Source organism: Anomaloglossus baeobatrachus, chromosome 6, assembly GCF_048569485.1.
Source record: "Anomaloglossus baeobatrachus isolate aAnoBae1 chromosome 6, aAnoBae1.hap1, whole genome shotgun sequence".
Classification (NCBI taxonomy): Eukaryota; Metazoa; Chordata; class Amphibia; order Anura; family Aromobatidae; genus Anomaloglossus; species Anomaloglossus baeobatrachus.
In genome coordinates this window covers 79,235,446-79,307,534 of record NC_134358.1, presented here as the reverse complement: position 1 = coordinate 79,307,534, position 72,089 = coordinate 79,235,446, and positions in this window count along the sequence as shown.

The following is a 72,089-nucleotide window of genomic DNA, read 5'->3' as shown; positions in this document are numbered from 1 at the left end:
CCGCTATGTGAGGACTGGGCTAGTGACTCAGCCCCCCATGTTGCACCACCAGGAGTTTACGGGGTGCGACCCGCAGTTATGACGACTTCTGCTCATCGAGGTAAGCACTTGCAGGAGGTTGTGCTGGATGGACAGAGACTTGTTGGATTTTGTGACTCGGGTGCTTTCCTCACACTGGCTGATCCCCGAGTGGTTCGGCCTGAGGCAATCCATAGTGGACCTGGGATTGTCATTGAACTGGCTGGTGGACAATGGAGGACTATTCCCACAGCCACTGTGGATCTGAACTTTGGTTTTGGGGTCAGGCGATGTGTGGTTGGGGTGATGGGTGGTCTGCCTGCAGCTGTTCTCCTGGGCAATGATGTGGGAGAGCTACGATGCCAATTCGTGGCTGCATGAAGCCACATGTAAGTAACGCTCTGCCTGTGTGTACTTAACCAGTGACCTGTAGAGGTCCCTAGTACATACACAAGTTGGGAGGGGGAGGGATTGTGAAGATGTAATTTACCCTCTCACTGTATATGCTGTACAGATTCCTATTTCAAGCTGGGTTCATTGTCTTATTTGAACTACTTCTGTGTACATTTCTATTGTTGTAGGTAATCACCCCCTAAAATGCAAGGTTATATCCTCTTGAGGCACTTCCATCCCTGGGAGTAGGGGGAGGTGGGCCTAGAGTCCAACTAGTGTAAACTCTGCTTACCTGGGAGATTCAGTCAGAGTGAGCTGAAACTTGAAGAGAGCAGGAGCCCCAGCCTGGGTGGCTGTGGACACGGACGGAGCTAGGCCGGTGTGGCGGCCCGTGGGATTGTGTGGAACTCTTTGGACTACTGTAAGGACGATTGCTTTGTAATCCAGTCCGAGGATTGTCGGGAAGGGCCCCCGAATCTGTTTTACGTGGACTTATCGTGTGCTGTTCCAGTGTTCTTGTGAATAAACCTGTTGGATCGTCCCTCGGCCTCGTCCATCCTTTGCTCTGTTGTACACTCCCGTCACACTAGTCTCCCATGCGGTTGTAACACTACTCCCGGGGCAGCTCATTATCCTTCATACAGTACATATGCACTGCTTCTCCCGCCCAGAGGCGTCTGTGATTGGTTGCAGTCAGACAGCACCCTGCAATTTGTGACAGCATGTCTGACTGCTTTCAATCATAGATGCTGTGTGCGTACCTATAGTGTAAAAATAAATAAATAAATTGGCATAGGGTCTTCCCATATTATGTTACCCAGCACAGATAAAGCATTTGACTACAGGCTGCAACCCCGAGCAGTGTGCTTATCTTGGCTGTGAATCAAAATAAGAGGGACCGCATGCAGATTATTTAAAAAAAAAAAAAAGATTTAAATAACTAATTTAAAAAAATGGCGTGTGGTCCCCCACCCCAATTTTGATACCCAGTCATTATAAAGGCAACAGCTGGGGGCTGGTATTCTCAGGCTTGGCAGGACTCATGGTCCTTCTGCCCTCCAGCCTATCAGCCTTGTGCCACCCAGGATTGTCGCATTCATTAAATGCAACAATCCCAGAACTTTACGTGGCTCATCCCGATTGCCCTCGTGCAGTGGCAATTGGGGTAATAAGGTGTTAATGACAGCTCACAGATGCCACTAAGCCCTAGATTAGTAATGGGAGGCATCTATAAGACCACCCATTACTAACCTGTAAGTGAAAAGAAATAAAACAGAAAATGCTGAAAAAAATCCTTTTTTGTAATAAAATACAAAAAAACCACCCTCTTTCTTCCCATTATTAACCCCCAAAACATCCAGTTCCTAAGTATTCCATATGAGATCCCACAATGATTCCAGCTTTCCTACATACATACAGTCGGCACAGCGCATGGTGCACCGAACATGACCGCATGCTGTGGGCTTCAGGCAGATAATGACTGAGCTGCAGCGATGAGCGATGACGTCACTCAGTTTTATAATAATAATAATAATTAATGATAATTAAAGCTAAGCAGAGTGGGATCCTCTCTATTTTTGATAACCAACCAAAGTAAAGCTGACAGCTAAGGGTAGCAGCCTAAAGGCTGCTTTACACCTTACGATATCACATACGATATCGTATGCGATCATACCCGCCTCCATCGTATGTGCGGCACGTTCAATTTGTTGACCGTGTCGCACAAACGATTAACCCCCGTCACACGTACTTACCCTTCCATACGACCTTGATGTGGGCGGCGAACATCCACTTCCTGGAGTGGGAGGGACGTTTGGCGTCACAGTGACGTCACACGGCAGCCAGCCAATAGAAGCGGAGGGGCGGAGATGAGCGGGACGTAAACATCCCTCCCACCTCCTTCCTTCCGCATTGCCGGCGAGAGCCGCGGGACGCAGGTAAGATATGTTCCTTGTTCCCAGGGTGTCACACACTGCGATGTGTGGTACCTCGGGAACATTGAACAACCCAACATGCAATTTTAAGAAAATGAACGACGTGTATGCGATGAACGGTTTTACGTTCAATCGCAATCGCACATAACTGTCACACGTTACAACAACACTAACAATGCCGGATGTGCGTCACTTACGACGTAACCTTGCCGACACATCGTTAGATTTGTTGTAGCGTGTACAGCCCGCTTAAAGCTGCTGCTTTACCTGTGCTGATTACACTGGTCAACACAAAAAAATCATCAGCAAAGGCAATATGCCTGTTTTACGGAATTGATGTGCTGATTGCAAAAATATGCTTAGTTTTGCTATATCACATAAAGTTTCTGAGGTAGAAGTATTTTTGTTATTTCATTATTTCTGCATTTTCAATGCATGCTGGGCCCCTCATGTGATATGCTCAAGATGTTCAAATGGTCTTTGTGACTGGTTGAATATGAGGAAAGTAGCTATGCCATTTGATGTTCCCATGATTTGGTGAGAACCCAAAAATCATAGTGATGACTGCTACTTTGTTTGTTAAACTGAAGGGCTTTTCTACAAAGTACAAACATAAGATTAATTACCCTGAACTTAAATCTGCGATTAGGCCAGTTCCACATGATGGTACCTTGCCAGTTCCTGAACCACTGTTGTCTGGATTGGATGAAATTGAAGTACTATATGAAGACTATGGAGCTGAAGCTACTGGCAAAGACATGGAGACCTCAAGTCAAGATGAGTATGTACCTGATGGAGCAGCCGAGGAGCCAGAACAATTTACTCAACACAAATTAAATAATCACATCAGAGACCTTTCATCGTCAAAAGATAAAGCTGAAATTCTTGCATCTAGGTAGAATCTTCTTCATGTTGATGTCAAAGTGTTTAATTACCGAAACAGAAGAAACACTTTAACACAATTTTTCCATAGTTGATGGCCCAAAGGTGTACTGTAACAATGTGAATGGCCTCTGAAGAACTGAATCAAAAGTATTTTGCTGCAAATTGGCAATTTTTTTATTGACTCAACCCAGAGAAGTTTGAAAGCAGTGTTGTTTCACAATGGAAATATGAAACCATCAATCCCTGTTGCTCACTCATGTCATCTAAAGAAAAGTTATGAAATCATCAATGGAATATCTGTGGAGATTTTAAAGTGATTAGTCTGCTAATGGGAATGCAAGGAGGTTTCACAAAATATTGTTGCTTCTTGTATTTATGGGGCAGTAGAAATACAGTAGAGTAGTATGTTCGTCGTTATTGGGGACAGAGAAACATCTATGATCCGGGTAGAGACAATATTCAGCATAATCTTTTAGATGCTCCAACAAAAATCTTTCTTCCTCCACTACATATAAAAGTTGGGATTGATTAAAAACTTTGTGAAAGCCAAAGACAAATTCACAAGGGTTCCAGTACATTTCACAGAAATTCTCCAGTATTTCACAAGCAGAACTGAAGGAAGGGTTATTTGTTGATCCTCAGATCAGGGAGCTTATGAGAGATGATATGTTTGAAGGAATTCTAAATGATAAGGAATTGAGATTTGCAATAAGCTTCAAGTGGATCTGTGAAAACTTCTTAGGAAAAAAAAAAATCTCCAGAATATGTTGAAGGTGTTGAGGAACTGCTAAATGCACACCAGTGTCTTGGATGTCGCATGTCTCTGAAAATGCACTTTTTGCATTCACATTTAGATTTCTTCCCTCAAATTCTTTGGCATGTAAGCGATGAACAAGATGAGAGGTTTCACCAGGACATTAAAGTAATGGAAGATCAAAAAAATTGGTCTGCACTCTGACAAGTGGGTGGTGGTGTAAGTGAAAAATGGGTCCAATCCAAGATAATAAATAAATTCACTGCACTCATAGATTGTGATGCAAAAAGTTTTCCAAATTTATTGAGGCGACTATGAAGTCATTCCGACGTTTCGACCCCGCCTGGGTCTTAGTCAAGAGTCGCTTCAAGATGGGTGCCTGGGATATGGAAATTTGAGTGGGTTAATAGCGTTTGGTAGAGAATACCTTGAGGATAAAGGTCCTGGCTTTAGCCAGCGCAGCAGCGCTGTGGCTGGTGATATGGTGTATCACCAGCCATATCACCAGCCACAGCGCTGCTGCGCTGGCTAAACCCAGGACCTTTATCCTCAAGGTATTCTCTACCAAATGCTATTAACCCACTCAAATTTCCATATCCCAGGCACCCATCTTGAAGCGACTCTTGACTAAGACCCAGGCGGGGTCAAAACGTCGGAATGACTTCACAGTCGCCTCAATAAATTTGGAAACTTTTTGCATCACAATCATTAAAGTAATGGAACACCGCTACCAGGGTTTTTGGAATGACTCAGTGATGGCAGATTACTGTTGGATGTTATATAGGGCCAACCCTGAAGAATCGGAGGAACGACAGTCTGTCAAGCACTTTCAATTTCTGCTCATATTTTGGTTTCTATTTTCCATGTGAAATTATTTTGGTTCAATAAAAACTGTTTTGTAAGGTAGAGCATTTTTTCTGATATGTAGATTACGGTTTTCTTAATGTCGCCAGTATATTTTCTATACCTTATAATAACGATGCTGCTCCATGGAAACTATACGTGCTACAGAAAAACTACATACATTTTTGAAATCAGGACAAAAAGATGATTCAGAAAGTACAACGTCACCTGCGATGATTGCAATTACAAAAAATATTTTTTTGTAGATCTAGGTTTTCGATAATAGGAGGGACCATATATTGTTTTATTTAATCCCTATTTGCATTGTTTGCAGTGCTATTGCCCTCGTTTCCTTTTGCAGCCCCCGAGACCTTACTACAACTATTTTACAACCATTTTACAACACACAAGGTCTTGTATTCATTGACTAAATGTGGTTCGGCTTCTGGGGTGAAGGTCAGGTCAAGTCCGGGTTCCATAATCAAACTTTTAGTTAAAGTCGAACTCAGCGAACCTGAATTTCCAAAGGGTCCCCTCATCTCTATTAATAGACCCACAAACTGTATCACTATAGAGATGAGCAGATCATTTCAAAGAGGATCGAGTTTTCTATATTTTGAAATTCAATTTGTGGTTCACAAAAAAAAATAATTTAATTCTTTCCCGTCACCATTTGCCACGCTGCTGAAGCATCAGGGAGCCGGCTAACGTAATTTTGCATTGCCGCACGGGCTTGCCTGCAGTCATCTCATTTTACAGATTATCATAGTGTAACGGGGTGCCAGGGGCGCCTCGGGGGTTGTAGTCATGGCCCCTTTTTCTCTCAGGCTTACCCCTGGCTCCGCCGTCACTATCGGGACAGGAGATGACTTGGTGGGGCAGAGTGTGGTGGTGCAGATGTCATCCGACGTACAAACACTTTCCAGGCATGATTCGGTGCAATCAAAAGGCATTCTTTATTACACAGTTCTTCACACAACCGGCAGTTACAGATGACGTCACACTTCCTTTAGCTGGGGGAAAACCTGTGCTGACGTCTCCTCCAGTGGAGATGTGCCCGGCTAATCCGCTTCACCTGGCTCCCACTACGGCTACCCACAGACCGGACCCACACCGGTACTGCTTCGCACTTGAGGTTCCGCCTCCTCCTCTTCTCTCCGGCTTTCTTATACACCCAGCTCCCACACTCTGCCCCTTCTCTGCTTCTTCTCTCCCGTCCCGGACACCACTGCCTCTGATTCTAACTTTTTTTCCTAACAACTCTCCTTCTCCCTCCCCTTTCGGCTGCCGGCTCCTCCTTTCCTCTGCCCTGTTTCTGTGGTGACAGCCGTCCCACCCGGCCACTAGGGGGTCCCCTAAAACAGTAAAAGCATTCAACAATAAGACATTTTTATTAAATCGCATTAACATTCCGGGGAAACTGTACCTCCTTGTAAGGGGTCTGCCCACCCCTTACATACCTCCCCTCTTTAAGCCTAAGCCTCCCGGCAAGGCATAAACCTAAAAACACATTTATATGAAAAAGTCATTGCAATAAAACTATGAACATGTTCACCTTAGGGCACACGCAAAGGGCGCACCAGTCCGGCGCCCGGAGTCCCTCCTGAGAGCTCCCGGTCTTAGAAGAAAGCGTGCCCGGAGGCCTTCAGTAAGCACTCCCGGTCTTTGAAGATCTTCTGCCCGGAGGCTTTTGCAGCACTCCCGGTCTTAGATGGCAGGAACACAAAACAACACGTTCTTCCTCAATAACGCGGAGGGAGCCCCTAGCTCAGTCCAGCATCAGGCTCCTTCCGGGCTTAGTAGCTTGAACCGATTGCAAACAACGGAACTTCTCCGGCTCTGAACAATGCCGGTCTTTAACATAAACAGGTCTACTTCTTCCAATCTGGACAGTTCACTCTTGGTGATAGGCACGTTGCCATTCGGCCCATTGAGCCTTCACGTAGTCCGACAAAGACAGTCCAGGCAACCGGCGCAGCCTCCGGAAGGTCTCATAATTAACGGTCGGCTCCGGTGTCTCAGTCTCCGGTCTTGTCTCCTCAACTCCCGACGGGGGTGACGGGGTCGCTGCATGGGTCGGCTGGGGGCTGCCCATGACGATTACCGGGTGAGTCACCAGGCTCTGTTGTATTGCCAGCACCGCCGGGGTCCCCTTCTCCGGGTCAACGCTCGGTCCGGTCATGATCTCAGGTGCCACCGCCAGTGTGCTTTTCGGGTGGGAGTTCTCAGCTAGTACCGGTCTTTGCTGGCCACGTTGCCGGTATTGGCATTCCTCCCACTCGATTTCTTGCTGCCATTGGGCAGCCTCTTGGATAGTGGGCATCCGGGTCACTCCGACCGCAAAGAGGCCCCGACATCCCACCTCTCTCATGAACCACACCTTCTCCCCCGGGTATAAAGTGTGGAGGCGCTGTGGTAGGCCCTCGGTGTTAAGGTTCACCTGGTTATAAAAGTAGTGATCGCCGGTCTCTTCATCCTCGATGAAACCGTAGCCTTCTTTCTGGTTAAACTTCACCACCGTCCCGATGGTACACTGGCGTTCAAATTCCTCACTCCGGGGACCGGCCATCATTTCACGGGCTACGGTCTCGGCCAGTAGTCTCTCCTGTACCGGGTCGGGTTCTGGTGACGGAGACTTCCGCTGAGTCTGGGATGACGGCTGCACTGGATCCCAGAAGAAACCCCAGTTGTCCTTTTCCAGCTCCCGGGCGTGTGGTTCTTCCGGGGCCGGGACGGTTACGTGGGTTGAAGATCCCACCGCGACTGGTGGGGGTATCTCCGGGCACGGGTATGGGGTTCCCAGAAGCCTGTTTCCCGACGGCAGCTGTGCAGTGTAAGTCGCTCGGACCTCGGTCGTGGTCTCTCCGGTCGCGGCGTCCCAGGTCGTAACCCAGGTGACTTTCGTGGGCCGCTCCGGTCCTCCGGGTACAACCGGTAGGTTGAGAGGAAGTCCTTCCGCAGCTGCAGCCGCAGTCTGCTTAGGGCGTCCTCTGCCCAGGTTAGTTGCTGCTAGCGCGGACACCACATCTTGCTGCTTTCCTGCGGTCTCCATCTTGCTTGTAGTCAGCGTCTCTGGTAATGGCGGCGGGGTCAGTGGAGATGCTGGAGGAAGTGGAGGCGGGCCTACTTTTCCCGCTCTTGGGTATACTCCACCCCCAGTCTCCCACATCAGATCGACCCCTCCGCGGCGGTTCTTCTTTTTTTCTGGAACACCGCCCACTTCACAAGTTTTCCTCAGCATCCTGGGGCCAGCACCTCCCCTCTTTGGGCGGAGTACTCCGTACTTCTTTTTCTTCACCGGCCAGCCCCAGGCTCTTCTTTTGGCGCCAATTTTTCTCGCGCCCACTGTGTCCGTGAAGACGACGGCCATCTTGCCGCCGTCTTGTGCCCGGTCCAACGCCTCAGGCACTACTTCTTCTTCCCACCAAGGGATCGGGACTCTTCTCCAATAATCCGGATCCTGTGCCCTAGGCACCACTTGGTCTCCGTCTTCTTGGGTCGGGACCCCTTGCATACAATCCGGATCCTGCCGACTACGCCACATGTAACGGGGTGCTAGGAGCGCCTCGGGGGTTGTAGTCATGGCCCCTTTTTCTCTCAGGCTTACCCCTGGCTCCGCCGTCACTATCGGGACAGGAGATGACTTGGTGGGGCAGAGTGTGGTGGTGCAGATGTCGTCCGACGTACAAACACTTTCCAGGCATGATTCGGTGCAATCAAAAGGCATTCTTTATTACACAGTTCTTCACACAACCGGCAGTTACAGATGACGTCACACTTCCTTTAGCTGGGGGAAAACCTGTCCTGACGTCTCCTCCAGTGGGGATGTGCCCGGCTAATCCGCTTCACCTGGCTCCCACTACGGCTACCCACAGACCGGACCCACACCGGTACTGCTTCGCACTTGAGGTTCCGCCTCCTCCTCTTCTCTCCGGCTTTCTTATACACCCAGCTCCCACACTCTGCCCCTTCTCTGTTTCTTCTCTCCCGTCCCGGACACCACTGCCTCTGATTCTAACTTTTTTTCCCTAACAACTCTCCTTCTCCCTCCCCTTTCGGCTGCCGGCTCCTCCTTTCCTCTGCCCTGTTTCTGTGGTGACAGCCGTCCCACCCGGCCACTAGGGGGTCCCCTAAAACAGTAAAAGCATTCAACAATAAGACATTTTTATTAAATCGCATTAACATTCCGGGGAAACTGTACCTCCTTGTAAGGGGTCTGCCCACCCCTTACAATAGATTGTACAGTGGCGGTCAGTATCTCGGCCATCACAGATCAGTGTTTCCCAGTGGAGCACAGTTTAGTACGGCAGAGGGTTTTTTTTCCATCTACAGTGTCACTGGGTAAGTCTCTATCTCTTCTGTAGAGTGTAAGCTCTTATGGTTAGCTGGGTCCTCTCACTCACTCTTCTCGTCTTTTATTATTATTATTTATTATTATTGCGCCATCAATTCCATGGCACTTTACATGTGAAAGGGGTATACATAATAGGGACAAGTACAATAATCATAAACAATACAAGACACAGACTGGTACAGGAGGACGGAGGTCCCTGCCCGTAAAAGGCTCACAGTCTACAAGGGATAGGTGAGGATACAGTAGGTTAGGGTAGAGCTGGTTGTGCGGTGCTATATCAGATTCAGGGTTGCGGCAGGTTGTAGGCTTGTCAGAAAAGGTGGGTCTTCAGGTTCCTTTTGAAGCTAGGTCAAGGTCTTCAAGTATATTTTCCAAACAATTAATATAACTAGTAGTGAGATTGTCATAAATTTATTCGACGCCAGTCAAATATTAAAAGAAAGTTCAGAGAATCTAGTAAATTTGAATCTCACAAAATGAAAACCCACAAATCTTCAAAAAGTGAATGTTGAAATTCCTTAAAATGAAAAAGAGCAAATGAGCAGGTGCCAAAGCCAACGGGTGACCGTAACATCATTGTTTTTTTAGTAGAGTTGAGTCAAAAGATTGTGATTCTGGTCTGACAGCCACATCTATGGCCTCTGAACTAGAAACCTCTTCTCATCAGTGGGCCCTGTGCGATGCCATGCATATTTTACGAGACAACGTAATGATATCATAGAATCTACTATTCAGAAGAAGCATTGTGGATGCCGCCAATTAAGCGCTCCAGACGCTGTGACCTTCTATGGCCAAAAACCACATGACTGTCACACGTGACACATCTGTGACACCAGCCAATGAACACACAGCCAATCACTAGGCTCAGCAATCTCGTTACACCAACCTTCACATCACTGCTGAGCCCAGTGATTGACTGCACCGATCACGTGTGTCAATTTTTGGTAAAACCATTTGATGGGTTTTTTGAATCCTTAGTAAATAGCCTGTACTGAATACAAGGGATATATTCATGTCTCAGTCTACATCTCAAACGCAAGTGTAAACGCAGCCATAGTTTAGCAGACAACTTTTTTTTACTTATTTTGATGCACAGAAGCTTCAACCTCGTAAATCATCTCCACATAATGTCCTTGATCCTCCTGTTGTCCTAAATTTTAGGTTTTTATTCTTTTGCATCTTGTTTAACGAGAATAGTCTCCAACATGAGATCATGGATAAGTAATAGTTTCCAGACTGTTTAGAAAATCCCTTGATTCATGCAGCATTTGTACAGAAGATAACTAGGTTATGTTATCTCCAAGGAATTTATACCGTCATTTGTAAACATGATGAAGCGCTTACTTAGGAAACTTATCTGAACTTCTCAGCAAGTCGAACAAAATGATCCCTTGTGATAATCAAGGGCTGCAGAGTACAATCACCGAGAATCAGGGTCAACATATATACCCATAGCAGGTTGTGTGTGGTGAAAACCTGCACAGTGATGGGTTTTCAACAGGTGCTGAAAAGTTAGCAAAAAAGAAGTAGAAATGTACAAATCATAAAAATGGAATGGGAGGTTGGGTGTTGGAATGAAAGCATCATGTAGCCCCTGAAAAGGGCCTATTTTTAATTTTTGCTATAGAGACACTAACTTTTACCACATGGAAGCTTAGACTATAGAGAGAAAAAGGCCATAGACGTATGTGACCTGTGCGGTCAACTAATGCACATCAACCATATAACCTATAAAAAAAAAACCAGCAGAATACAATTGCCATCTTACTTAGCATTCAAATTTTATCAATGTAAAAAATTACAAAGATTTATTTTAATTTACAGTTCTTGCGAGAAAGAGATGGGTGAATTTGATTTCCCACCACTTCAATAAAAATCATAGAAAGCATAGCTCCCTAATAAGGCTCGTCATCCACCCAGATTGATTCAGGCACCACTGATGACCTATTACCTCTAATATTGATATTAAATAGTAATCTGTCTATTTTTTTTCTAGCCCCTTTGTAATCATTATTGTGTACACATTGCATGTGAAGGAAGGTGCGGACTTGGGGCCGTGAGGGCTCTGCAATTCTTCGTCAGAGAGGGCCAGTGCTTGTAACTGCTTTGGGCGGAGTGTACAACACTTACTGTACTCTTCAGGTCAGCGTCTACCACCCCATAGATGGTCGCCATCGTAGATGTAGTAGATAGAGACCAGACACTGGAGAACTCTGGGCAAAATAACTGTAAAAGGTTTGTTACTTCTTCCACCTTCACGACAGACATGGCCAATGACATCCGTATCTAATGCCACTGTTTCTCGGGTACTTCATTTGGCCTAACCCGTTGCCTTGCAACAAGTCTTCCAGCTGCCGGACCTAAGCCTAAGCTTTCCCCCTGTTCATCTGTCCACAACTACCCATGTCCACTCTCTGCTCGGATGGCTTCCAGGCCCTTGACTTCACTAGACCCATCCCTAGGAACTATCTCCCAGGCATGTCCGGCTAGTCCCTGGACTCTTCTAAGCCCATCCTGAGTTAAGCTAAAGGCTCCAGACACTTGAAGGATACCTCTGGATTCCCTGATGGACCCAAGTTAAAAGCACCAGCAACCCTACTGCAGAACTCACCTTGCTCTCGACTAACTCTAGAGCCAACCCCCCGGCCCTCTGCCACTCCTCCCACCTTTTCTCTAAGTTTTCCTAGTACCCAGTGTTACATCACCACCGGAGTGTGCTCCAGCGACTTCTGCTCCGATCGCCAGGCGACACCGTGTTCCTGCCGTGGATGGTGCTGGTGATGGGAGAGAAGTCGATAACAGCGGCACCAATGGGCGCAGGCTCCGATCATCCACTGGGCTGGGTTAGCTTGGGATCTGCAGTACCGCTGGCTGACTGTGGGTGGCATTTGTCTTCGAGCTGAAGTTGCCAGCGTTCAGCTACAGCCAATGGGAAGACACCACACCCTTCTTATTTCCCCTTCTGTCACATGGTTACTGCCAGATATAATTCTGATTTTCCTGGCTCCTGTTACGTCCTATTTTGTTGGTGATTCCTGTGTTGACTTCTGCGTGTTTTTGACTACCCTTCTGCCTACTGTTTTTGTACCTTGCTGCCCGACCCGGATCTGACCTCTGCTACGTTTGCTGACTACGTCACTGCCTTCCGATTCTGTCCCTGTTCTGCAATTCCTGGTTTGACCCTGCCTGACTACTACTCTAATCGGACTGCAGCCTTCCACAGGTAGTGATCTCCAGGGTCCTGTGTAATTCCAAATCCCTGTATAGGGGTTAAAGGGTTTCAGGGTTCTGGGGGTCCTACTTGGTGAGTGGCTTCCCTCTAGCCTCCCCTTTACAGCCCATCTGAGTCTGTGGATCCAGGCAGGCGTTACACCCAGGGAACATTGAACACTACTATACTTAGTTACTATACATTGTCCAATACAATTCCTACAAAATACATGTGGCTCCCTGGACTAGCCAGGTCGTCACAGGTAACACACAAACACCCCCACCCCCACCAGACAGTAACATTAGCCAAACACAAAACCCTTGTTGCCTCCCTCCAGGGCCTGATGTCCACACCAGGTGGGGCGGAGCCAAGTGGTTGGCCCCACCCACCGAGGAGTTCACAGGCCTGGAGGCGGGAAAAGTGACAGAACAGTTCAGGAGTTCAGTGGAGGAGGTTGAAGTGAAGAGTGTCTGGGTTTGGGGCCCAGGCACTAACAACAAGGTTGGCAGACAGTGGTGGCCGTCTGCAGGAGTGGTGAATCAACGCGGAACCGTAGGACTGGAGTTGGGCGTTGGCCAGCCGGTACCGACCGGGGAGCGAAGTGAAGCCAGCAAACACAGGCAGGGCCATCGGACCCCGACTAGGCTTGGAGTCGCCGTCAACAGTCAAATCCGAGTGTGACAGGAACCCCAGGGGTTTCCTAACAGCCAAAGACCCGATAGAAGGCAACTGCCCACACCGTGAGGGTATACAGCTACCGCCTAAGGCTAGAAACCCAAGGGCCAGCGCCTGCGGGCAAACGGGCTCCTCCGGCATCCATACACTGGGGAGCGGACTACGGTTGGGGATCCACCGTAGTCAAACAAGTACACAAAGGTGCAGGGAAAGACAGCCGTCATCACCTGTCCGGGGAGAGACACTGCAGCCAGCTGCGGGACCCGTCCATCCAGCCGTTTGGTTTACCGAGGACTTTGTGCATCTCTTACTGAGTGAGTACACCCGTGCCATCCGGCAGGAGTGGGGGTAATGTGATCACCTCCTACACAAGTATTCGTATATTTGCCGATAGCCACCTTCTCCTGGTCTCATTTCTGTTCCGGTTTTCTTCTGCATAACATGATCGCCAATGTGACCAGCCGGATCACAGGAAGCTTTTTCTGTGGACTGGAAGTCATTTTCTAGAATCTGTAAGAGATGAGACTTACATAGAGGCTCTAATAGCAAAGAAAGTAACTTCTGTGCCATTTGGAAGACATTGTGTGATCTAGAAGTAGAAAAAATAGAATCTTTTATGCATAGAATTTTATCAATATTGTTCAAGCGCATTTTATTAAATTTCATACATATATAAAACAAAACATATCAAATTCAGTGTATGGTTCACAAACCAAGAAAGAAGTGAATCAAATTCCCAGAGAAGCACAATAGATAGTCAATTCCAACATTACCACCGCTCATCAGAAGTGGATCAATGCAGTTCATTATACAGCTACATATTGTGTCATGGGTAAATTGACACAATTGTCATTTAGTACTTTGCAATAGAAATGCATGTAGCCGTATCTTTAGTGACCCCATATAATACATTTGCACTTGTAGCTTTACTGATAGTAATTGCGTCTCAGTCCACTAGTCTATGTGGACGCATACAGCTGACAAGCAGCATACACACAGCACCTTACATTTTTCTATCTTGTACAAATGTTATCTGTAATCTGCTAAACAGCTTTAATCTAAGTTGACATCATATACAATGTATTGTACACTTCCCATAAGAGATAGTCATAGTAAATTAGAAAAAGTTACCTATATTGCAATACTCTGATGAGACCAAAGTAGAACATTTTGAGCTAAATGCAAAATACTATGTGTGGTAGAAAACTAACACTGCACATAACCTGGATAACACCATCCCCACCGTCAAACATGGTGGTGGCAGCATCATGATGTGGGGAGGCTTTTCTTCAGCAGGGGCAGGAAAGCTGGTCAGAGTTGATTGGAAGCTGGATGAAGCTAAATACAGGACAATCCTGGAGGAAAATGTGTTAGAAGCTGCAAAAGACTTGAGACTGGGGTGTAGGTTCACCTTCCGGCAAGACAATGACACTAAACATACTGCCAAAGCTATAATTGAATGGGTTAATTCAAAGCATATTCATGTGTGTGCATGGCCCAGTGTCACGCCTCCACCAGGGCCTGCTCAGGTGACGTCTGCCCCGGTCACCAGGCGCTGCTCTGCTCACACTGCAGGCAGTGCTGGTGATAGGGGAGAAGACAGTATCAGTGGCTCTGGTGGGCGGAGTGTCACGTTTCTTCCAGGGCCTGCTCTGGTGACATCTGCCCCAGTCACCAGGCGCTGCTCTGCTCACACTGCAGGCATTGCTGGTGATAGGGGAGAAGTCAGCTCCAGTGGCTCTGGTGGGCGGAGTCACCGCACATTCATCAGGCTTGGTCGGGCTGGAACTTGCAGTACTGCTGGCTGACTGTAGGTGTGTGCCTTCCAGCTAGTATCAGCTCCTACTCCAGCCTATGGGAAGGCACCCCACCCTTTTTATATCCTTCAGTGTTCTTGAATCTTTGCCAGATCTAGTCTTCTGTTGCTCTGAGCCACATACTTCCTGGTACTGTGCACCTTCCTTTATATCTCGTATGAACTCGGCTTTGTTTATGAACGTCCCTCCTGCCTGCTGTTTTGTACCTCGCCTGACATCCTGGTTTTGACCTCGGCCTGTTTTCCGGACTTTCCTCCTGTCTGCTCTTTTGTACCTCGCCTGCCATCTCGGTATGACCTCGGCCTGTTTTTCTGGACATTCCCCCTGCCTTACAATTTTGTACCTTGCTGACATTCTGGTTTTGACCCTGTCTGGTGACTATCCCCGTCTCTAGACTACAGCCTACCTTAGGCAGTAGACCCCTGGACCCTGCAGTTATTCCAGATCCCTGTATAGGGCTTAAAGGGTTTCGGGGTACCTCGGGGTCCTGCTTAGTTGGTGGCTTGCTGTTACACCTAGTCACAGTCCAGACCTTAATCCTATTGAGAATCAGTGGCAAATAACTGCTGTTCACAGACGACTCAATCCTTTCTCACTGAGCTAGAATGGGTTTATAAATTTCAACCTCTAGATGTACGAAACTGGATGACACATACCAGAAAGACTTGCAGCAGTAATTGCAGCAAAAGGTGATCCTACAAAATAATGACACAGTGGGGCTGAATACAAATGCACGTCACACTTTTCAGATTTATATTTTTTTAAATGTTTAGAAAACCATGTCATTTCCTTTACACTTCACAAATACTTGCTACTTAGTGTATCACATATAATCCTAATAAAGTACATTTAAGTTTGTAGGTGTAACGTGTAAAAATGTGGGTATGAATACTTTTTCAAGACACGGTATGTGGTATTGCCACGTCTATAAACATCTGATCTATTGAACTAAAAAATTAATTACTCCAATCAGTAAAAAAACATAAAAGACAAAAAATTAGAAACAAATAGAAACCGCCCTAACAGCAAACATGTCAAAACTTATTTCGTCTGCAACAAATGTGGCAAAAATATCAAGAAAATGCCACAAAATGAATGCACAAATTAAACTGTTGTGTGCGTAAATGCATCTTCGTGAAATAAAAAGTCCTAAATCTGAAAACAACAACATATTGCGGTATATTCTGTATAACCTGGGCGACAGCCCTCGAAGGAAGTAAAGAAAATCTGTTTAGGAATCATTTATCAGGTCTAGATCCTGTGTCCTCTCAGGCAGATTGTGTGAAGTAAGAAGATTTACAAGTAGGCGGATGATTTACCACTTGTTAAATAAACTACATAAGGAAAGGAAATGGCCTGGAGGGAAAAGGACGGGTGCAGGCAGGTGCTTCAGCGCTGCTCTTATGGGCAGTTAGTACAGCTCTTTATAAGTAGAATATTACATGCTTTCCTATGCACAAAGGGGATAAAATCTTATTGATCACTTTTCAGAATAAGCTGTTATGTGTGTACATGAGTAATAACACTACTTCTGCTCATTATATGGATTCTATTCTGCATTTTCACCCGTTTTCTCCTCTGCTGGCTCCATTTCTAGTTTTCAGTTGTCTCTAAGCTGGTGGGTGGAGAATAGCTGATCTTATGTCTCCCACTGCACACACTGAAAATAGGAGATCTGGCTCTCCAGTTGCTCAAAATGTTAGTAGCATAGAGGACATTACACAGCTGTACTGAGGAGTAAAGCTGTGACTGTGATGAAGGGGACTTAAAGGGGTTTTCTCACGAACAACAAAGTTAATTTTAAAATTGATTTTAATCAATAGATCTTGGAATAATGATAGTTTATACAATTGGATGTGTTTATATAAAATGTTCCTGTGCTGAGATAATCTTATATATGTGTCCCTGCTATGTGCTGTGTAATGACCGTGTCTGACCGTACAGGCACATTGTCTGATCATATCACATCTGCTGGGCAGAGGAAGAAGCAAATGACAGTATACAGATAGCACAGCATGGGATCATGTCTGATTCTTTTTTGAGGTAAAACATTTCCCTGCCTGTTTTTTAAAAAATATGTAACCTTATAAGATAGAATAATTTGTGATCCCAAGCTGTAATGTCTGTATACTTTTTTTTACTTCCTCCTCGGCCTAGAAAATGTGATATTGTGAGAATACAAAATATTTTTCTATATGCTTTTCTACTGTGAGAGTTCAATATATATATTTTTCTATATGCTTTTCTATAACCAAGCTTTCTTTTTTATATGAGGACCAAGATGGAGCCTAGAAGCCTGCAGCTGATGTCTGATATAAGGAAACACAATGAAGAGATTGATAATAATGATGACTGACTGCATCTATGCAAGCTCTGATTCATCTGCTCAGCTGCGTGATATGGACTCTATGTTGTGGAGAGCAGAAGAGGAAATTCCCACATATGGACATAAACTTCATATGCTTTTGCATGTGCTTCTAATTTTTCCAATGGCATACGGCTGGGAGTTTTTTTTCTAAGAGATCAACCCACCATTGATATATACAGAGGCTTGAGTAATAAAAAAATAAAGCACTTGGGTGTGCACCTCCTCATATTACTGAACGAGGAGCTTATACCAACTACATGGTGGTCTAAATTCCTCCTTGCAAGCATTCAGTAACGCGTGATTTGAGATTTCAGCAGACATTCGCTGTTAAGATTTCGAAAACAATGGAATTATTTCTTGAAAGTATGATCAGACAATGTCCCTGTACAGTCAGACACAGTCATTACACAGTACACAGCATGTCATGGATTAGTGAATTCCTAAATGTTAAGAATATTCTCTATTGTAAATACAGTGGATCTGATAACATGTATGTATTTGAAAATGACTTTCTATGTAATTCCCCAACGCTTACCTTTGCTGAATTTATTAAGGGCAACCTGTCAGCAGGTTTTTGCTATGTAATAGGGGTGGATGGGCAGGTGAATGGCGCCTTTCATCAGGTCATCCTTGCTCTATCAGTACTATTCCATATAGTTTCCTGTCTGCAGTCCACCTAAAGAAGGTCTTCTTGACCGAAACGTTACGTATTTGTGTTTCTGGATAGCAATTTCCATCAATCACGGGATGCACATAAGACGGCATGGATGCTCATTATTCTTAAATGCTTTTTGCTCCAGATCAATTATAATTAATTGTGTCTCTGATCTGACCCAAAATTTCCTCCTGATATGCTGACATGTTCTCCATGACCTCCTACATTTTTTGGGCGTCATTGCTTATATTTCCACTGAAATTTGGATTGTTGTGTTTATATAGCAAACATGTCCATGAGGTTATGTACAAACTATTCTAATGTTGCAACTTGGCTTTGGCCTTCAGACAGGTTGTGTATCTGCTTATTTTACGTCTGCATTGTGTAAGCTATGTGTATACTCATGAAAGGCAAATACACGTTATCTCAGACTGATGTTGAAAAGATGCAGTTGTACGCCCTGGTTAGCGATAACAATCAGATCTTCATTAAATCATTATTTATCAGCCTTTCCTTGGGGAATGTGCACAAATTCGAATCATTATACACAGCAAGAAGTCTGTAAGGGAAATGCGATTGATTGACAGTGAGACCTGAGAGATGGTGGAAGAACAACACGCAAGTGACCAAGTAACAGAAGAATGATCCCGATGTAAGCTAATATGGCAGACAGCTACATCAGAAAGTTGGCATTAAAGAGAGCTTCTGAGTTGGTACAATAGCATGTACCTAAAAATAATGAAAGATCATATAGTCACAATTTTAATCCTCAACATTTCGGCTTGATATCCCATTCTAGACGTGTGTTCATAGCACGTACCTACCACAGTCATTGGTGATGCTCAGTCCATACCATGCTAAATAAATTAAGCTCTTGGGTCACAATACTTGTGTCTTCTCCCATTTTGGGCCTTTTGGACACATACAGCACCAGGACCTTTGACTTGTAATTGGAGGCACATATTCACACATTCACACTCACACATTCATCTCATCATGCCCACTGGCCAGTTAACCTAAAGGACAGATTCCCAGTGGGCCACTGTACCTTAACAAATAATGGGCTACAGTGTCTCCTGTTTTTTTCTGTATTAGGCTGCTTTCACACATCCGGTTTTTGCTGTGCGGCACAATCTGGCTCTTTGCAGAAAAAACACAACCGTTTTTTTTGCCGCCAGTTGCGTTTTTTCCGCATAGACTTTCATTAGTGCCGGATTGTGCCGCATGGCCTTGCATTCGGTGCGGTTTTTGCCGGATGCGGCATATTTAGCCCATGCGGCGGCTGGATGGTACGTTGCCTGGCACGTTTTTTTGTCCGGCAAAAAAAAACGCATCGTGCCGCATCCGGCTGATGTGGCGCTTTTTCCAATGCATGCCTATGGACGCCGGATGTGGCGCGATGCGGAATAAACCGCATCCGGCCGCCGCATGCATTTTTTGCACTGCGCATGCTCAGTAGCATGCCGCAAGCGGCAAAAACCGGATGGGCTGCATGTAAAAACTTATGCAAAGGATGCGTTTTTTTCGCCGCATCCGTTTCATAGGTTTTAGAGCCGGATTTAGCCGCACTGCTAAAACCGGATGTGTGAAAGCAGCCTTAGGCTGTTCAATCAGGCACACATGTCCAACATTAGGAAGCAGTGTTCAGCAATTGCAGGAAACATACAATCATGCACCTGATACTACCTAGAATGCTATTGCCACGCTAGGTACGGGGAAGCTCTAAGCGAGTGGCGAAGGGAAAGGGAAAGGACACCCTGTGTCTAGGGAAGGGGAAGATGGTGACCCCTGAACAAACCTACTGCTGGTCCCTGGGTACCTCAACACCCTAGATAGGTTCCACACCCATGCACCAAGCCATATACCTGACCCTAAGTATCCCCAGTGCTGGGCCCTAAAGAGGGAATGGATGAGATGAGCTCTTTGTCAATCCCAGTAAACGCTACAGGAAAACACAAGGAGGACACAAAGGGGGAAAATGCATGAGCAACGATACCACAGAGGAGTACAAGCCACCTGCTTGCACTCTGGGCTGCAATGAACTGAAGATTATCCCTAGCACCAGTCCAAGGAAAGAAGGGGTATTTAAACCCCAAGAGAATACTGATGATCAGCAGCTGGGTGGAAGGTGAGCTCCTGCTGTGTCGAAAAGGGAAGAGATGAATCAAGCAAGAAAGCTACCTATACCAATGAAAACTGACAGCAGGATCAATGGAAAGTCAGAGAGCATTTTGCACAGCCAAATGCTGTGACCTTCTATGGCCAGAAACCACATGACTGTCAGTTACCCGTGACACCCCCTAATACGAGTGGTCTCAGAACCAGGAATATCCGGATTGGCAGCATAAGATGAATGAACCAATCTTGTGGCATTCACATCCGATGCTAGGACCCACATGCTCTTCTTCAGTTGTTAAGCCCTCCAGTGCACCAAGTATTGAAGGGAATTATGTAGTAAACAAGAATCAAAAATCTAAGGTATTTGAAACTCCAAATTACCATCAACCATGATAGGGGCCTGAGACAAGGGGGATTGCTCCAAAGGTGCCACATACTTTCTGAGCAGTGCCCTGTGGAACACATCGTGGATCCTGAGAGCCTGAGGTAACTCCAGACAAAATGCTACTGGGTTAATTACAGCTTTTATTTTATAGGAACAAATAAACCCAGTTCCAAGCTTTCAGGAAGGAATCTTCAACTTTATGATCCTAGTAGACAACCACACAGTCATTCACACTTAGGTCCAGAACTGGCAAGTGTTTTTTGTCAGCCATACATTTGTATGTGTCCCATCAGCTTCAAATTACTCTGAACCCCTTGCCATATAGAAGTGAGCAATGAGGCAAAATGCTCCTCCTCAGGAACTTCCCGAGCACCCCTACCACTAAAGGTAGGACTGTATGCACCAAAGAACGGTGACTTGCCAGTAGACTCCTGATGATGATTATTTAAAGCAAATTTGGCCAATGAAAAATAATATGCCCAATCCTCCTAGTTATCGGAGACAAAGCTCCTAAGGTAAGTTTCCAAATTTTGATTTATGCGCTCGGTCTGCCCATTCAACTGAGGATTGAAGGCAGAAGAGAAAGACAACTGCACCCCCAGTTGAGCACAAAATGCTTTCCAAAATTTGAGACCACATCAGATGGAACGCCATGAAGATTCAGGATCTCATTGATGAACACCTGAGACCTAGTCTTGGCATTTGGATGTGTCGTCAACACGATGAAAAGCATCATCTTACTGAACCTATCCACAATCACCAAAGCCACAGTCTTTCCCAAAGACAAAGGTTGTTCAGTAATGAAATCCATGGTTAAATACATCCATGGTCTATTTCGGATAGCCATTGGCTGGAGAGATCTCAATGGATTAATATGCGTTACCTTGGAAAGCGCGCAAATACTGAAAGCAGACACATAGTTAACCATATCCTGATGCTACCTCAGCCACCAGAAACAATGAGAAAGGAGGTCTGAGGGTTCTTTACTCCCTGGATGACTCACAAGTACAGAATTATGATATTCCCCAATTATTTATGGCGCAAATTGGGCGGCACGAACAACCTCCTTGAAGGGCAAGAGGCCAGGGCATCCTCCTGAGCATCCAATACCACCTCAGGTCTGGGTACAAGGTCGAGACGACCACCCCCTTCTGTAAAATGGGTTCTGAGTTCACATGATCACTACCACCAGGGAAGCTCTGGGATAATGCATCTGTTTTGATGTTTTTAATCCCTGTATGGTAAATGACAGTAAAATTAAACCTAGTAAAAAACAAAGACCATCTAGCCTGCCTGGGATTGAGATGTTTGGCAGACTTGAGATATGACAGGTTTTTAGGGTTTGTGATTAAGTTAATGGGATGAACTGCCCCCTCCAGCCAATGGCGCCAATCCTCAAAAGCCAACTTAATTGACAAGAGCTATCAATTGCCAATATCATTGTTTCTCTCAGCCAAGGACAATTTAACTTACCTGGAGACGGACCTTGTGACAATACAGCCCCAACGCCCATCTCAGATGCATCGACCTCCAAGATAAAAGGCTGCGAAACATCAGGATGACTTAGTATAGGTTCAGCAGAAAAACATCTTTTTAAAGAGGAAAAAGTCTGCTGGGTGGACTCCGAACATTTAAAGAAATTTTACCCTTTCTTTGTCATATCAGTGAGAGACTTTACAATTACCGAATAGTTCTGAATAAATTTGTGGTACAAAACTGATAAACCCAAGAAAGCACTGTAACGCTTTCAGCTTTTCTGGATGATCCCAGTCATGTACCACATGGACCTTCTCTAGAAGGAAGGAGGTGGGCGGGATGTTTGTCCCGCTCATCTCCGCCCTCCCGCTTCTATTGGGTGGCCGCTTAGTGACGTCGCTATGACGCCGAACGAACCGCTCCCATAGAAAGGAGGCGGTTCGCCGGTCACCGCGACGTCGCTAAGCAGGTAAGTAGTGATACTGTTCCTATCGATGTTGTGCGCCATGGGCAGTGATGTGCCCGTGACGCACAACCGACGTGGACATGTACGCTTGCTAGCGATCTCGCTAGCGAGATCGCAGCGTGTAAAATACCCTTTAGTTTTATATCATGCACCATCTGTTTCCATCCTTGAGCAAGTGGTGCTGAGTCAATGGCATAGATGGAGATGGGTTTAGCTTTGTGGATAATATCTTTTTTACACTTGGATGCTGGCCTTGTTAGGTCAGAAGCTATACATAGGATATGACAGAGTTAAAATCATCACTAACCTGCCCTATCGCCATCAGCGGAAGCCTTGCGGTGAAATTGGTCTCAACTGCTGAATGGGTGAGATCAGTCCATTTGTATTATATATTATTTGTTTATATATGACATTTATTTGTGGTTTTTGATTTGCACTTTATGGTGTATTTAGGTGTATGCTTCTGCATATTTTAAATAATTGAATTAAAAAGTATATTTTACTTCTTCCTGCAAAATATTTCTACTTACCCTGAGAAGGAGTATTTTTTCCACCTTTTTACTTTGGTTGGTTTGGCTGCTATAACGGTATCATTACATCCCACACATTGAGAAGCTTGCTCTGAGCCAGGGGTATAACGATCGCGATCACAGAGGGTCCTCCATGCTGGAGGTGGACCCACTGACCCCAGTGCCTTATTCAGCTGGATGTGTGTCTGAGGACACATATTAAGATGAAACATATCTTGACACAGAGACCTGTTGGCATTGGCTGTGCATGGCAGTGATATCATACGTCACCATAGAGAAAAAAATGAATTAAAAAATTGTAGGGCATCATCAATTCAATACGAACCAACACCTTGCATACAGAAATGCTTTGTAATTCACTTTTTTTTTCTCTATCTCGTTCCGTTTTCGAGATAAAAATGCTAACTCCGCTGTTTTCCACCAGGTGGCGCTATAGGTGGTTTCATTGCGTAGCGCATGGCTACTTTACTATACCTAGACACCACTTCTATGCCCATAGCTGCCGCCGTTCTCAAGTTAATGGCGGTAGACAGGATATGGGTGGACACTGTATACACTGAAGGAGCCCAAGATGGGGCACATATATAACAGGAAGAGACCCAAAATGGGGGATATATGTACACGAAGATTTGGGACATATATATCAAAAAGGAGCCAAGGATGGAGGACACATATATCAGAATGGGATACATACTATCTGAAAGGGCCCAGGATGGGGTTTATATATACTAGGTAGCAGTACATATACCTGGAAGGGCCCAGGATGGAGGACATACCGTGAAAAGCAAAAGTGTAACAATGTTTTGAGCTTTTGACTTTCCGGCTCCATTTCTCTCCATCTACTACATGTTTCAGTATGAGATGACCTTCATTTTAGGCCTCCGCCACACATCCGTGAAAACCACGTCCGTGTAAAACGGGCCGTTTTTCGGGTCCGTTTTCCGTTTTTTAGGTCCGTTTTTATGGTATGTGTGGCCTGCGTGTGTATCCCGTATGCTAGCCGTATGTGCGTGTGGAATGTCCGTGTGTGCGTGAGTGAAATAACTGACATGTGTGTGTGTTGTCCGTGTGAAATGTACGTGTGTGATGCAAAATGTCGTTACTACATGTCGGAAGACAGAGTAGCGGGATGAGAATGAACTCTGGTGAACTTCACCCGACTTCATTCTCATGCCGCGGCTCTGTCTTTGTGCTGTGTACTGATTAGCGGTCGCCTGTGAAGGATTCACCGGTGACCGCTAATCCCCCGAGTGACTGAAGTGTCCCCCCCTCTCTCATACTCACCGTTCCCCGATCACCGGCGCTGCACGGCGTTCACACTGTTCCGGCGGCTTTTTCTAATTTGAAAAAGCCGGCCGCTCATTAAACAATCTCGTATTCCCTGCTTTCCCCGCCCACCGGCGCCTGTGATTGGTTGCAGTCACACACGCCCACCACGCTGAGTGACAGCTGTCTCACTGCACCCAATCACAGCAGCCGGTGGGCGTGTCTATACTGTGCAGTGAAATAAATAAATAAATAAATAATTAAAAAAACCGGCATGCGGTCCCCCCCATTTTAATACCAGCCAGATAAAGCCATACGGCTGAAGGCTGGTATTCTCAGGATGGGGAGCTCCACGTTATGGGGAGCCCCCCACCCTAACAATATCAGTCAGCAGCCGCCCAGAATTGCCGCATACATTATATGCGACAGTTCTGGGGCTGTACCCGGCTCTTCCCGATTTACCCTGGTGCGTTGGCAAATCGGGGTAATAAGGAGTTATTGGCAGCCCATAGCTGCCAATAAGTCCTAGATTAATCAAGTCAGGCGTCTCCCCGAGATTCCTTCCATGATTAATCTGTAAGTGACAGTAAAAAAACACACACACCAGAAAAATCCTTTATTAGAAATAAAAAACACAAACAAATTCCCTCATTACCAATTTATTAACCCCGACAAACCCTCCATGTCCGGCGTAATCCACGGACCTCCAGCGTCGCTTCCAGCTCTGCTGCATGGAGGTGACAGGAGCAGCAGAATACACCGCCGCTCCGGGCACCTCCACACAGCTAATGAGATGAGTAGCGCGATCAGCTGCTGTCAGTCAGGTAACTCGCGGCCACCGCTGGATCCAGCGGTGGCCGAGGGTAACCTCAGTGACAGCTCAGCTGATCGCGCTACTCATCTCATTAACTGCGTGGAGGTGACCGGAGCGGCGGTGTATTCTGCTGCTCCTGTCACCTCCATGCAGCAGAGCTGGAAGCGACGCTGGAGGTCCGTGGATTACGCCGGACATGGAGGGTTTGTCAGGGTTAATAAATTGGTAATGAGGGAATTTGTTTGTGTTTTTTATTTCTAATAAAGGATTTTTCTGGTGTGTGTGTTTTTTTTACTGTCACTTACAGATTAATCATGGAAGGAATCTCGGGGAGACGCCTGACATGATTAATCTAGGACTTATTGGCAGCTATGGGCTGCCAATAACTCCTTATTACCCCGATTTGCCAACGCACCAGGGTAAATCGGGAAGAGCCGGGTACAGCCCCAGAACTGTCGCATATAATGTATGCGGCAATTCTGGGCGGCTGCTGACTGATATTGTTAGGGTGGGGGGCTCCCCATAACGTGGAGCTCCCCATCCTGAGAATACCAGCCTTCAGCCGTATGGCTTTATCTGGCTGGTATTAAAATGGGGGGGACCGCACGCCGTTTTTTTTAATTATTTATTTATTTATTTCACTGCACAGTATAGACACGCCCACCGGCTGCTGTGATTGGGTGCAGTGAGACAGCTGTCACTCAGCGTGGTGGGCGTGTGTGACTGCAACCAATCACAGGCGCCGGTGGGCGGGGAAAGCAGGGAATACGAGATTGATTAATGGGTGGCCGGCTTTTTCAAAATAGTAAAAGCCGCCGGAGTTATTATAACAGCCGTGCAGCGCCGCGCCGGAGATCGGGGAACGGTAAGTATGAGAGAGGGGGGGGAACTGACCGACAGACAGCTAGAGGGACAGATAAGACAGAGAGACCGACCGACAGACATAGAGACCGAGAGGGAGAGACCGACCGACAGACATAGAGACCGACCGACGGGCTGAGGGAGAGAACGAAACAGAAAAAGAAAAAAGACCGACATCACATGAAAAAAGCACAAAACGTACAGGGAGCAAACAGAGATGCGTCCGTGTCACTCGGACGTGCGCACAGACCCATTGACTTTCATTGGGTCCGTGCTGCGTGTTGCGTGCAGAAAACGGACATGCTGGCGTGAGACACGGACCAAAAAACGCATCACGGAGACGGACTCAGGGACATAACCAAAAACGCAATTGTAACCGCTGAGATATAGTAACATTGGTGCACGTTTGGCCGTGTCTCCAGTATACACGGAAACGGACCAAACACGCACGTGTTTCACGGATGTGTGTTTCAGGCCTTATAGATAATCATCTTGGCTATCTTATACATATATTTGACTTGCAACTATTTAGCACATGATTAGTTATGCAGAGTATTTGTCACAATGACTGGGATAGCGGGGAATCGGGCGCCCCTAAGATGTCCCTCAAGACAGTAGCCTATGCTATTGCTATTCTCAGGGATACCCCTAATGGCAAGGATGCCTGAGTCTCCTTCCTGGCCCTGCTTTTGACCAGTCCTGATCTGTTTCCCCCTCCTCCAGTTTTTTCCCCTCCCCAAGTTTCCCCTCCCCCTCCTGCAGTTTTGCAGCAGTGGAGTCCTGGGTTCAAATCTCACCAAGAATAACATCTGTAAGGAGTTTGTATGTTCTCCTTATGTTTGTGTGGGTTTCCTCCGAGTTTTCCGGTTTCGTCGCACACTCCAAAGACATATTGAAATGGGAATTAGATTTTGAATCCCAATGGGGACAGTGATCATCACATCTGTAAAGCGCTGTGGAATGAATAGTGCTATATAAGTGATAAAATAAATAAATAATTATGAGAAAGAGTTGAGCAAAATGTGGGCTGCTGAGGTTTGTGTGCCAGGGATAATTTTTAGACCTTGACTAGCCCAGGATCTCATCCTTTTGCATAGCCAGTGAGCTCAGTAGTGAGTATATATTTTGATATTGTTATGAAGTTTATACATTTGTAAAACCCACTTTAACAACTCACTAGTGATCCTCCTACACAATAACCCATTGTTAACCTCACCCTGGATAACCCAGCATTCATCCATGAGTTGATATTGTAAATTCTGTTTTATTACTAAATCAAGTCCGCATAGAAGCCAACATGTGGGCTTCAAAACAAGCTTGCTACACACACACATACAGTACAGACCAAAAGTTTGGGCACACCTTCTCATCTCTAGAACAACTGTTAAGAGGAGACTTTGTGCAGCAGGCCTTCATGGTAAAATAGCTGCTAGGAAACCACTGCTAAGGACAGGCAGCAAGCAGAAGAGACCTGTTTGGGCTAAAGAACACAAGGAATGGACATTTAACCTGTGGAAATCTGTGCTTTGGTCTGATGAGTCCAAATTTGAGATGTTTGGATCCAACCACCGTGTCTTTGTAGAAAAGGTGAACGGATGGACTCTACATGGCTGGTTCCCACCGTGAAGCATGGAGGAGGAGGTGTGATGGTGTGGGGGTGCGTTGCTGGTGACACTGTTGGGGATTTATTCAAAATTGAAGGCATACAGAACCAGCATGGCTACCACAGCATCTTGCAGCGGCGTGCTATTCCATCCGGTTTGCGTTTAGTTGGACCATTATTTATTTTTCAACAGGATAATGACCCCAAACACACCTCCAGGCTGTGTAAGGGCTATTTGACTAAGAAGGAGAGTGATGGGGTGCTACACCAGATGACCTGGTCTCCACAGTCTCCAGACCTGAACCCAATCGAAATTGTTTCAGGTGAACTGGACCGCAGAGTGAAGGCAAAAGGGCCAACAAGTGCTAAGCATCTCTAGGAACTCCTTCAAGACTATTGGAAAACCATTTCCGGTGACTAACTCTTGAAGCTCCTCAAGAGAATGCCAAGAGTGTGCAAAGTAGTAATGAAAGAAAAAGAAGAACCTAGAATATAAGACATATTTTCAGTTGTTTCACACTTTTTTAAGTATGTCATTCCACATTTATTAATTCATAGTTTTGATGCCTTCAATGTGAATCTACAATTTTCAGAGTCCTGAAAATAAAGAAAACTCTTTGAATGAGAAAGTGTGTCCAAACTTTTGGTTCTGTACTGTATATATATTATAATAAAAATAGTAATGCCTGTACACAAAATCAGCATGACATCCATTCATGGGAAGCATTAATGTATATAATTATGTTCTGTTTTTTAAGGACACCAGCAATGTACCTAAAATGTAATGCACCGCAGGAACCATCAATCTTCCCACAACGCTTTAAATATATATGTAGCTTACAAAGTATTTTGTATCATAAATATGAAAAATCCAATTTAGCATTATAAATGGTTACAAAGCATAATATTACCAGAGCACAGGAACTCACAAATTATATACTTTCCATTCCCTGTTGCTTTCTGAATTATATTTTGCCACATTTGTCTCTTTTTTACTTCTCTAATAATGTTGCTAATAACAGGATTTTATGTATCCATTATTTCATTATTCAGGCTGCTTAAACAGTTTTCCTTGTCAAATCTAATGGAATCAGAAACCAGAAAATGAATGTACAATATAGGTTTTGTAAATAATCTACTTTTTAAAGGATTGTCCATCTCCTTTTTTAACAGGCACAGCATGGTCTACAAAAATATGTAATAGTTACCGATCCATCATCCTTCTTCATAGCAATGTCTATGTTCTGCCTGTCATCTGACAGCCAATCTGTGATTTTTATTTCTTTTTTTATTTTTTTCTTGTGGTGGGGTCAGTGTTTGTGTTTTTAGACTGTGATGAGATCTCACACTGCTCAGTACAAGCTGCAGCTATCAGTCAGGTTAGTGGTAGAGGACTACATACACCTGGACTCATGAGCTCATTGGACTCAACATTCTTATTTTATCATCAGGGGAATCCAGTCATTCTGACATGGAATTTTAAAGTATATATGTAGCGCCCCACGGGGCAGGCGGTTAAACCTACTTGTCGCCGGGCCGTTTAGGGTCGGGTCAGGCGTTGTCCCGGGGTGGCCTTGCCTGGTTCCGTTGCCCCGAGCCGTACAGTTAAATGGTGGGGTGGAAGCGGAGTATTTGGAAAAGAGTTTGTTGTGACGTCACCTGTGGTATACGGCCAGGGAATAGCCGCCACTGCCGGGTTCCTCTCCAGGGCAGGTGTTAAGGCAGCCAGGATGGTATCGCTCCCCACAGGCAGAGCGGGCCCCGGGTGGATGATGAGGGTAGTAATGGCCGTTGGCGCCGAGGTGCTGGACAGCTGCGCCGGTAAGGACGAGCCAACACAGTCTCTGTAGTTTACTCACAACTTCAGCTGCCAGCCCGGTCACACTGGTTACTGCCGTAATAGGCTCCGGTCAATCCCAGATCCGGTAAGGGGTCACCACCAGTGTTTTGAGAGAGAAAGAGTGAGAGTCCTATTTCTAGGGTGTCTCCCTCTGCAGTTAGGTACCCCGGCTGAGCTCCCATTCCAAGCTCCTGGGCCCTGTGAAGTCCAAGTTCTCCAGAGATGTATCGCCAAAACTGTGTTCCTGACGGGTCTGACTGGCCATGATGTGTGTGTGTGTAGTGCCTATTTATGCTCCAAGTGGAACCCGCCCCCCAGGTGGCTTGCTTCAGTGACCAGGAAGTCCATATTCATATTGTCACCCCCTGCCTACCCTGAGCCAACCCACTCTGTGTGAAGGTTCCTAAGCTGTGTGTAGTGGGTGAATGTAAAACACTCATGCTTAACCCCCTCCTTACCTGAGATAGATACCACACCCTAATTGGGGTGCAGTACCCTGTGGTGACCAGAGCCTCAGGGGTGCCACATACACCAGCCTCATCACGTTTACATATCATTTATTTTATATTTTATTTAGTTATTTAATAATTAAACTGTAATGGGAAAATAAGAAACGTTGTAATATATTGTATTTGAAAAGAAATTCATCAGGTTTAAATATCTTATTTTTTATTTGATTTATTTAATAAATAAATAGTAAAGTGAAGATAAGAATCTTTGATCTATAGCTTATTTGAGAAATATGTCATGTTATGTTTTCCATAATTATCAATACATTTTTACCTCCTGCAGTGACTATTTTCAGAAACTGCTCAAATCTGTCTACGAATTTGTCTACATTTTGGAATCAAATTACACCTGTTCTTATAAAACTCTATAAAGAGGAGGGGGTGATGAGCCATACAGCAAGAAAAGTAAAAAATCATCTGAGGTGTCTAGGGTGGAGGAGAGATCTGCTAAAAAATGCAAGATGCCATATATATTTATCAGCCCGAAATAATGAAGTAGTGTTGTTCCACATGTTGACACCATGACAGCTTATTCTGAAAAGTCACCTGAAAATGCAGAAACTGAAGTTATATTTTAATAATATACTGTATATGGTTTACATTCTAGAATCTGCTGCTAAATTTTGTTTAACAATCCAAGTACAACAGTCAGGGCTAGCTCCAGGTTTTTGTGGGCCCTGGGCGAAAAAGTCTCAGTGGACCCCATCCACACGCAGACACGCACGTACAGATACATACACATACAATCATATGTACATATACATATTTAAAGAGAAATTCAGAAAAACACATATAAACAGACATAAATCTATAAACAGTCATATACACTGACACACATAGACACACATCATACATACAGACACATTAGAGATATTAATATGGGGAAGCCAGCAGTTGCTTCACTCCCCTACCCGCTTGTCTCCCGCTGTGTCTTTGCTGCACCAATTGGTGGCCATCACTAACAGACATGGCCACACACAGACACTGCTGTATATACATCACAGGAGAGGCTGGGGACATACACATTACTGGGGGGCATACACATTACTAAGGAGGGAGGCATACAGCAATGGGGAGGCATATAGCTCCGGGGGGGGGGGGATACAGCTCTAAGGGGTATACAGCATTGGGGTGGAGAGGATCATAAAGCTCTGGGGGTATACAGCACTGGGGTGGAAGGCACATAGAGCTCTGGGGGGTACACAGCACTGGGGTGGAAGGGACATAAACCTCTGGAGGGTATACAGCACTGGGGTGGAGGGGACATACAGCTCTGGGGGGTATAGAAGTATGCAAAACCCACATTCTTCCATATAACATAATGCATCCATATTGCTCCACATACTTTAATGCAGCCTCATATTACTCCATATAATGGACCTGCATATTCCTTCATATAGTGTTATGCAGCCCCCATAGTCCTCCATATAGAATAATGCACCAAATATTTATCCATATAGAATAATGCACCAAATATTCATCCATATAATATAATGCACCAAATAGTCATCCATCTATATATATAATTGCCCTATTCTGTCTCTGTCTGTCCAAGAAATGACGTCATACGCTGAAACCGTCTAAACCACGGCCGAACACCCCCCCCACACACACCGACCCCTCACTCCACCTCACCCAATCAGCAGCGGCCCTGCATCACATCCCCCACACACCCACACCTTACTCTACCCACACCCAATCAGCAGCGACGACCGCTCAATTAGGACACGCCCACTCGCCGAAACACTGACAACGCCATGACGCAGTCGGCAGACAGGTACAAGGGATACCACCATGGAAGCTCCCTACACCCGACGCGATGGAGCACAGTAAGCCCCGACCCATAGGAGGCCCCAAAGCGCAGGTCAGTGACTCAACTACACCACAGAGACACAGAGGGACGGGGACCGGAGGAGACACAGCTGCGGCATCGCAGGGCTTCCCTGCAACACAGAGACCCACAGAGTGACAAGGAACAGAGGAGACACAGCTGCGGCATCGCAGGGCTTCCCCATGCCACAGAGACACATAGAGGGACGGGGACAGGAGGAGATGCAGTTGCGGCGCACTAGGAACCCAGCACTCCGGGACACAGCTCTCCCACTAACCAATGATAAATGCAGGGGAAGCACATGGCTACTTAAATATTAACACTGCTGTGAATGTTAACGAGCTGCTCATTACTATTCATGAGCCGCTCATTACTATTCATGAGCGGCTACTTAACATTCACTGCAGTGTTAATATTTAAGTAGCCATGTGCTTCCCCTTCATTCATTGGTGGTTAGTGGGAGAGCTGCATCCCGGAGTGCTCATGAGCCAATCATTACTATTCATGGTCAGCGGGAAATTAAGCCACACACACACACACACACACACACCACATCTCCCACACAGCCCAACACAAACACACACACCGGCACACACAAACCACCACGCACACACACTGCCGCGCACACACACACACACACACACACAACCCTGCTCATATCAAATGCACCCCCCCACACACACACAACCACCCACACACGGACGCTTACACACAGCTGTACACAAACACCCCTGCACACACACATCGCCCCACAATCACACGCCCCCCACACACACACACCGGCACACAGACAAATACACACACACACCGCACAAAACACCCCCCCACAACACACACACATAGCCCCACATATGCACCGCAACATGTCGCAGGCGGAGGAGGGGACGCTGCGCTCACCCACTGCTCGGGTCCGGCTGCTGCTGCTGCTCGGTGGTGGCTCGAGCGGTGGGCCGGATCCCGGGGACTCGAGCGGCGTTCCTCGCCCGTGAGTGAAAGGGGGTGGTTTGGTGTGTGGTTTAGGGATATTGTCCGTGACGCCACCCACAGTTGTGGTGAGGTTGTGACACCAACGCTGCTCTGGACGGGGATCCCGGGAGTGATGACAGGGAGCAGCTTGGATGTTGGATCTCCCCTCCGTGGGTAGGGGGGTTGGTTGTCCCGGGGCCCAGTGAGGGGTAGGGATGGATGGCAGGCGGGTTACGGGTCCCACAGACGGCTGCGGTAGCTCTCCCGGTAGGTTGATGGTGACTGCCTTTCCCTGCACCTGTGTTATGTTTACGGTTCCAATGGCTTCCCACCGGTAACCCGCTCCCCAGCTTGGATGGATGCTGAAGGAGCCCCTTTTGCCCGCAGGCTCTGGCCCTGGGAACTGTAGCCTTGGCGGTAACTGTGTTTCCCTTCACGGTGTGAGCTGTTGCCTTCAATCGGGTCTTGACTGCTGGGAAACCCCGGAGGTTCCCTTCGTTAACGGATTTGACCGGTTTTACGGCGACTCCTAGCCTGGTCGGGGTCCGTAAGCCCTGCCGAATGGTGCTGGCTTCTCTTTGCTCCCCGATCCGGTACCGTCGGGCCACCGCCTGTCCCCGGTCCTTACGGTTCGCTCTAATCAGCCTCTCCTGCAGACGGTCACCACCGTCTGCCAACCTTGCTGTATGTGCCCGGGCCACACACCCGGACACCGGCAGGCTGCTCCTCTACCACTTCACTTCACTCCTCCTCAACTCCTCTCCAAAACTCATCTGACTCCCTTTTCCCGCCTCCAGGACTGTGAACTCCTCGGTGGGCGGGGCCAACCGCCTGGCCCACCCCCTGGTGTGGACATCAGCCCCTGGAGGAAGGCAACAAGGATTTTTGTGTTTGACTTCGGTGTGCCTAACCGGGGTGTGGGGTGTGTTGGTGTAGTTCTGTGACGACCTGGCTTGTCCAGGGCGCCACACAACACACACAGAACGCAATACACACACACCATGCAACACAAAAAGCTCCCTGCACAGACACCCACATACCAGGATGGGGGCCATACAAGGATGGAGACTATACCAGGATGGGACACAGACCAGGATGCTACATACACAAGCATCCTACCTATACCACAATGGGGACACATACCAGGATCGCGGCAATCACAGGATGGGGCCACGTACCAGGATGGCGGCAATCACAGGATGGGACCACATACTCCATGACATTGCCCTGACCTGACTTCTTTCCTTGACTCTACTTGATCATTCACTACCACTGTCTACAGTATGTGTGTATCTTTCACAGATTACGACATAAGAATAATAAATATAAAAAAATATAACGTGTCTTCCTTCCATTATTAGTCAAAAATCATACATTAACTACAAAATAAATTCTAGAATACCCGATGTGATAGAATCGGGCCACCATCTAAAATAAAATAATGCACCAAATATTCATCCATATAATACAATGCAGCCCGCATGTAGTAGCACCATGCAGCAGCCCCCATGTAGGAACACCATGCAGCAGCCCCCATGTAGCAGCACCCATGCAGCAGCACCCATGTAGCAGCAACATGCAGCAGCCCCCATATAGTGCTACCCATGCAGCAGCCCCCATGTAGCAGCAACATGCAGCAGCCCCCATGTAGTGGTACCCATGCAGCAGCCCCCATGTAGCAGCACCATGTAGCAGTCCCCATGTAGCGGTACCCATGCAGCAGCCCCCATGTAGCAGCACCCATGTAGCAGCACCCATGTCGCAGCACCTTGCAGCCGTCCACATGTGTCAGCACTCTGCACCCCCATGTAGCAGCAGTATGCAGCCCCCTATGTAGAAGCACTATGCAGCCCCATATGTAACAGCACTATGCAGCACCATGTAGCAGCAATATGTAGCCCCATGTAGTAGCACTATGCAGCCCCATGCACCAGTACTATGCAGTCCCATGTAGCAGCACTATGCAGCCCCATGTAGCAGCATTATGCAGCCCCATGTAGCAGCATTATGCAGCCCCATAGTCGTCTGACCACCGTGATCAATATATACTCACTTCTCCCCGTTCCCCCGCTGCTCCGGTCTCCTCAGCATGTCCACTGTTCTGCCGCTCTGACAGCTCAGCACACAGGTACGCACAGTAATGACATTTTCGCGCTGCTCTGTACTGAGCTGTCAGAGGCAGAGTGCAGACAGAGACAGACGCTGCAGGAGAATGATGAGAGAGGCAGTGCGCAGCTCCCTCTATCATCATTGCTTTCAACTGCCCAGGGCCCCGGCACTTGCCCAGGTGTGCCGGGTGCTGACGCCGTCTCTGACAACAGTCCAAGATGATGGAAAAAACAATATTGATATACTGTATATGATGCTACACAATAGTAGACAGTCCTGTCCCAACCTTTCTGAGATGTGTCGCTGCATCAATTTCTAAATGAGATAATTACTTCAAATGAAGTAGAAAAATTTCTAACTTTTACCTTATGATCTGCCTTCTATCTTCTGCTGTGAATAAAATTCGGCTATGAGTGATTTCCAAATCATTGCATTCTTGTTTTCTTTACAATTTAGAGTGCCCCAACTTTTTTGTAATTGGAGATGAACATTGTAAAAATTGGCCAGTACTACCTATGGTGTTAATTGAGTATGCAGGCCCAAAACTGTAACAGTACTGTTGAAGCATTAGCAAAGTATTCTCAGCTGGAGACCTAGCAGTTCTCTGCAGCTTGAGTTCTGTATAATCCCACCCACAGCACTGATTGACCGCTTTCCGTGTGCCTTATACAGGGCAGTTGACTAGGAAGGACAAGACAACTAATCTCCTACTTATAAAAAAAATTGTTTTATTAAAACATTATGCAGCCTGGTAAGTGACACATCACTGCAATCAGAGTCTCAGAACCTACGTCATGCTATTCTCAGGCTGCATAGCAAAAATCTGCTGACAGTTTGCCTTTATTTCACTATTACTACATATGTAAAAATGTGAGGGTCTTTGAACACATTTTTATTAACCCATTCACCCCCGAGCCTGTTTTCCCCTTCATGACTAGGCCATTTTTTTTCCATCCTGACCAGTTATTCTGAGATTGTTTGTTCATGACATATTTTTCTTTAGGTTAGTGGTAAATTTAGGACAATATTTTTTGTTTTTATTTTAATTTTTACGCCCAAAAACCAAAGAGTTAGGTCACACAAAATAGTTAATAAATAACCTTTCCCACATATCTACTTTACATCAGCACAATTTTTGAAAGATCATTTTCTTGTTAAGAAGTTAGAAAAGTTAAAAGTTTATCTCCAATATCACATTTTTTTCCAACAAAATTGGGCCCAGTGAAGAGGGGGGACCGACCTGGGCCTGGAGTATTTGTTAAGCTCCGGGACGGGCCCCCCTCTTCACTGGGCCTCAGTCACAGCCATGTCACTTCAGCCACTACACATGGCTAATATGTATGCAGGGGCATTGCATGCAAATTACCCATGTGGTTGAGCCCGGGTGGGGCAGTGGGGCAGAGTAGGTTGTGTTATCCCAGCGTGCAGCAGTGTGATGAACTCATCACTCTGCGACCTCATCACACTGCTGCAGTTAACGCAGAGCTGTAGAGGTGGTGAGGAGGTGGCGGGAAAGGTAAGCACTTCATGAGCTGAACACAGGAGTGGGATTGCTGGGGGTAGTGGTGGGGGGCCCGCTGACTCCAGCCCCTGCTTCAGCTGGATGTGCATCCGTGAGAACTGGGAAAGGTGAGTACAATTATTTTTTGTGCTTTAGAACAGAACAAAGACATAGTTACCAGAATGGGGACTTATATACCATAAGGTGGACATATATATCAGGAGGGGCCCAGGATGGGGGGCATATAGGCTAGGAGAGGGACATATATACCAGGAGGGGGACATATAATCCAGGAGGGGGACATATATCCCATGAGGAGAACAGTTATACAAGAAGGTGGAAATATATACCAGGAAGGGGACAAAAACCAGGATGGGGACATATATACCATAATGTTCCCATGAGGCCCAGGAGGGGGCCATATATACCAGGAGGGGCCCAAGATGCTACATATATACCAGGTTGGGGACAAATGAACCAGGATAGTGACATATATACCAGGAGGAGCCCAGGAAGGGAATATATATAGCAGGAAGAGGGCATATATTCCGGGAAGAGGACAAATAAACCTGAATGGGAACATATATACCAGGAATAGGACATATATACCAAAGGAGGACATATATGCTAGGAAGGGGACAAATAAACCAGGAAGGGGACATATATCTTAGGTTGAGCCCAGGAGGGAGATATACACACTAGGAGGGGTCCAGCATGAGGACATATATACCAGAAAGGGGACATATATACCAGGAGGGGCACAGGATGGGGACATATATACCAGTATGGGGAAATCTATACCAAGATAGGATCATATATACCAAAAGGAAGACATATATACTAGGAGGTTCTCAGGATTGGGATATATTCCCATCCTGGGCCCCATATAATATATAATATAAACTTGGATTTTAGTGATACAAAACATATAAGGCTGACAAAAACAAAGCATGATTGACATGCTGAATGAAAAAGAATGGATTAAATAGGGGGATGGATATAAGAATCCTTTACTTATCCCCAGTGAAGCATCAGGGCAAATAGAATGCACAATAAGTATATAAACAAGGCAGTGACAGCAGATAAGTAATATAATCCCAGAACACACAATACCTGGCTGCAGAGCCTCACCTTAAAGGTAATGTAAGAAAGTTAATAGAGGGTATAAAAAATGTCTTGTAATTTCTTATTGTATTATATCTTTTGAATTGTTTAATCTCATTGCCTGTCTTGCATTTACTCTGTAATGCGGGCGTCACATGGTACGATATATCGGGCGATATGTCAGCGGGGTCACGTCGTAAGTGACGCACATCTAGCATCGTTTGATATATCGTAGCGTGTGACAGCTACGAGCGACGGTGAACGAGCAAAAATACTCACCTTATCGTTGCTCGTTGACACGTCGCTCATTTTCAAAAAGTCGTTTCTTCTTCTGTGCGCCGGTTGTTCATCGTTCCCGGGGCAGCACACATCACTCCGTGTGACACCCCAGGAACGATTAACACAGCTTACCTGCGTCCCGCCGGCAATGAGGAAGGAAGGAGGTGGACGGGATGTTACGTCCCACTCATCTCCGCCCCTCCGCTTCTATTGGCCGGCGGCTGTGTGACGTCGCTGTGACGCCAAACGTCCCTCACCCTTCAGGAAGAGGATGTTCACCGCCCACAGCGAGGTCGTCTGGGAGGTAAGTGCGTGTGACAAAGGGTTAACAACTTTGTGCGCCAAGGGCAACTAATTGCCCGTGACGCACAAATGACGGGGCGGGTACGATTGCTCGTGGGATCGCACGATAGATCGTCTCGTGTGACGCCCGCATAAGTCTTATTGATTTTTTTTATATCCTCTATTGACTTACTGCCACATTACCATTAAGATGAGGCTCTAAAATAAAAATATTTTTATATTATATAAATAATATTTTCAGTTAGTAGATGGTGTTTTATGGGAGCTATTAATGTGTGAATGGTGAAGGTGTAGTGGTGATGAGACTGTGGAAGATTTTAGGGGTGGAGGTGAAGCTGGGGTCGAGCCTGGGTGGAGTATCAAGAGGCCCAAAAATTTTGCCAGTATGGGGCCCTGAAATTCCTAGTGTTAGCCAAGTATATAGATAGATAGATAGATAGATAAATAGATTTATTATTATTATTATTATTATTATTGTTCTTATTAATAATAATAATAATAAATTATTATTTTTATTATTAGTATTATTATTAAGAACAATAATAATAATAATAATAATAATAATAATAATAAAAATTGATAGATTGTTAGATAGATCTGTAACGCAACCATTATAACATTTTACTACAGCTAAATCTAAATGACTCGTTAATTCCGTAATATCATTCTTTGTTTCTCATTTACATCCTTCCTTCTTATTTTCTGCAACTTTTGAAACGACGGAAAGGCAAACCTAATAAGTATAACTCAATTTTCAATGAACTCCATGCACCCATGTTGGATTGACATCTTGCTTTCTTAGAACAGGAGCTTTGGTAAATGTCTGGTTCCAACTATGCATTAATGATATTCCTTTGGAAAGTAGCAGCTGAACTCTATGGTAAAGTCAATTGTTGGGAGAATGAAAAATGTTACTAATTTCCTTCTATATCCCATTGCCATTTATATTGCAAAAGATCCTTACATTTTTGTCCTCTGGAGTTAAAATGACTGGTTTTGATTACTGGGATGCCTGCTCACTTACTCATGTGAATATACTGGCGCCTGGGAACATTCATTAAATAAACCAGAATACCTTTTAAATGTGCTCCATCCCTCTGTAAGGCTGCACCTCTGTGCAGGCAGCATTAACAGACATATGTTTTCTGCTTTACATGTTTATATGATCTTTCCACTTCCCAGATCTGCCACATTTCCCACATCCCCCTTTTTTCTTGCATTTTCATGTACTCAGTGTATTGATGCCAGTTATTGTAGAAAATCAAGGCTTATCATTTGTTGGCATTGCAAGAGTCAGCGGCCAGCGCCGGAAGGAAATCCCACAAAATAAGAAGAGAACATACAAACTCCATACAGATGTTATCATTAGTGGGATTTGAACCCAGGGCCCCAGTTCTTGAAAGCAACAGTGCAAACGACTGAGCCACCCCACTGTCACTATGTGATATTACAAGAGTTGTGGTCATGAAATTGCTGGTATTGAGAGGAAATTTCAAGTCCAAAAGAGACAGGAGACTTTGTGAATGCAAACTTATGATGAACTTTGACACATTCAGATCAGGAATGAATGTGTCACATGGATTTATGTCTTTTTACATCAATTAAGAAAGGTGCTCTTCAGAGCATCTGGGGGCATCACTCTGGACCAGACCTCAATCAGAGGACAATAAAACTTTCACACTCCTTATCTATGAACTGCTGCAATATTTACTGCCACAACAGTTTGTCCCCTTGCCATACTGATAGTTCTGCTTCACATAACTTGTCTTATTTACTGCACTATTCTAAGTCCTGTTGTGTATAAATATGTGACTCTTCAAATTTTGTGTTATACCATGCCTGATGAAGAGACCTGAGTAGTCTCAAAAGCTGCTATTATTACCATCTTTTCAGTTAGCCATTAAAAGGTATCAACCACTGAGGACTCTCAGTTCTTTTAAACAATTGTTTTCATCTCTACTGGCTAACATGGTACAAAGATATCTTTTTCCCGTACTCAGATATACATTCTAAAGTGTATCGTGGTGCAGAGAGCCACAAGCTTCCTGCGCCGCAATAGAAATAATGACCATCAACCTATCAGGGGCCATCAGCTGACGTAAAAATGGGCATCACATGATGTCATTGCCATGTGCTGCCTGTCCGCTGCACTTGCTATGGACTAGGATGAGGGTGCGACCTGCGGCGGGAGCGCAGAAAGGTAAGAAGAATTGTTTCTTTTTTTGTGTTTGAGGAGAGCACAAGGATGGACCATTATAATAAGAAGGAGCACAGGAAAGGGAAATTATGACATGAAGCGCCCAGGATGGAGGTCATTATTACAGGATGAGGTCAAAACAGGGGACAATATTACAGGATGGAGCCAGGATGGGGGATATTATAACTAGTGATGAACAGACTCCCAGATAATCTGGACCGGCGGATCCTGGTGATCTGGTTTTTAAAATCCAGTTCCAGTTGTGACGGGGTATGCCACAGAGCAGTAAGGGACACCAGGCCAATGAACAATCCAAGAAGATTTAATGAGACAGGGAGCATAAAACATCCAATAATAAAATGGTTCTTTAGAGTCCACACAAAGGAAAAAGATCCAGGGAAATCCGACGCCAAGGAAAATGCAACAACAGTCCTTAGATGTGTTCCTTAAATCCGATAGCGTGGCTGAGACAACACAATCCCATGTGGTCACTTGAGCTCCAGTCTGCAACAGTCCATACACATTCTCTATGATCCAGCCTCAGCTATAGGTCCTCATCCTTCTCCAGCCGATATCCAACTAACTGAACTAACATGTTCTCTCCTGGGATCAGCCCCTTAGGTGGGCACACCTCCCCCTGGCCATTTGATGCCTGAATGGACTTTAGACTGCTGGCTCTGTTCTGTTTACTAAGTTGTAGATTGGAGAGGTCCCATGCTGAGAAGAACAATATATATATGCAACCCCCACCAAATCAATGACAATAGCTACTGCTGAAGCCTGATTGCAATATGATACAGGCTGGGGGAAGGTATGGTCACTTACATCCCAAGACATAGTACTACAGCAAATACAGAGACAAGGTAAAATACATCACATGGCATCTTATACAAAAATATGGGATGGAGAAAACTACATACATCATGACAATTCCTTCCCCTCCCAACCTGTGTACGTACTAGGGACCTCTACAGGTCGCTAGTTAAGTACACGCATGCATGGCTGACAGAATTCAAGGCTCCTTTTGCCTGGACAGTCCATCTGCATTTTGGGTGTTGGCTCCAGGTTCTTTAGTGTATGGTGAAGATGTAGTGTTGAATGTTCGGGTCCAGTTTATATCCTCCTTCACTTAAACTCTGCTTCCTGCACCCACAAATCGGCATTGTATATCTCCCACATCATTGCCTAGGAGTATGTCTGCAGGAAGGCCGCTCATCACACCGATTATGCATTGTTTTGCCCCAAAGCCATAATCCAGGGTCACACTCGCTCTTGGAATGTATCTTTGAGTACCACCAGCCAATTCAATGGCAATTCCTGGTCCCTGTTGAATTGCTTCTGGTTGAATTACTCGGGGATCTGCGATGGTGAGAAAAGCCCCAGTGTCACGAAAGCCAACAACTTTTTGGCCATCCAGCACAACCTCCTGTAGATGTTTATGCTGAAGATCAGAAGAACGGGCGGCTGTGGCTCGCACCCCATAGACTCCTGGTAGGGAAGTCAACATAGCAGAGTCACTTGGCAAATCATCAGGGCCTGAATCCAGCTCTTCTCCTGCTGAGGGTGTCTGTAGATAATGGACAGGCAAAGGTGGTCTGCAGCTGTTCTGCCTTTGAACACCTGGACAGTGAGCTTGCAGATGCCCAGGATGCCCACAACCATAACATCTGCGTTGCGTCTCACTCCTTCCAGTTTGCCTTCTGGAGAAGTAGGTAGGAGACCTTGGTGACTGATAGGGAGGTGCAGGTGCTGGAGGTGGTTGTCGATTTGGAGGATGACTCCACGGGATAGATGGGCATGTGGCCCGCAGATGCCCGGGATGCCCATAGCTATAACATCTTCGCTCTTCTACTTTCTCTCCTCGTCGCATTCCAGAAAATGTGGTCGAAGCAACTGGAGGCACATACACACGGGTATCCACATGAGGTGGTGATCTAGGAGGTTGAGGAACATTGGGCACTGAAGGACAAGGAACCTCTGGAGTTGAGGTGCTGGTCATTTTTGCTCCCTCTGCTAGCAGCTTCTTCCACTGAGGCTTGATAGTGAGCACCTCATCAGCTAGAGCAGCAGCTTGTTCCACTGTCTCTGGTCTCCTCTCACGCACCCATTCCCGGATCTCAGTAGGGCACTTGGCATAAACCTGTTCTTTTAGGATGACCTGGAGGAAGGTCTGCCAAGTTAAGGCCCCCTCTCCCTCCAGCCAGCGATGGCATACTTGTTTCAGTCTGTGGGCATACATTTTGAAACACACTTCCCCATCACAGGCTAACGTACGGAACTGAGTCCTGTAAGTGTCTGGCGTTACAGCATAATGTTCTAGAATAGTCTGTTTAATATCCGCATACTCACAGTTCCACCGAGGGTCCATAGCTCTATAGGCTGCAGCAGCTCCACCCTCTAAGAGCCCAACCAGATGCCGGACGCGCTCCCTTTCTGGGACTTCCATTAATCGACACTGATGCTCAAAGTCCTGGAAGAAGCCCTCAATGTCACCAGCAGCCTCATTAAACTGCTTGAAGTCTTTGCGGGACACCCTGGGAAGTTCCCTCATGATGGGTGCTGGGGTTATAGTCTGTCTGGAACCTCTCGCGGCTTCCACAGCGAGCTGCTTATCCAGCAATGCCATCTCCTCCATCCTGCGCTCCTTCTCTTTAGCTCCACGCATGACCTCCATCTTATATTCTATGGTGGTCTCCTCTCCCAGCAAGGCCATCTCCTCCTCGTACCACACAACCCATTGACTTTTTTGGGTATTCACCTCCGGCTCCCGTCTTTGCTCCCCTTGCTGTGGAAATTGTTCCTCGGTGCCATCTTGCAGGCAAGCGTTTTCCAATGCCTCAATTAGTTGCTCCTTAGAGAGTCCTTTGTAGCCGACACCTAATTCACGGGCCTTTGTTTGTAGGCTCACCACAGTCCAGTTCCTGTATCCTGAGGTTCTGGTTTCAGACGTTGATTGGCCGTTGTCCTCCATTTCTTCTGCTCTGATCCCACCGCTGCCACCAGTTTGTGACGGGGTATGCGACAGAGCAGTAAGGGACACCAGGCCAATGAACAATCCAAGAAGATTTAATGAGACAGGGAGCATAAAACATCCAATAATAAAATGGTTCTTTAGAGTCCACACAAAGGAAAAAGATCCAGGGAAATCCGACGCCAAGGAAAATGCAACAACAGTCCTTAGATGTGTTCCTTAAATCCGATAGCGTGGCTGAGACAACACAATCCCATGTGGCCACTTGATCTCCAGTCTGCAACAGTCCATACACATTCTCTATGATCCAGCCTCAGCTATAGGTCCTCATCCTTCTCCAGCCGATATCCAACTAACTGAACTAACATGTTCTTCTCTCCTGGGATCAGCCCCTTAGGTGGGCACACCTCCCCCTGGCCATTTGATGCATGAATGGACTTTAGACTGCTGGCTCTGTTCTGTTTACCAAGTTGTAGAATGGAGAAGTCCCATGCTGAGAAGAACAATATATATATGCAACCCCCACCAAATCAATGACAATAGCTACTGCTGAAGCCTGATTGCAATATGATACAGGCTGGGGGAAGGTATGGTCACTTACATCCCAAGACATAGTACTACAGCAAATACAGAGAGAAGGTAAAATACATCACATGGCATCTTATACAAAAATATGGGATGGAGAAAACTACATACATCATGACACCAGTCCCCATAAAAATGTTGTTAGAGGGGTAGGACGATAAGCGCAAGCATGCTGTACTTACTGAGGCTCTGGCATGGCTGTAAACTGCTCCCGCAGCTACCCATTCACTTCCGGGGCCACGCATTATGTTCATTGCATGTGCACTATTTTCCCGGCCTACCAGCGTCTGTGATTGGCTGCAGTCAGACGCGCCCCAACCCTGACTGACAGCATGTCTGACGCTTCCAATCACAGACGCTACGTGCATCTATCGTGGTATAAAAATAAATAAAGAAATCAAATATTGGGCATATGGTCCCCCCATACTATGATACCCAGCACAGAAAAAGCATACGGCTAGATGATGCAGCCCCCAGCCGTGCTCTTATGTTGACTGTGTATCAAAATAGGAGGAACCGCATGCAGCTTTCTTACAAAAAATCATTTAAATAAATAATTTAAAAAGAGGAGTGTGGTCCCTCTCAATTTTGATACCCAGCCAAGATAGAGTCCGACAGCTGGGGGCTGGTATTCTCAGACTGGGAAGGCCCATAGTTATTGGCGTAAAAATAGCAGACTGCTGCCACCTGGGATTGTCGTATCCATTAGATGCGTGCATTACTCACCCCTTCCCGATGGCCCTGCTGCGGTGGCAATTGATGTAACATAAGAGGTTAATGACAGCCCACAGCTGCCAGTAAGCCCTAGAATAGTAATGGCAGGCATCTAGAAACCCCCCCAATATTAATCGGTAAGTGAAAAGAAATAAACACAAACACCGAAAAAATCCTTTATTTGGAATAAAAGACAAAAAAACCCCACTCTTTCACCACTTTATTAACCCCAAAAACATCCAGGTCTGACATAATCTACACTAGGTGCCACAACAATTCATCTTTGCTACTTCTGAAAGAACAGCGAACAATGAGTGCACGCTATAACTACAGCAGAGACTAAGTCGCTGTCATGCATGGAGTAGGAAAAGTCCATATGCACCGTGTAACATGCACGTTCAGACCGACGGGCATCTGACACACTACAAAAAACACCACAAACAAAGGGGGGACACCGGGGACACTTTAACAATGGTGGGCCCTATGGCTAGGGAGAAGGGTGAGGGGACACCTCTTGAACTCCCCTCAAGCTGTTACCTGAGCTACCTAGCCTTCAATCCATCACCGAGCGGGATAGCTAATCCCTCACTAATCCTGTAAACACCCCTAGCTAGTGAGATGGCTGGCGGGAGACACTAGTCTCATTGCTGCACAAATAAACACAGACGGAAAAGGAAAGACAGAAAGGGGGATATAAAGAAGGATACAAACACCAAAATCCATGACTGCAGACAGACTCCAAAGTCTAAGTTTGATGGACACAGGACAATTCCCCAGCAGTTCCTTCCACCAGGATGGCTAGAATAGAATGAATTCTATGAACATCAAGGACTGCTGGGAAAACCCCACTATTTAAACCTAAAAGAGCGTGGGCTCAAAGCGGCTACATCTTACCTGCACTGCTAGAAGCTGCTGGCAACAAAACTGACATTAACTCATGAGACAAAAAAAGAAAGGAAACTTTGTTTAAATGAGGAGTCAAGATGGAAAAGAGAGGTTTCAGTCTAAACCCTGTCACTACTCTCTAAACAGCAGTGACACGATTATGACAGCCGCGCAATAAGTGGTGATGTCATTCAGGCTATTTGCGGTCACAGGTGGAGGATGTGATGTCACAGCAAATCACCGTCACCGCTGATTGCGCAGCTCACTCTGTGCCGGAAGCTCACAGACAGTCTTTGCCGGAAGCTCACAGTGTTCGTTCATGTTCCATGATCGCGCTCTGTGACTTCAGAAATTACTGAAAAATGCTCAGTTCTGCTCCATCTTCTGATAGCGGCTGTGGCCGGGTACTGCAGATCTGTTTCCTATTTATCTGAATAGGAGGCGGATGTGCAGTACCCGGCCATAGCCATTATCAGAAGACGGAGCAGCTCCAGAACTGAGCATTTCTGGCTGCTGCCGCCGCTGGGACCGGTAACAGCTGATCATCGAGGGGGCTGGGTATCGGACCACGGCCGAGCAGACATTGATGACCTATCCTAAGGATAGTGGTGGACAACCTCTGTAAGGTAACAGAGTGGCCCAACTGGACTGAGCTGTTTTTAGAGGACGACTTCCTATGGTTGTTGCTTGGCAGTGAAAATGAACAGATCAGGCAAAATTCAAATTCAATTGTTTGCATTTTTTTCTGATTGGGAAATTCGTAAATCTGATTGGACAGTTTTTCTCTGCAAATTTAATGTCCCTTTTTATGCTCTGTGATCTGTCCAGACCCCAGAGCAAATTAAACATTGTGTAAAAAAAAAATGAAATAAAAATCTTTATACTCCTCTTACCAATCACCTCTGTGTCCCTTCCACTCCTCATTGTCACCTGTCTAGTCCCTGCTGCATCTTCTGATCCCCCCGCCACTTCCACTGGATTCCAAACCATGAAAAAGGTCACGGCATCATGATGTCATGACTTGTGCCATGACTTTGTGTGCAGAGCCCTGTGCTACTATTCTAGCGCTAGTGACTGGGGAATCAGAAGATGCAGCGAGAGTCAAACAGGTGGCTGTGAGTTTTGGAGGGATCAGAGAGATTTGCAGTAAGGTAAGTATAAGGATATATTTTAGCCCTTTATGGTTCAGAACAATGGTGGCCATTTTGCTGATTCCAATGCGGAAGCAAATTATAAAATTTTGTTCTTTGGCAAACGTGGTTTCTTGTAAAATTGTACTATTATTCAATTCCACCTGAAAGAATGGCCGGAGCACTGCCCCCCTCCCCCCGGGCATGTGTGGAGGCCAGCATGACACTGATTGGAGTGGAGGTCATGGTGTCACGGGTAGGGGAGGGGAAGTAAGCCCGGGTACAGTATAAAAGGTGAAGCTGGGGGAGGAGTGACACTTTTCCCGCTTTGGGACACAATTGAGAGTCCCCATCCCTGTACCTATTATGGACTCTGTGGATCAGCTCCTGGAGCGGCTGAGAGCTGCTGCTGGGACCATCCCCCCAGGTGGCTGCAGAGCACTGTAGCGGGGATCTTCGGTGGGAGTCCGGGGGGGCAGGAACTGCACCCCTGCAACAGCGGCGCCCCCGGAGTTCTGGACCGGCAGAGAGGCTGTCACCTGACCTGACTCCCAGGGCCCAGCGTCGCCGCAGAAGCCCCTCTGGGGACCCTCCAGGCCGGACGCCGCGAGCTGAGAGGTCCAGCAGGCCCTGGCCTGTGAGGAATTCAAACGGGCGGCTGGGCCCAGCAGCGGTTGGCAGGCCTGCGCTGGAGTTGGGGGAGGGGCCTGCTGCCGCCTTCTCTGCGAGTGACGTCAGCGGTGCGGCGGGGCGCTCTGGTGATGTACCTGCCAAGCGCCCTGAGCCCCTCCTCCCTGCAGCGACGATGTCTCAGAGGGATCCCTGTGAGGTGGGCGAAGCCAGGCGGCTGCGGTCGGCAACACATTGGGCCTGGCATTCAGGGCTTGAGGCTACAGAGGCCCTGTCTGGAAGAGGGGCCACATGGAGCGGGGGCGGGGGGGGGCTGCGCTCGGAGAACCCTGAAGAGAATATGCAGCTCCCTCTTTTTGTCAGCGCTACTGATCGACGGGTCCAGGATGTGCGGCCTCTGGGGTCCTCGGGCCGTGCGGCTGCAAGAGCCAGTGGAGCGGAGTCAGAGGGGAGGAGCCAAGTCGTGCTAGATCGAAGGGACGACAGGATGCAGGAGGTCCGGCTGGCGGGGTCTCTACCCTTGTGCAGCTTGGTGAGTATGATTCTATGTTTTGTTTGTCTTCACATTCTGTCAGGTACACAGTACGGGGGGGTGACAGGTCGGCTGGGGTTCGGATTTGGGGGTGCCGGTGGGTGTCAGGGGGAATGCGTCAGGTGGGGAGTTTTCAGAATTTAAGTTGCGTTCACACGTTGCTGACGCGGATTGGGGGCCAGGAAAACCCCTGGCGCCAGTGGCAGCTTGGCTTAATCTGTCTGTCATTGCGGTTAGTGAGTCCACGGTTGGGAGTATTTCTTCCCCAATATCGGCTCAAACAGAAAAGAATAAGGAGGATAGGATGAATTTGGATGATCGCGCGCGCGGGGAGGTTTATGTGGGTTTTGAGGGCCCATTGGATTCCCATCTTGAGAAGAAAGTGAGGGAAAAGATCTGGAAGAATGAGTATGTTGAGACATTTTCCCTCCCCCCATTGGCAAAAAGCTTAATTTGGACAAAAGGGGAAAATGATGTTAGCAAGAAGGAAAATGAGAAGTGGCGGTGGCGTTTGATTCCTCAGACATATGATATTTGATTGCAGGCGTTGCAGTTTGGGCAAGCGTAATTGGCAAAAAGGCACCGGAGAATTGTTCTCATTGGTTTTGCTATATGGGCTCCATTGGGGAGGCCTATAGGGTTTATGAGGGGCAGACCTGGCTCTGTTATGATGAGTAGTTTCGTCAGAGGAAGGCTATCCGTCCATCCATAACATGGGATCAGAAGGATATAGGTTTGTGGTTGCGGGTGATGGCGCCAGCCAGGTATGGGCAGTTCATTCAGGGCATGGCTGGGTTATCCGGCCAGTCTGGAAGCCAGGGTGCTAGTGGTCAGTACGGAAAGGCAGGATCCCAGAAGCCAGTTTGTGTTGGTAAGTTAATGAGGGGTAATGCAAGTTCGGTGCCACTTGCTGTTTTTTAAAATACCTCTGCACCCGTTGTAACGGAACATCCCATGGGCATCCAAGTGTTTTAAAAGAATAAGCCCAAGTCTGCTACCTCTAATACCCAAGGGTCAGACGCCGGTGAGCTTCGTTGGATGCTTCTGTACCTAAACAGGTATCCTGATATGGACAAAACTGAAATTTTTGAGGTTAGGTTGGAGAGGGTTTTAGGATTCCTGCTCCTGTTTGATGTTACAGGGACAACCAGGAATCTGCCTTCGGCGTATCAACATGCAGCGGTTGTAGCTGAAAGGTTGGGAAAGGGGGAGGCGTTGGGGAGAAGGGAGGGCCCGTTTTGCCCCCCCCTTTTTTCTAATTTAGGGTTTCGCCATTGGGGGTGTGGCCGAAGAAGGAGCCAGGTTAATTTCGGCAGATCCACCATTTGTCTCATCCCGGGGTAGGTCAGTGAATGATGGTATACTGGCTGAGCTTTGTTCAGTGGTGTATACATGATTTGAGGAGGCTACAAAATGGGAGAAAAGTTGTGGGAGGGGTGCGTTGATGGCAAAAGGCAGATATTGAGTCAGCTTTCTGGCTCTTGTCAGTTCATCCGGAATGGGTTTGGTTATTGGGTTGTTGTTGGGAGAGATATTATTTGGTGGACCGCTGCTTGCCAATGGGTGGTTCAATATCATGAGCATTTAGTGAAACTGTTCTTTTTAGATTGGGTGGTGCGTGATGTTTTTGGTTTGGCTTCACTGGTACACTACCTGGATGAATTTTGTGGGATCGGCTGTTTCGGCACAGTGCACCAGAATTCTAGCAGCAATACAATGGGTAGCGAGGTGTTGTGGGGTGCCTTTTGCACCTGAAAAACTGTTGGGCCAAATACTTGTGTTTGTTTTCTGGGCATTGTAATTGACTCAGTGATTTGTGAGGTTCAGCTTCCTGACGACAAGGTCGCGGCGCTTAAGGTTGAAGTAGCAAGGGCATGCCGGGTGAAGGAAATTACAATTAAGGGAGGTTCAATCACTACTGGGAAAACTTAATTTTGTGTGTTGGGTAATGTCAATGGGCTGAGTTTTTTCACGTCGGCTAGCTTGCGCTACAGCTGCAGTGCTTGCTCCTCACCACGACATACTTTTGTCAGCGGAACAATAAGGGGACTTGTCGGTTTGGGGAGAGTTTTTGGAGCAGGACAATGGTCGTCGCTGCTAAGGGATGAGGTAGGGGATATTTTCGAATGGGAGTGGTTTACGGATGCTGCGGGTGGCTCAGGTTTCGGGGCCTTCTTTCAGGGTCAGTGGTGTGTGGATCGGTGGCCAGAAAGTGGGATGGCGGAGGGCGTGACAAGGAATGTGTCGCTATTGGAAATTTTTCCAATTTTGGTCGCACTTCATTTGTGGAGGTTCCAGTTGTCGAATAAGTAGAATCCGGTTTAAATGTGACAATATGGGTGTGGTGCTGGCGATTAATCGTGTCTCGGCATCCTCTCCCCCAGTTGTACGAGTGTTGCGGCAGCTGGTGTTGATTTGTTTGAAACTTAATACGTGTCACAACAGCTCGTGTACCGGGTATAGTGAACCTAATAGCGGATTCCCTTTCTTGTTTTCAGTGGGGTAGTTTCTGGGTTTGTGCACCGGAGGCAGACGTCAGCAGCTTGTAGTGCCCTGCGCAGCTTTGGAAATGAGGTCTTCCAGCAGCAGGACTACTGATTCGGGCTTTTTTGGCTGGTACCACGTGGGCGGCGTATCAGGCCACATGGGTTCTCGGGGAGCAGTGCGTGAGTGGTTGCAGGTAGACGGCCTGTGTCATTTAGCTTATTGGAACGTTTTGGTAAGGAATTTGCGCGTAGTTTGTACATCGGCATTGGAGTATCATTGTTATGGTTGGCTTTTTCGTGGGCGTTTTTTCGGGGCGTTGCGTATTGGCGAATTGGCATCTCCCAGTATGACGTTCACCGGGGGTTGGGGTAGTAGTGGCATCCTAATTTTGGAGCATGGGGATCAAAGTTTGCATCCGGAAATCAAAAAACGGATCAAGTGGGGGCACGCAGGTGGGTTCATTTAAGAAAGGTCACGGCACCGGGTATGTGCCCGTGGCAGTGTTTTGAGTTTAGCAAGGGTCCACCCGAGTCAGGATGGTCCATTGTTATGTCACGAGGATGGTTCTTTGTGTCCGAATATCAGTAATTAGTGTTTTTCGGGCATGTTTGAGATCATGGGGGTTAGATCCGGTGACTTTTGCGCTGCATTCTCTTTGTATTGGGGCGGCGACGGAAGCCTCTATGTGTGGTCTCCCTGCTGAGACAGTTAAACAGATTGGTCGAGGGAAGTCTTAGCGTTTTTAAGTTGTAGGTTCACCCGGCTTTCGTGGATAATTGACCGGGGGACGGGTTTTGATAGATTGATTTTTGGGGCCTGGGGGGTGTCATTCTTGGTGTTTGTATTGGAGCTAATTGGTATTGTCAGTTTGTGCATTTTGTTTCAGAACCCCCCACCCCCTTCCTGCCTGGTCTGGATCCTGGGCCATTCTAATGTGTACTGGGGGGCATAGAGAGCAGATGCGAGAGGGAACGGGAGACAGCTAGGTTTTCAGAGGGATAGGGTTCTTGTCAGATGGCTCGGGATCAGGGGTATGGGGTGGAATAGGGTATTGCAGGAGGTGCATAGGTATGCCCGTTGCCCGTTTGGACAGGCTCCCTGACATTTTTGTTTTACACGTCAGGGGAAATGGGTGAGCGGCCTTTTCGCATTTTGATGAACGATATTTAAGCTGATTTGTTGCGGTTATGGGTGTCTTTTCCAGGCATGATGATTGTGTGGTCGGACATGGTTCCGACAAGGGTTTAGGCGGAAAAGCACGGTCTGGGGAGAAGCTGAATAAGGCTCGGGTGAAGGTTCATAGGGTGATCTCAAAAATTGTTAGCCGCAATGGGGGTGTTGCAGTACGGCATTTTGAGCTGGAGCGGAAGGATGACGAATTTTGGTAGGGGAATGGGGTGCATTTGAATGCAGTAGGGATTGTTGTGTGGGCCCTTGGATTACAGGGAGGTATTGAGCGGGCTTTGCCTTTGCGGGGGGTCTCAGGCACTTGAAGGTTATCAAGGTGCCCTCGTTGTGGCAGGTTTATTGGTGGGTCCTTGAAGTTGGTTTTAAATTGGTTCGGGGAACCCATCCGGGTATGGATCCCCTCATTTGCAGAATGGTTGGTCACCTGGTGATTTTTGGGGGATCCCGACGGGGTATGTCGGGGCCCCCGTGGGTGTTTGGTGGTTAATGGAGGAATAACCCTCTCTGTTTGGTGCTCCTGAGCCAGTGTGGGTACCGGCTGGGAGCAATTTGGTTCTATGGTTTGGTTATGTGAATCACCAGGGTTTTAGCTTCAAGGACCTTACCATAATGCAAATTTCTACATGTTATGTATTTGTTTAATAAATGGCTGCTATGGCCAAAATTATCCAAAGATAAATTGGTGTTTGAGTGGTTATTAACGGATAAGGGGTAATTGAAAAGGGATGTGTGTGCTTAATTTTGGCCGGAATCTATAATTCTAGGGTCAAGAATGGCCGGAGCACTGCCCCCCTCCCCCGGGCATGTGTGGAGGCCAGCATGACACTGATTGGAGTGGAGGTCATGGTGTCACGGGTAGGGGAGGGGGAGTAAGCCCGGGTACAGTATAAAAGGTGAAGCTGGGGGAGGAGTGATACTTTTCCCGCTTTGGGACACAATTGAGAGTTTCACCCGCCCTCCCTAAAGATTTTGAGTTCGCAATGGGCTGTAAGTTTTTGTGGGGGGTGGTATGGAAGTTTATCGGGTCGTAGTGGCCTGGTGGCAGGTTTATTGGTGGGTCCTTGAAGTTGGTTTTAAATTGGTTCGGGGAACCCATCCGGGTATGGATCCCCTCATTGGCAGAATGGTTGGTCACCTGGTGATTTTTGGGGGATCCCGACGGGGTATGTTGGGGCCCCCATGGGTGTTTGGTGGTTAATGGAGGAATAACCCTCTCTGTTTGGTGCTCCTGAGTAGAGATGAGCGAACTGGTCCCGGTTCGGCTCGAGGCGGTTCGCCGAACGGAGGTCCCGTTCGAGTTCAGTTCGTCGAACGTTCGACGAACCGAACTCGAACGTATAGGCTATAATGGGAGGCAATAACAAACACATAAAAATGCATGATAAATGTACACAAACAGTTAATAAACATTGCCATAACACTTACCGGTCCCCGCGATCCCTTCTGCACTCTGTCTCCTGCCGCTATTCCATCCGATGATCGCTGAATCCTCCCGGCGACCGGCACTGCCAGCAGAGATGCAGGACCTATCGTGACGTCAAAATAGCCATGTGACCAGTCACGTGGCTATTATCTCATTGGCTACAGACTGGTCACATGACTATGACACGTCATGTAGGACCTGCGAGTGCATCTCTCCGGTACACGGTGCACATATGTGTATCGCCGTGTACCGGCGACATGCTCTACCACACGGTCGACTCCCCGTTCCGTTAGGGACCGGCTGACACAGCCGGTCATTAACGGAGATCACCGTTGCCATAGCAACGCAGTTAGCGGTGACGTCACCGCTAACCGCGGCTCCGAGAGCACCATTGCTATGGTAACGCGTCTGTCAGCGGTACCGCTGTTACCGCTGACAGCCAGCACTGTTCACTCACGGAGTGAAGGCTGCACGATTGTAGTGAGCATTGTAGTGAGGATGAGGTTCCCCAGCCCCAAGTGATGAGCTGGTGAACCTCATCCTTCCTCACTACAATCGTCACTACTACTACACTAGAAAGAAGACAGAAGAGCAGGATCGTGGAGGGCTGACAGGGGGTAATAAAGATGGAGTCTCTAATGTGTCTGTGTATTTATTTCTATTAAAGTATTTTTTCTCTGTGTGGTGTTTTTTTTTAACCCTTTATTGGAGATTCTTAATGGCCGGGTCAAACGTGCCTGACATTAAGAATCTCTGGCTTAATACTGGCTAGTAAAACAAAGCCAGTATTAACTCATGATTACCCAACAAGCCACCCGGCTCCAGGGCTGTTGGAAGAGTTGGATACAGCGCCAGATGATGGCGCTTCTATGAGAGCGCCATTTTCTGGGATGGCTGCGGACTGAAATCCGCAGCAGAGGCGCCCAGAAACCTCGGGTTAGCCTGTGCTGCGGATTCCAATCCCCAGCTGCCTAGTTGTACCCGGCTGGACACAAAAATGGGGCGAAGCCCACGTCATTTGTTTTTTAATTATTTCATGAAATAAGTGAAATAATTAAAAAAAAACGGGTTTCCCTATATTTTTGGTTCCCAGCCGGGTACAAATAGGCAACTGGGGGTTGGAGGCAGCCCGTGGCTGCCTGCTGTACCTGGCTAGCATACAAAAATATGGCGAAGCCCACGTCATTTTTTTGGTGGGCAAAAAAATTCTGCATACAGTCCTGGATGGAGTATGCTGAGCCTTGTAGTTCTGCAGCTGCTGTCTGCTCTTCTCCAGACAGACAGCAGCTGCAGAACTACAAGGCTCAGCGTACTCCATCCAGGACTGTATGCAGAAGTTTTTTGCCCCCTGAAAAAATTATGTGGGCTTCGCCATATTTTTGTATGCTAGCCAGGTACAGCAGGCAGGTACGGCTGCCCCCAACCCCCAGTTGCCTATTTGTACCCGGCTGAGAACCAAAAATAAAGGGAAGCCCTTTTTTTATTATTTCATGAATTTCACAACTAGGCAGCTGGGGATTGGAATCCGCAGCACAGGTTGGCCTGAGCTTTCTGGGCCCCACTGCTGCGAATTGCAGTCTGCAGCCGCCTCAGAAAATGGCATTTTCATAGAAGCGCCATCTTCTGGCACTGTATCCAACTCTTCCAGCACCTGCCTGCTATACCTGGCTAGCATACAAAAATATGGCGAAGCTCACGTCCTTTTTTTGTAGTTTTTTGGCAAAAAAAATAAAAAATGCTTCCCTGGATTTTCCATTGCCATTGAAGGTAACATCAAGCAGTGGGGGTTAGCAGCCAGTAGCTGCTTGGATTACCCTTAGCTAGCAATACAAAAAATGCAGCAGGAGCCCATATATATTTTTTTTAATTATTTATTTAAATAACTAAAAACAAAATGGGCTTCCCTGTATTTTGATTGCTGGACATCAGAGTGCTGTAAAAATAAATCTTTAAAAAAATGACGTAGCGCTCCGCGGTATTTTTGATTCTCAGCGCAGATAAAGCAGACAGCTATGGGTTGCCACCCCCATCTGCCTGCCGTTACCTTGGTTGGCAATCAAAATACAGGGAAGCCCATTAATTTTTTCTATTTAAAAAATAGTTAAAAAAAAAATGACGTTGGGTCCCCCCATTTTTGATAGCCAGCTAGGGTAAAGCAGACGGCTGTAGCCTGAAAACCACAGCTGGCAGCTTTACCGTGGTTGGGGATCCAATGTGGAGGTCCCCTCAGGCTCTTTTTTATAATTATTTTATAAATATTAATAATTACACAATAAAAGTAGGGTCCCCCCCAAATTGGATCACCAGCCAAGGTAAAGCGGACAGCTGTGGTCTGGTATTCTCAGGGTGGGAAGGTCCATAGTTATTGGGCCTTCACAGCCTAAAAATAGCAGGCCGCAGGCACCCCAGACGTGGCGCATCCACTAGATGCGCCAATCCTGGCGCTTCACCCCAGCTCATCCCGTGCCCTGGTGCAGTGGCAAACGGGGTAATAAATCGGGTTGATACTAGCTGTAAAGTCACCTGAGATCAAGCCCAGCAGTTTGTGATGTCATGGCGTCTATTAGATACCCAACATCATAAACTGTCAGTACTAACAAAAAAAAAAAAAAAAAAATCGACAAAAGAAATTTATTTGAAAAAACAGTCCCCAAAACATTTCCTCTTTCACCAATTTATTGTAAGAAAAAAAATAAAGGGGTCCCACGACGACTCTGGACCGTCTAGAATATGGGGGGGAGACACTCAGGGAACGTATCCCCCATTTTCTAGGAGTGCGGACCCTTCATGTGAGGAGTGTGGGTGCAATGAATCTGCACTCACTCTTCTCGGGTCCACAGCAGCAGAGTCCATGTCCTAATGGTTGCTACCAAAGCTGCAATGCCCTGCTCATGAGGTAAGGGCATGCCTAATCAGGAGAACTACTGTAGAGGAAGCTCTGCTCACTGGTATATAGGTGCTCAGAGGTAATAATAGATAAAATTAGTGAGTAACCTCGGCACTCTAAATCTCCCAGACTAAGTCAGTAAGTCACAACGGATAGTAATGCAAAATCACTCTTTATTGGTCGGTATTAAGAAAAAAAATTTTTCATAAGCATATATGTTTTTGTCCAAAACAAGTTACAAATGACGTTTCGGCCTGAGCCTTCGTCAGATTGGACTTATCTGCATGTAATCATGAAAAATGACAATAATCAGTATCACATAAGAGTGAGAGAACAATAACATAAACTCGAACAATGTAGAGGTACAATTGGGATGCAGCAAAAAAATTGCAACACAGCAAGGAATGAAACACATGATACAAATGTCATAATACAGTACAAGGACAATATAGTAATGACAAATATGGGGTCAGAGTAGGCTTAGACAGCTCTGGTACGAAAGAGATGTCAATCATAAAGTAACATGTGCAGTAGGTGTAGAGCTACAGTATGCATGGCAGAGCTAATGGGTAGACCGACCATAGAAAAAGTAGAGAAAAAGTGGAGAAAAAATGTAGAAAAAGTGGAGAAAAAGTGGAGAAAAAGTGGAGAAAAAGTGGAGAAAAAATGTAGAAAAAGTGGAGAAAAAGTGGAGAAAAAATGTAGAAAAAGTGGAGAAAAAGTGGAGAAAAAGTGGAGAAAAAGTGGAGAATAAGTGGAGAAAAAATGGAGAAAAAAATGGAGAAAAAGTGGAGAAAAAGTGGAGGAAAAAGTGGAGAATAAGTGGAGAAAAAGTGGGGAATAAGTGGAGAAAAAATGGAGAAAAAGTGGAGAATAAGTGGAGAAAAAATGGAGAAAAAAATGGAGAAAAAGTGGAGAAAAAGTGGAGAAAAAGTGGAGAAAAAGTGGAGTAAAAATGTAGAAAAAGTGGAGAAAAAATGTAGAAAAAGTGGAGAAAAAGTGGAGAAAAAATGTAGAAAAAGTGGAGAAAAAATGTAGAAAAAGTGGAGAAAAAGTGGAGAAAAAGTGGAGAATAAGTGGAGAAAAAATGGAGAAAAAAATGGAGAAAAAGTGGAGGAAAAAGTGGAGAATAAGTGGAGAAAAAGTGGAGAATAAGTGGAGAAAAAGTGGAGAAAAAGTGGAGAAAAAGTGGAGAATAAGTGGAGAAAAAGTGGAGAATAAGTGGAGAAAAAGTGGAGAAAAAGTGGAGAATAAGTGGAGAAAAAATGGAGAAAAAAATGGAGAAAAAGTGGAGAAAAAGTGGAGAAAAAGTGGAGAAAAAATGGAGAAAAAAATGGAGAAAAAGTGGAGAAAAAGTGGAGAAAAAGTGGAGAAAAAGTGGAGTAAAAATGTAGAAAAAGTGGAGAAAAAGTGGAGAAAAAGTGGAGAAAAAGTGGAGAATAAGTGGAGAAAAAATGGAGAAAAAAAATGGAGAAAAAGTGGAGGAAAAAGTGGAGAATAAGTGGAGAAAAAGTGGAGAATAAGTGGAGAAAAAGTGGAGAAAAAGTGGAGAATAAGTGGAGAAAAAGTGGAGAAAAAGTGGAGAAAAAGTGGAGAATAAGTGGAGAAAAAGTGGAGAAAAAGTGGAGAATAAGTGGAGAAAAAGTGGAGAATAAGTGGAGAAAAAGTGGAGAAAAAGTGGAGAATAAGTGGAGAAAAAATGGAGAAAAAAATGGAGAAAAAGTGGAGAAAAAGTGGAGAAGAAGTGGAGAAAAAATGGAGAAAAAAATGGAGAAAAAGTGGAGAAAAAGAGGAGAAAAAGTGGAGAAAAAGTGGAGTAAAAATGTAGAAAAAGTGGAGAAAAAGTGGAGAAAAAATGTAGAAAAAGTGGAGAAAAAGTGGAGAAAAAGTGGAGAATAAGTGGAGAAAAAATGGAGAAAAAAATGGAGAAAAAGTGGAGAATAAGTGGAGAATAAGTGGAGAATAAGTGGAGAAAAAGTGGAGAAAAAGTGGAGAAAAAATGGAGAATAAGTGGAGAAAAAATGGAGAAAAAAATGGAGAAAAAGTGGAGAATAAGTGGAGAATAAGTGGAGAATAAGTGGAGAAAAAGTGGAGAAAAAAATGGAGAAAAAGTGGAGAAAAAGTGGAGCATCCTTTGGTGCCTTTCATGTGACACTAAGGGGTGCTTAGCTTTGTATTTAGCCAAAAAAAATGAAAAAAAAAATGACGTAGGATTCCCCCTAGTTTTGTAGCCAGCTAGGGTAAAGCAGACGGCTGCAGCCTGCAGGCCACAGCTGGCAACCTCACCTTGGCTGGTAATCCAAAACTGAGGGCACCCCACGCTGTTATTTTAAATTAAATAAATAATTTAAAAAAAAAAACACGTAGGGGTCCCCCCAAAATTGGATCACCAGCCAAGGTAAAGCAGACAGCTGGGGCCTGATATTCTCAGACTAGGGAGGTCCATGGTTATTGGACTCTCCCCAGCCTAAAAATAGCAGGCCGCAGCCGCCCCAGAAGTGGCGCATCCATTAGATGCGCCAATCCTGGTGCTTCGCCCCAGCTCATCCCGCGCCCTGGTGTGGTGGCAAACGGGGTAATATATGGGGTTAATACCAGATGTGTAAGTCACCTGGCATCAAGCCCTGGGGTTGGTGAGGTCAGGCGTCTATCAGATACCCGACATCACCAACCCAGTCAGTAATAAAAAAAAATAGACGACAAACACATTTTTATTTGAAAAAACACTCCCCAAAACATTCCCTCTTTAACCAATTTTTTAGAAAAAAAAACAAATCCAGGTCTGGTGTAATCCAAGGGGTTGCCATGACGATCCACACTATCCCAGTCAATGAAGAGCAGGATGTTCCCCATTGGCTGGGAGAGCAGTGCAGTGACCTGAGCTAACATCAATGGGTCAGCCCAGGTCACTGCAGGGGATGACAAGTGCTGCTGTCAGCGAGGTACATTACCTGCGCTGATCTCCAGCACACTGACAGCCCCTGTCACTGAGTTCAATGACCGGAGCCTTCACACCAAGTCTCGCGAGAGGCCCGTGACGTCACCGCTAGTCAGTCAGTCGGAAGCGAGAGGTGATGTGACAAGCGACAGCCATGGAGGACAGTGACAGCGCTGAGGTCGGGATGGCGGGACTTCATCACCGCAGGTAAGCCAAGCGGGACCATGTGTGTGTGTGTGTGTGTGTGTGTGTGTGAGTGTGTGTATGTGTGTGTGAGTGTGTGTGTACATGCCGCGGGCAGGAGGGGGCGGAGCGAGCTGAGCGGGGAAGTGTGGGCTTCCTGCACGTAACTAGGATAAACATCGGGTTACTAACCAAAGCGCTTTGGTTGGATACCCGATGTTTATCTTGGTTACCAGCTTCTGGCAGGCTGCCAGCGATGGCTCCTGCACACTGTAGCTGTAAAAAGCCCTGCTTTTTGCTGCTAGAACCGTTCTCGAACGTTTCTAGAACTATCGAGCTTTTGCAAAAAAGCTCGAGTTCTAGTTCGATCTAGAACACCCCCAAAATCACTCGAGCCGCGAACTGGAGAACCACGAACCGCGAACCGCGCTCAACTCTACTCCTGAGCCAGTGTGGGTAACGGCTGGGAGCAATTTGGTTCTATGGTTTGGTTATGTGAATCACCAGGGTTTTAGCTTCAAGGACCTTACCATAATGGAAATTTCTACATGTCATGTATTTGTTTAATAAATGGCTGCTATGGCCAAAATTATCCAAAGATAAATTGGTGTCTGAGTGGTTATTAACGGATAAGGGGTAATTGAAAAGGGATGTGTGAGCTTAATTTTGGCCGGAATCTACAATTCTAGGGTCATGTATTCACTAATGTCAACTTGAAAACCATGAACAGCTGAGACGGGAATATCTCTTTAAGTTGTAAGGAAACTGATTGAAACCTTACATTACAGAACAAGAAGGCAATCATTTGCATGAGGTCTGAGTACAGTTTCTGGCATATGGATCTCCGAGCTCAGTCCCCTACCTGTGACAGAAGCCTCAAGTCATAAAAGGGAATACTACATTATTAAAAGTTCCTTGCCTTGACAGCAGCTATAGAAATGTAAAGTATCTATGTACACAAGCTATAGCTGGGAGATAGGAAAACGCAGAAGAGGAAATGTGGATCAGATGTGTATCAGAGATTTTCATTTAATTTCCTGTGAGCTCTTCTACTTCAATGTCCATAAACTATAATTGATGGAAAATAGGAGCGCTCATTATTTGGGGAATGTAGAAGTAGAATGGAACTCACGCTGGTAAATAATCAATATTAAATTATTAGGAAATGATATTCATCGAAATATCATTAGGCCTCAGCACAGGTTATTGAATATACCTCTGACAATATCACATTTGTATAAATTACATTCATTTGATGCTGTTGAAATGCTTTTGAGAAGTAAAATCTGCAACATGAGCCAGACATAAACTGATACAGAGAACAGAAATTGAAACTAATGGTTGCAAACATTATAGAAGAATGTTGTGAATAGTACCAAATAAGCTGAACAAGAACATCCAGTGCGGATACAGACTAGTGAGTAGTGATACAATCAATATACAGCGGGTGAAATAAGTATTGAACACGTCACCAATTATTTAAATATTTACATTTCTAACTGTGCTATTGACTGGAAATTCTCACCAGAGGTCGGTAACAACCCATCCAATGCACAAAGGTAAAGAAATCAAACCATAGATGTCCGTAAATTGTGTAATAATTAGAAATGACACATGTAGAAAGAGAAGTGCAAAAAGCTGAAATCTATCAGTAGTTAGAAAGCAATCCTGCCACTTATTGCATTTGCAACATAATATCATCTGGTGATTGACCTATAAAAAGGTGTTTCATTACCAAAGTAGTCAAAGAAGGGTTGGATCCAGCATCAAAAAATCCATAGTTAAAAATTCAGTTTTATTGAAAATATATATAAAAATATACAGAAAGCGTATATATTTTTAGCAGAGGGATGGGGCAAAGTGCATGAAACACCTCAGGTGTTAGTAATGGGGGTAGACACCTCTCCATTACTAACACCAGGGCTTGATGTCAGCTTTGTTTTTAGACACTTTACAGCTGACAGCCCCAATTACCATTACTCCGACTGCCAACGCACCAGGGCAATCAAGGAATGCTGGGCAAAGTGCCAGAATTGGTGCATCAAATGGATGCTTTACTTCTTGGGCAGCTGCAGTCTGGTATTTTTAGGGTGGGAAGTGTCAAATAACCAAGGCCCTTCCCAGCCTGATAATACCATCCTGAAGCTGTCTGCTTTACCTTGGCCGGTTATCAAAAATGGTGGGGATCCCGCTTCGTTTTTTTTAATTATTTATTTATTAAGTTAATCAAGCCAAAACACCCTTTAGTGCCACCTGAAAGCCACTAAAGAGAGCAAGGTTATAATATGTAGGGGGGTTGTGAAATTATATATCCACATGATATCTGTCTTTTCTTCTATTCTATCTGATATCTTTCTGTTCTCAATCTATATCTTTATAATTTTATTTTTTTTCCTTTAAGATATGTTTGTAAAAATTGGACACCACATGGGTACTGCAATTTTTACCTCTGCCAGATTACATCTAAGGAAAAACTTGCAGATGAAGTCTGCCTCATTGAATAACATTTGCGCAAGTGCAATAAGATTTTTTTATCTCATTGCACTCGTCTGATTTATACGCAAGTGGTACCCTTATGAATTAGTATCAATCATTTTTTTTTTCTCATCATCACATTCCAAGTTATATGGCTTTTCTAAAATATTCTACTCAGCTTTAAAAGTTTTTATTTTCTTGCGGAGAGTTGTATTTTTCCATCACTCTATTTCGGTTAGTGTTTGGCTTCTATTCGATTTATTGATAGAGTGAATAAAAAGGAAATAAGAGTTTTATTTCTTTTTGTAGGGTGTTTTTTTTTACTTTATTGAATATCATTTTTCTTTTTTTGTTACTTTAAATAGTGATTTTTTTTGTTTGTAGAATACAGTAGCAACATTATTCTCTTGTGAAACTCTTTGTCACATTCTAAAAACAAGAAACATATTTGCATCTTTTGGCAAACTTTAGAAAAAGTTTCAATTTCTTTTCCCAGTATCATTCCTAGCTAGAATATTACAGATGTCCATATTTCTAAGAATCTCTGGACACGCTGAGTACATAGACTTCTGTCATGCAATGCTTAATAAAACTGGTCACATACGAGACAAAGAGAGGAACAGGTGGACCTCCTTCCCCCACAAACAGATTTGGCAACGATTATTGTATCTCATGTTTATCGTTATCAAGAAATCCAGAAATAGTGAACTTGATGTAAATGTCCCATCCTGATATATGTCCCAATCATGTCCCTATCCTGGTATATAGTTTCATCATGTCCCCATTCTGGTATATATGGTCCCATCATGTTTCAATCCCGGGATATACCCCATCTTAGTATATATCCCTATTCTGGCCACATCCTGGTATATAGCCCATCTGTTATGAACCGGTAACCGAGGACGATCACAAAAAAATCCCATTAATCAGGAAAAAACAAAACCACAAGAGTAGTTGGAAACTAAGCTGACCGCAATCCACTATCTATTGGACAACACTAGAAGTAGCAGTGGGATGTTCCTATCACACTTAGACATCTTGTTACTGCCAGAGAAACTTGCTACACCTCAAAGATAGAAATGAGGAATCCTAACTTGCCTCAGAGCAGTTCCCAAAGAAATAGCACACCCCCAACATGTAAGCGACGATGATGTAAGAAAACACAATACACAGATAGAAAATATAGATTAGCAAAGGTGAGGCCCGACTAACTAGATACAACAGGACAAGAAAGTTAACTGATTGTGACCAGCAAAAAACCCTGCAAAAATACTAAACTCCTGATAGAAAAAAGATCTGAGACAACACGGTCTCTTCCCCACTATATCAGGTACTCTTGTGCCAGACACTTTAAACAAAACTGCAGATATAATTGGAAAAACCAAAATCACAGAACAAATAATTTTCTAAAGTATACCAGTGTGAAAAATAGCCTAGGCTAAACTATACCCTTCAAGGCCAGAATATACCCATCTAGCGTGGAACCCTTGGGGGATATACTCTATGCCCCGGGGGTGTAAAATAGTATAATGCTTTCATTGAACTGACAGGAGATGGCGCTGTCCCATCAGTGCATAGTTAATGTTATTGTAATAGTATTGTAATTGATGTATGTTTCTCTCTGCTCTCTATGACACCCAACTTTTTCCAATTTTTACAACATGACACCAAACATTTTATAATTTTGAAAACCTTGAAAGATCCATAAACATTTGTCTGATAATCATCTTATGTAAAAACACCTTTAAAAGTTGAAGTTTCAAAATGACTTTTTTATATATATATATATATATATATATATATATATATATTATAAACAGTCAATTTTTTTGTGGTTGAAGTTATAAAAATATATATGTTTAGAGTTTTAAGATTTAAGTTAGTTAGCTTTCTCACTTAACTTACCATACAAAGCTGAATCCCCAATAAAATGTTGAAAAATTAAATAATTATTGCGTATATTTTGGCCTAGGTTTTCTTTGAAACAATTGTATGTGCTTATTCCAGGTCTTTCTATAGCTCTCTACAGGTGGTCCTTGGCTCTTAATTTTTTTTACTCCTCTTGTCGGGAGCACCTGTCATGGCTGGTTTAGGGTCAAATGATGTTCTTTCCACTTCCGGAATTTGGCCCCAATAGTGCTCACTGGACCCTTCAGTAGTTTAGAAATATTTCTGTAACCAATACCATCAGTATGTTTTGCAACAATAAGGTTGCAAAAATCTTGTTTCATCTCACTGGTTTTGCCAATCATGAGATGTTTTTTGTGTGGCTCCTTTTTATAGGGCATCAGTTGAACTAGCTGAAATTATGTTTCAGGATTGCTTTCTAATTACTGATAGATTTCAGCTGGTGTCAAGATTTTCCATGGCTTTTTGTACCTCTCTTTCTTCATGCACTCAATACTTTTTTCCCTGTGTCATTTCTCAATACTACACATAGCTTAATTTAAGCACATCTATGGTTTTCTTTCTTTGCCTGTGTAAATTGGATGGGTTGTTGAAATTCATGTCAATAGCACATTTAAAAATATATTTACTTAGAAAATTGGGGAAGTGTCCAATTCTTATTTCACCCGCTGTATCTATCTATCTATCTATCTATCTATCTATCTATCTATCTATCTATCTATCTATCTATCTATCTATCTAACTAGTTTATATTTGTATATTCATCCATGTCTACTCTATTGATTTACTGAGAATTATAAAAAGGTCACAGATTTATGACAGATGTTGAAGGAAATGTATTTCCATGATATCAGCATATGAGTCTCTAGACAAAACTGTAAAAATAAACTGAGAACTAAATGAAGGCTATAATAAAAAAGATAATGACAAGCTGAAAGTGAATTTTCTGATTCATACTCCCAATGTCCAGAACATTACACAATATTGCTGCAATGTATGAGTCAGTGGGTGTGTGTTACATTTTGTGTCTATTTGCTTTCTTACGCATCATTTTATGTTATATGCATTGCCAGCTGTTGTCTCTTCTTCTACAAACAACAATAAAACACAATAGAAAAACTACATTTTCAGTGGCTGAATTTGTCTAATTATTTGCATTACTTAATATGTCAGATACAGGATAGACCTAAATAATGGCAGGAAAGAAAAGCAGAAATTCAACAGATTATAGGGGTGTTCCCAGCACAAACAATGTTTGCATATAGACCAGGGTATACCATTAATACCTGCATGGAGTGTGATCATATTTTTAAATTGGTTTAGGTCTTCCTTTGTAGAAATCCTACAGACAATACAGGGGTTATCTGACATACTGTGTTCAGCTCTAAACTCACCGAGTGTCATGGCTACTTCTGACCCTGTTCACATTGCAGAATCTGCCACTTCACACTATGGTTTCCCTGGTACTTTTCAGTCAGACTCGGGCATCGACTAGTTGTGTGCTCATTAGTGATCTAATAAGGCTAGCAGGAGTTAATTTCTGCTAGCCTGTGGATTGCTGCTAGGGTCACAAGTCACAGGAGACCTATCACAGCCGCCTCCACCCTTTAAAAGATGGTGGAGCCTGTTCCCCTATGCCGATTATAGCTTAATTTGCAATAGCGGTCCTTGTGTTATGGTGATCTTATTCTAGTGATCTCCTGTGCATTATTTGATGTATTGTGGAAATATTCTCATTGTCTGTTTATTTCCTCCCTGATTCTTTATTTCCTCCTGAGTACATATTGTCTTAGCTGTGTGTGTGTGTCAAGGAGTTTGAGTTTTGATTTTTCCCTGTCTGTCTATTTGGGATAAACCCCTCCTATCCCATTTGGGTGGGGAAGAGGGGGTATAGACCAGGGCTACTCAGGAGCTAGGGTTAAGAAGGTAGCCCAAACACCATGTGACATTAGCCCTATTTTGATACGTTCCAATAAGTTCCATCTTTCACTGGTTGCTGGGTGAAGCCTTCAACATCAGCATGAGAGGGCAGATTGAGAGATCTTCTGCCCTATTACAAACAGAGCAGAGGGGAGAGGCTCCTGCTGCAGCCAATAGTCTTACAGACACATACTCGGGACAGTGGAGAGAAAGGGAGATATGGTCGATTTCCTGAGACCCTGAGAAAATTTCTTTATCTCATTTTACTATTAAAACTGAAAATTATATAAAGTACAACCAAAGAAAATGAAGAAATTAGAGGATTATTTGCATACGTTAAACTGGTTTATGTACTTTTATTGTTTAGTGTTCCTAAATGATTGGCAACCGGGTAATTACATGATTAATTGCACATCTTCTGGGAGTGATAGAAAAAACAGCGCTACTCATAGTTACATAGTTACTTAGGTTGAAAAAAGACCTAGGTCCATCTAGTTCAACCTTCCTCCACCAGTTCTACATTTGGTCAATTAGTCATTTATAACCAACAATGTTTTGTGTACTGAGGAAATCATCCAGCCCTTTTTTAAAAGCTGTTATAGTATCTGCCATTACTACCTCTTGTGGTAGGGCATTCCACAGTCTGACTGCTCTAACTGTAAAGAACCCTTTCCTATTTAGGTGTCGGAATCGCTTTTCTTCCATTCGCAGTGAGTGCCCCCTGGTCCTTAGTTTTGTGTTTGGAAGAAATAAGTCATGTGCCAGTCCTTTATATTGACCACACATGTATTTATACAAATAAATGAGATCTCCTCTGAGATGTCTTTTTTCTAAGCTAAACATATCTATCTTTTTCATCCTCTCATCATATGGGAGGCCTCCATTCCTTGTAATAATCTAGTTGCCCGCCTTTGAACTGACTCTAACTTCTGAATGTCCTTTTTAAAATGTGGAGCCCAAAACTGGATCCCATATTCCAGATGTGGCCTTACAAGTGATTTATAGAGGGGTAACAATACGTTGGGATCACAGGATCTAATCTCTCTTTTTATACACCCTAAAATCTTGTTTGCTTTAGCAGCTGCTGCCTGACATTGAGTGCTTCTGCTCAGCTTATTTGTAATGAGAATACCCAAGTCCTTCTCCTGTTCTGTAGTCCCGAGTTTTCTTCCATTTAATGTATATGCAGTTATAGGATTACTCCGTCCTAGGTGCATTACTTTACATTTATCAACATAAAATCTCATTTGCCAAGTATCTGCCCATTCTGACATCTTATCCAGATCTTTTTGTAATATTGTACTATCAAGGTCAGTTTTTAATATCCTACATAGTTTGGTGTGATCAGCAAAGACTGAGACTTTACTATCAATCCCATCCACAAGGTCATTAATAAAGAGATTAAAAAGAATTGGTCCTAGCACAGATCCCTGCGGCACCCCACTGCTGACTATAGCCCATTTAGAGAATGTACCATTTATGACTACTCTTTGTTTCCTATCTTTTAGCCAATTCCTTACCCAGTTGCATATAGTTTCCCCTAGTCCTTGCTTCAGGAGCTTTAGTGTGAGACTATTATGTAGTAGAGTATCAAATGCCTTTGCAAAGTCCAAATAAATCACATCAGCTGCATTACCAATATCCAGGTTTGTACTTACCCCCTCATAGAAACCCAACAGGTTGGTTAGACACGACTTATCTTTCATGAATCCATGCTGTTTGTCAGTTATTATATTATTTTCTGCAATATATTTTTGCATGTCATCCCTTAAAATGCCCTAACATTTTTTGCATACTACTGATGTCAGGCTTACTGGATGGTAGTTGCCTGGATCTACCCTCTTACCTTTCTTAAATATCGGTACCACATCAGCAATTCTCCAATCCTGAGGCACCAACCCTGTTACAAGCGAGTCTAAAAAGATGAGATACAGCGGTCTGTCGATTATGGAGCTCAATTCCCTCAGTATTCGTGGATGAATGCCATCTGGCCCTGGGGATTTCTCAATGTTTAATTTACTCAGACGCAGGCGTACTTCTTCTTGTGTTAAATTAATTATATCGGGTGGTGAACTTTGATTTTTCACTTGTTGAATGATTCCTGGTACAGTCAGTTCCTTGGTGCACACAGATGAGAAATGCCTATTTAATATCTCAGTCTTTTGTTTGTCCTCTATAACTAACTTTTTATTATATTTTAAGGGGCCAATACTATCCTTTGTTTTCCTTTTGGCATTAATGTATTTATAAAAGATTTTGGGATTTATTTTGTCATTGGCGATTTTTGTTTCAGTAGCTAGTTTTGCTTGTTTGGTTTCTTTTTTACATTTCTATAGATATCTTTATACTTCTGAAATTCTATTTCTGTATTCTCAGCCTTTAAGATTTTAAACGCCCTTTGTTTTTGTTTTATTATACTTTGTACAGTCTTATTTATCCATTGTGGTTTCTTTTTATTCCTGGACATTTTATTACCAGAGGGTATAAGTTTTTTTCAGGACTCTAGCAGTATATCCTTAAATTTACCCCATTTATGTTCGGTATCCCCAGTTACCATGACTTTGTCCCAATCTACACATTTAAGCTCTTCCTTTAATTTGTTGAAATCAGCTTTCCTAAAATTCTAGGTTTTAGCATTTCCCCTTTGAAATGTTCTATTGAATATTATGTTGAAGCTTACCATATTATGATCGCTGGTGCCCAAGTGCTCCCGGACCTGTAGATCTGAAATTGTATCCGGTCTATTTGACAGGACCAGATCTAGCAGATTATCTCCCCTTGTCGGTTCATCTACCATCTGAGAGAGGAAATTGTCTTGAATTGTAGATAAGAACTTACAGCTTTTAGCACACCCAGAAGATTCTATGTACCACTGTATGTCTGGATAGCTGAAATCCTCCATAATAAGAACCTGATTATTATTATTAGCTGCCTTTTCAATTTGTTGCAGCATTTCACCCTCTATTTGTTCAGGTATGTTTGGAGGCTTATATCAAACTCCAATTAGAATTTTTCCATTATTCTCCTCACCATGTACATTTACCCATACTGACTCTACATTGTTGCAGTTCCCCCCAATGTCATCATTCAACACAGGTTTTAGGTTAGATTTGATAAATATACACACCCTACCACCTTTATTGTCTTTCCTGTCCTTCCTAAATGTAGTATAACCCTGTATTTTTGTTACCCAGTCATGGCTTTCATCCAGCCAGGTTTCCGTAATGCCCACCACATCATAATCCATGGTTGACATAAGAGTCTCCAATTCATTCATTTTGTTTGCAAGACTTCTTGCATTTGCCAGTAGACATTTAATACTATTAACACCTTTATTACTCCTAGCCTCCCTACATTCCTGGCATGTCCCATCCCCCCTAATCCTTCATTGACCCCTACTATCTCACTGTCTCTATCTGCTCTATCTATCCCCTTATTTATTCCACTACCCTCCCTCCCCCCAGATCCTAGTTTAAAAGCTCCTCCATCTGTCTGACCATTTTCTACCCCAGCACAGCTGCACCCTCCCCATTGAGGTACAGCCCGTCCCTACCGTTGAGCCTGTAGCCGACTGAGAAGTCGGCCCAGTTCTCCATGAACCCGAACCCTTCCTTCCTGCACCAATTTCTAAGCCACGTATTTATCTCCCTAAGCTCCCGCTGTCTTTCTAGTGATGCTCGTGGCACCGGTAGTATTTCTGAAAACACCACCTTGGAGGTCCTGGACTTCAGCTTCTCTCCTAGTTCCTTGTAATCATTTTTAAGGACCTTCCTCCTGCCTCTAACTTTGTCATTAGTACCAATGTGCACAATGACCGCTGGGTTTTCCCCAGCCCCACCCAGCAATCTGTCTATCCGATTAACAATATGCCGAACTCGAGCACTCAGCAGACAACACACTGTTCAGCATTCACGGTGTCGGCGACAGATGACCCTGTCTGTCTGCCTAATTATAGAGTCCCCTACCACCAACATCTGTCTGGGCTTTGCTGCACTCCTATTTCCCTCCTTCCTACAGCAGTCATTTTCCTGGTTGCTAGGAGCAACGTCCTGCTGTAGTGACCCTAGTCCTGGCACTTCATTCCTAATATCAGCCAAACAGGCATATTTACTAGGTTGTGCCTGGTCAGGACTAGGCTCCCTGACACTTTTCCCCTTACCTCTTCTTCTAACTGTTACCCAACTACCTACCTCTGGGTCCTGATCTTCTCCACCTCCACCCTCATCCATATCACTGGCCCCAGCCAGAGAAAGCTCAGTGAGCTCTGAACTCCTCTCCAGGTTTGCAAGGCTTCTCCTTTCAGCATTATGGCATAATTTAGCAATAACAATAAGAATTTTTATTTCTATAGCGCCAACATATTCTGCTGCGTTTTACCATTGAGACAATATAAGAGAGTAACACAATTCAACAGATACCAAGAGTAGTGAGGGTCTTGCTCTCAAGCTTACAATATCTAATATATAAAGCTGAATGTGTGTGTGTATGTATGTGTGTGTATATGTCCGGGATTGGCATTTGCACCGTCGCAGCTACAGCCACAACATTTTGCACACTCACATGTCTGGACCCCGAGAGCATCATAGGCTATGTTTTGAGGGGAAATTTTAACCCCGCGCTTTACAGTTATTCGCCAAAAAACCTGCCTCCATTAAAGCGAATGGAGCTGGGTGCCACAGTGCAGCCAGAACTTCAGAAGAATGCGCAGCCATGCCCTTAAATGGAATGTTGGCGTGTCACAATGCAGCCAGGGAAAGAGACAGACACAGACAAGGTAAGAAACAGACATAGACAGGGTAAGAGACAGACATAAAGAGACAGACACAGACAAAGAGACAGACTGACAGGGAAAGAGACAAACACAGACAAAGAGACAGAGACAAACACAGGGAAACAGACAGACAGGGAAAGAAAGGGAAAGAGACAGACAGGGTAAGAGACAGACAAAGACAGGTAAAGAGACAGACAAAGAGACAGACACAGGGAAAGAGCCAGAGGGAAAGAGAGAAAGAGACAGACAGGGAAAGAGAGGGAAAGAGACAGACAGGGAAAGTGACAGAGATAGATATACAGACAGGGAAAGAGATAGACAGACAGGGAAAGAGATTGAGACAGACGGAGAAAGAGACAGACAGTCAGAGACAGACAGGGAAAGAGATAGGCAGACAAAGAGATAGAGAGAGAGAGACAGAGAGATATATACAGAGGGGGAGACAGACAGAGAATGGGAGAGAAACAGAGACAGTTACTATCCCGGGCGTTAATACATTCTATTTATAAATTCTATCCCGGGAATGTTAATACATTCTATTTTGTTAACAACAGTTATTCACCCGGGCGAAGCTGGGTAGTACAGCTAGTATATATATATATATATATATATATATATATATATATATATATATATATAAAAAAGGAAATAGGGGATATGTATCTAACATAAAAGAAGTGTGAAGGTATAAAAAACGGTATCTCCCTCACAAGAGTCTGGTTATGAGTGACATCCGGACAGTTAACCTTGAGGCTATACAATTGTTACAATAGTCATGCTTCCGTTGAAATGAGAATTATCAGAGGGTGATCATTATAATGAATCACCATCGTTATATGGATTACTAATCACCTCGCCCAATAAACATCACAATAACTACAAAGGTAAGAAGTTCTTACTAGAGTTATGTGTAGCCACACACATAGGGGAGTTCTGCACAAACTGGTGCAAAAGAAAATGGAGAATATGCTAGTATGGATGACAATTGGAGTCATCTTGACAGTGCAGTTCTGCTGTCCCAGGGGAGGATTGTAGAGGGGCGGTTCACTCCAGAATGATTGACAGTTCGAACGAGTAGCATGGTTGCTTCACTTCCCCACAATTGTGAGCTCTTCAATGCAGCAAGCAGAGGAGACTTTGCCTTTCCAAAGATGGAGGAAGGCAGGGACCCTGAAACTGGCCACCGTCCAAGTAGCACTTACAAGCTCTCTAGAAAATGAGCTTGAAAGCATCTCTCTCTTAATCTAGGAGACCGTCCACTGCTGATGGATTACAACTGTTGCCTTTGATCCAGGCATCAATTAGTAAACAGTAAAATTAAAAATCCTTTTTTTCTTGAGAATATAGAGGATTTTTAATGAGACGTAAACTGCAGAGTTACCTGTATTTCACCTTTGAGTGCCCACCAAACTAATTTTGTATGTTTTGTTACAGACCTGCAACAAATGTATAATAAATTAACATAGATGCATAAGAGAAATGATATCACATGTTCATGTACACTGAGTTGTGAGTGACGTGTATTGAGCATAGAGCCCCACACCATCTACAGTGTCCTGATAGCATATTAACTTGGAATTTTCTGATTCTGAATGTTAAAAACACCCATTCTGTGTAGATAAGTGAAGGAGGAAAAGCTGTGCACAAGGAAAACAATTGCACCATAGCTAGCTAGCAAGTAAGGGTGAGTACTTCTTATACATTATACTAATCAGGTTAGATATGCCTCAACTTATATTGAGACACAGTGAAGTATGGAAGAAGTTTGACCGTAAAGGAGAGGTAAAGGAGTCCAGATGCATGAGAATACTGCCATTATGTAAATTGTCTCCCCAGGAAAGGAGACAAACTCTAGCGCCACCTATTGGAAGTAGCAATCCTAAAAGTCACAAATGACCTTTTGAACAAGCCTTTTCAAATGACCTAGGATATATGCCAGATCAGAATCCCAATTTGAAGACACGGTGTTTCGTTATGTAGGCAGGTGCCTCTGAATAGTAAGGTGCAATAGTGTGCAAAATGCCAGACAAGTTTCTGAGGGATGTTGACATTGAAAGAGACATTGCCCAACATTGTGTGGGATGTGCTGGATAAGAAGTAACACAGACTATGCTTCTGGAGACGCAGGTACACAATCCTCTACGTGCAGGATCCTGTGTGTCCGCCATCGCAGGGGTGACCCTTAGGGTCTACAATTAAAGTAGATAGGTTTCGGCTTCTTCTCTGTAGCTCCTATTCGGGACTCTCCTACCCTTCGTTCTTCATACTGTCCTTTTTATATGCTACACTGCTCCTCTTACTTAACTCCTAATCTGCCTACCCAGGTGCCAGGACTGCTGTCCCTAAGCCACATTGCCACATGATGGCCATTTACACAAAATACCATACATAGAATAC